The 72089-nt window shown below is 43.7% G+C and overlaps 2 protein-coding genes across 4 annotated transcripts in view; both read left to right on the top strand.

Moving 5' to 3' along the window:
* CATIP (ciliogenesis associated TTC17 interacting protein) overlaps positions 1-8116 on the top strand; it is a 15435-nt gene extending 7319 nt beyond the window's left edge. For both annotated transcript variants that reach the window (XM_054971882.1, XM_054971881.1), the window contains 7 exons: positions 528-583; positions 1684-1770; positions 2130-2300; positions 5436-5560; positions 5744-5820; positions 6103-6191; positions 7213-8116. In XM_054971882.1, the coding sequence (XP_054827857.1) occupies positions 528-583; positions 1684-1770; positions 2130-2300; positions 5436-5560; positions 5744-5820; positions 6103-6191; positions 7213-7425 (818 nt within the window). In that variant the 3' untranslated portion in view covers positions 7426-8116. The remainder of the gene's footprint in view (positions 1-527; positions 584-1683; positions 1771-2129; positions 2301-5435; positions 5561-5743; positions 5821-6102; positions 6192-7212) is intronic.
* Positions 8117-17042: 8926 nt separating this feature from the next.
* SLC11A1 (solute carrier family 11 member 1) lies at positions 17043-52657 on the top strand. 2 transcript variants are annotated; one of them, XM_054972064.1, is made up of 15 exons: positions 17043-17209; positions 27094-27215; positions 30409-30531; positions 31896-32015; positions 33404-33510; positions 36549-36619; positions 36822-36889; positions 37665-37820; positions 39769-39927; positions 41725-41811; positions 42570-42689; positions 45292-45441; positions 46337-46410; positions 47661-47814; positions 48462-52657. In XM_054972064.1, the coding sequence occupies exons 1-15, from the start codon at positions 17191-17193 to the stop codon at positions 48540-48542; spliced, it is 1611 nt and encodes a 536-aa protein (XP_054828039.1). In that variant the 5' UTR covers positions 17043-17190; the 3' UTR covers positions 48543-52657. The 2 variants fall into 2 exon arrangements, with proteins under 2 accessions (XP_054828039.1, XP_054828040.1); XM_054972065.1 differs by lacking the exon at positions 17043-17209 and adding an exon at positions 24683-24719.
* Positions 52658-72089: the final 19432 nt, after the last annotated feature.

Raw genomic sequence — 72089 nt, 5'->3', positions numbered from 1 at the left:
TGAGGTAAGGAAAATGACACTCAAAAATACCTGCATTTCCCAAATCTGTTTAGATAAGGCAGAATTTTCACCTCATCCTTCTTTGCCCCCCCCCTCTGCTTTTGGTTCCCTAAATATTACCTTTTAGTGCAGCCCTTGCAAAACTAAACAAAGAAGTCGGCTGGGGAGGATTTGGGACTATAGGAATCCAGCACAACAGTGTGCGTGACTGTCTACGGCAGTGTTCTCACTAAGGCTTTCCTGGTGATACCTTGTGACAGGTGCAATACAGAGCATGGTTGTTGGTGACACTTGTGCCAACAGCTGGATGCAAAAATGGAAAAACATTCCCTTTTCCTGATGTCTGTGTATTTTCCAGTGATAACAGTTTGTGGATTGCTACTGGCATTTGTGGTTCTAGAACTGTTAACCCCTTGCATATGCAGGCAAGATTAACATGCTGAGGTATGTTAGAGGGACTGAGGGAGTGAACTGATGACATTGCTCTTCACTATTATCTTTTGTTCCTTTACCCCTTTCTACATCAGGTTACATAACAAATAATCTAGAAACTGTGGAGCAGCACGTGGAGGAAAGTGTGAGGGTAACTATCTACTTTGTTTTCTTTTCTATAGCCTGGCGCCTGAGCTTCTGCAGTCTTGACACAATTTCTCTCTTTCTCCTCCAAGGGTCAAATTACACCTTACAATTTTCGATGTGTTCTGTTGGCATTCCCCAACCTGACTTTTAAAGAGTCAGTCAGATGTCATGCTGCTGGAAATTAATTACAAAAGCATCTAGGGACCCATTTGGAGCAAGACAGGGGTGTAGGGGGACAATGGGCTTCAATATTCTCTCTCTTTTGCCCTTGTCCCTACAGCCTCAGGGGAGTTTCATGTGAAGCTCATCAGTAACATAGGGACACGTGATAAAAAATAAGCTACAAGCAAGCGAAAAGCAGTTATTTGGAGTGACCTGTGGAATCTGCTGCCATGTGTTGTTGTAAAGTTAATACCAGGACTAGGGTAATAGTTACACACTCGCGCACACTCCTTGAAGATAGGTCCACCGTTAACCATTACATGGAAGCGGAAGAAGATGAAACACGAAATTCAGGGCTTGGGACCAGTCTAACATTTAAATTACATGTGCTATTTTAAAGTGAACTACTGTCTGAGAATCTTCCTGACTTCAGGTAATATTCATTACCACAAGATATGCTTTTCACACTTTCAAGGTCACCGTATCACTTTCAGTTTCTTTAGAAGAATATACTTCTCCACCTTCCTATCCCAGAGCTGCATGGAATCCTGGGGGAGCAGGTTATTTGAAAATGGGGAGATTGTCCTAAGCTTCTAGGAGAGCCGGTTTAATGTATTGGCCTGAGTGTCAGACTAGGATCTGGGGAGAGCTGAATTCAAATCCCCACTGTGCCATGAAGCGCAGTGGGTAGACCATGGACCAGATATTCTTTTTCAGCCTAAACTGCCTTGCTGGGTTGCTGTCAGGGTAAAATAAAGGAGCACCACAGACACTTCTCTGAGCAACTTGGAGGAAGGGCAGGATAAAAATGTAATCGTGTGTCAGTTCTGTTTGGACAGTTTTCCCAGTTCCTAGCCTGATTCCTTCGTAGATTCTGTGGACTGGACCTGGACATGACATGACATGGGTGTATCACGTTGCTGTGCCTACTTTCTCCTGCAGTTCAGGGAGCATCCAGTGGAAACCAGAACCCACGTGGTGAAACGCCAAGACCAGATTTTTGTGAGAAAAACTATTATTGAAAGAGATGTAAGTAAAATTAACAATTCATGGAAAACTGAGCTATCATCACAAACATGTAATTGTGTGTGTGTGTAATGCTTTCCTTAATTGGTGTTCTAATATTGGAGTTTCACTACTCTGTTTTGAAGCTGGGCCGAAAGCCTTTCTCTTTTCTTTGTCAGAAACCTGTTAACTGATATGCAAAATGTGGAATTTCCTGTGTCTGACATTCACTCCTAAGTAAGTATTAAAGCTGCTACATGAAGCTAGGCCATGCCTGGATTGCATCTCCAAGCCCCACTGCCTTTTCTACAGTACAACCTGCTAAGTAGGTAGTTGGTTGGGATTTTGTGAGGAATGTCTTCTCTTTCCTTTCTCTGCCACAGGAGGAGATTCATGTCAACAGCTCTTCTTATAACTGTTCACTCCTACAAGGCCTAGTCTCAGACTCTGCCAACCTCTTGGTGTTGCGGGTGATGGCCAGGAGGCAGACTGTCCCAGAGAATGCCATTTTCCTGTCATTTGATAGCGACCATCACATCTGTACCTCCACCTATGTAAGAACCACATCACCATAGGGAAATCGGGGTATTGGAGGCATCTTGGTGGTATGTCAGGAAAACAAGAAAATCTTATAGATTGCTTATGAAATCTTATGAGATGGCAGTGAAGACTGCAAAGGAATTTTATGCAGCCTCCATTGCATCAGCTAGCTCACGCCCAGCTAAATTGTTCAATGTGGTTTGTTCGTTGGTCTCCCTTCCAGGTAGAGACCAAAAAAATTTGAGTTTGGCCATAAGCTGTGAGGCTTTTGTGAGCTTTTTTGCTGATAAAATCTTGTCTCTCCATCGCGATTTACCAGCCACAGTTGACACAGTATGTGAACTAGAGGCCTCTTGGCCGTCATCGGGGGTGATATTTGATCACTTCAGCCCCCTTTCTGGGGAAGAGGTGGACAGGATTCTGCGGGGAGTGAGGCCTACCACATGCCTCCTAGACCCATGTCCGTCACGGCTGGTGAAAGCCAGTGTTGACGGATTACGGGATTCCTTGGAGGCCATTGTCAACCTGTCCCTGGGCTCCGCGGTTTTTCCCAGAGCACCTAAGGAGGCTGTGGTGAGACCTCTTTTAAAGAAGCCATCATTGGATCCAGCTTACCTGCTCAGTTACCACCCAGTCTCAAACCTCCCGTTTCTGGGTAAGGTGATTGAGCGGGCAGCGGAGAACCAACTGCAGAATTTCCTGAAGGAGACCTCGGTCTTAGATCCCTTCCAGTCTAGGTTCCGCCCAGGACACGGGGTGGAGACACTGCTGGTTGCCCTCACAGATGATCTCCGCAGACACCTGGATTGAGGTGGATCGGCGCTGCTGATTTTATTAGACCTTTCAGCGGCATTTGATATAGTCGACTATGATCTTTTGACCCACTGCCTCGCCGACGTGAGAATTCAGGGGACAGCACTACAGTGGTTTGTCTCCTTTCTTCACGGTCAGGGACAGAGGGTGGCGCTAGGAGATAAGTTATCATCCCGCCAGCCACTAGTATGTGGTGTGCCGCAGGGGGCGATACTCTCCCCTTTGCTGTTTAACATCTATATGTGCCCCCTTGCCCAGTTGGTGCAGAGTTTCAGGCTTGGGTGTCACCAATATGTGGATGACACTCAGCTATATCTGCTGATGGACGGCCAGCCTGGATCTACCCCAGATGTCCTGGAGCAGGCTTTTGAAGCCGTGGCTGGATGGTTGAGACAAAGTCGGCTGAGGCTAAACCCTGCAAAGACGGAGATCCTGTACTTGAGTTGCGGAAATGTGGATTTGGGCCCCCGGCTTCCTGCACTCGAGGGGGCGGTGCTTATGTCAGCCCCAAGAGTCAGGAGCCTGGGCGTGATTCGGGATGCCTCATTGACAATGGAGGCTCAGATCATGGCAGTTGCCAGGTCCTCATTTTTCTACCTTCGACAGGCCAGGCAGCTTGCCCCCTATCTTTCATCCTGCAACTTGAATACAGTGGTCCAGGCAACGGTCACCTCTAGGTTAGACTACTGTAACATGCTCTACGCAGGGCTTCTCCTGAACCTGATCCAGCGGTTACAGCTAGCGCAGAATGCGGTGGCACGTGTTATCACGGGCCTGCTGATGCGTGAGCATATAACACTGGCACAGCGTCAGCTGCACTGGCTACCAGTGGAGTACCGAATCAGGTTCAAGATTTTAATATTAACCTATAAAGTCCTATGCAGACTGGGACCGGCATATCTGCGGGACCGCCTCTCCCCATATGAACCCCAGAGGACTCTCCGTTCCAATGAGAAACATCTGTTAAAGGTCCCTGGCTCCAGGGAGGCTCACCTGGCATTGACCAGAGCCAGGGCCTTTTCGATCCTGGCCCCAGCCTGGTGGAACACTCTGTCTGAAGAGACTAAGGCCCAGCAAGATTTGTTATCCTTTCACCGGGCCTGCAAAACGGAGCTGTTCTGCCAGGCATATGAGCAGTGCTAGACGGAGCCCCCCTGGCTGGTTGATGAGGCCCTCCCCCACCACCAATACCACCCATTTTTAAAAAACTTTTTAATGCAGAGGTGCTCTGAAGTTGTTTTAAATTTTTGATCAGTCAAATTCTGTGCTGCTATGCTGATATTTGTAATTTATAATTGTATTTAATTGTGTAAATCAGATGTTTTTAGAATAGTTAATTATAATAATTGTTTTATATATTTTAACCTTTATGTATCTTGTAATCCGCCCTGAGCCTGCTGGAAATGTGGGGAAGGCGGAATAAAAATCGAAAATAAATAAAAATAAATAAATTAATTAATAAGCAGTGAGATCCCCAGCTGACTGTCTCTACTGACCTTATGGGCTTTCTTGCATCACTTGCCTAATGATCCTAGCCTACGAACTTCACCCCTTCTTTGAAATGTCCCCATCCTGCTATTGGAAGTGGTATGAAAATAAAGCAGACAGGAGAGAGAAGATGAGACACAGGATAGGAAAGCAGGGAGGTGAGGCAGAAGGCTTGAGGTGGGGAGGTGTCCATTTTGTCTACAGCCAGCCTCAGATGGACCGTAAGAAAATTAATGTCCCATTCTCCAAACAGAACCCAACTAGATAGTCCATTTATTGTTAACATTAACTGTTTTCTCCCTATGGGAATTAGGATTGCCAGGGGCCCCCAGGGCCAAGGTGGGCGTGCAGGGGGTGGGGGACAGTGGGGTACCCAATTCCTGTGCACATGCGTAGTGTGCATATGCTCCCATGCTCCCCCATCACACCAGAAAATAACATAATTTTCCAGTGTGGCAGGGGGAATTTCTTCGGGAGGCAGTTTTCACTGAGCTTTGTTTCAGTGTGCACCATAATTCCTCTGTCACATTGGAAAATGAGCGCACTGGAGGAGTCACAGTGCATACTAAAGTGGAGCTCAGTAAAAACCACCTCCAAAGGGGCAGTTTTCATAGCACTTGGCTTCAGCGTACACTGCAGTTCCTCTGTCACTAGTGTGATGGGAGAGCATGGGAGCTCATGCACGCGCTTCTCTCCATCCCTTGCCTTCCGCCTTCCCATTGGCCAGGTGAGTGGGACTGGTTGGCAGCAGGTGGAAGTGGGGGGATGGCAAGCCTAATGGGAATCAGAGCAAGAGAGCTGAAGCACCATTTCCCTCCTTTACTCTCATTCTTCACTTCCTTCCCCAGAGTGCCTTGGGTTTCCAGAAGCAGCATGTGGGCAAGGAAGAGGTGGATGTCTTTGTAATCGAGAGAGCTGTGCATTCCACAGAAGGGCTTCCTCTAAACTGGCAGTTCTGCTTCCTGTCAGACGGGTAAATCTGCACCATTTTAATCTCTTGCACCTAGCCCTTTTCTCCATCCAGTCTGATTAACTTCTTCTGCCCTAATAAATCCACAAATACTTTTTTCTCTGTAACTTGCTACTGGTATGTCTGCTCTAGATTTTCACCAAAGGTTCCTGTTGATTAGTTTTCTGTCTTGCCCTCTCTGTCCAGGCATTTGTCCCGTCGTGTCCAGGTTGGATCCCCAGTCATCATGTTGCTCCAGCAGGTGCCCATTCTGATTGAAACAGGTAAAGAGGAATCTGTGGGATACACCAGCTGAGCATGCAGTTCCCTTCCCTTAGGAAGGACATCAGCGAGAAGTACAGCAGAAGGATGTTAGGAGATCTCTCCTGTGGGCATAGCTAGGAGTAGACCAAATGAACTGGGCATAATAACAGGAACAGTTTTTAATTTGGGTATTCATGGCATAAGAGTTATGTGAACAGGCCATGATTTCCTATAATGTTTTGTACTGCTATCTCCAAATCCCATATTTCTAACATTCTTGCTCAATATCTACCTCTTGGCAGATGAACCGGACCCTCATCCAGTCTTTGGGAAAATACCTCTGGACTGGGAGGAGGATGTGGAGCTGTTCTCCCAATTCTTAGACAGAAAGGTGAGCTGTGTGGTGATGTAAAGGAAGCTGACAAGTGGAGTCCTACTTTCAATATGCAGGTGCTACTGCTTATATATGTCAAAATAAGAGCCCCATGGCGTAGAGTGGTAAGCAGCAGTACTGCAGCCCAAGCTCAGAGTCACGACCTGTGTTCAATCCTGGCAGAAGCCGGGTTCAAATAGCCGGCTCAAGGTTGACTCAGCCTGCCATCCTTCCAAGGTCAGAAAAATGAGTACCCAGGTTCTTGGGGGTATAGTGTAGATGACTGGGGAAGGCAATGGCAAACCACCCCATAAAAAGTCTGCCAAGAAAACATCGTGATGTGACGTCCCCCCATGGGTCAGTAATGACTTGGTGCTTGCACAGGGGACTACTTTTACCTTTTACCTACATATGTCAAAAGATCAAACTATATAGGATTCAGGAGATCCATGAGTAGATCTCCCAACAAAACCATACACTGTTTTTAAAGGGAAATATTAGATGCAAAGGGCCTCTACTGAAACAAAGTTAAAACTGGATGATATGGGGATATAGGAAAGAGCTAAAAGAACTGCCAGAAGAGGAGATGAAAATATTCTGCAACTGACCAGAATCAAAACAATGCAAACCCATGAGGAAATAAGAGCAAGAACCATATCAGATAAATCCGCACATAGGACACTAGCCATCATGAGAACGTAAAATGATTTTAAGTAAGAAACAGCGCGGGGGGGGGGGGGAGATCTATATGGGGCTACTGTGCTTGGTGCATAGTATAGAAGGTGTAACAAAAGCCATGGGGATGAAACTGTGGAATGGCTATGCCAAAAATACCAGTAAGATAAAAATGAAGAATGGGACAGGAATGTTATGTTTATGTGCTGAGCATTCTAGAACATAGGGACTATGTGGCTCAGCTTTACAAGGCACAGGAGTGTTTGGAAATGAAAAAAGGAGAGTTTGTATTGGAAAGATAAGCCTGGCCTATTGTCCCATTTGGGGGCCATATTTCTAACAGAGGTTGGTTTCCTTCCCTCAGGAAGAGCTGCAAGCAAGCCATGCCACCTATGTGCGGCGCCATCCAGAGCTCAGTAACTTGCTGGCAGACTTCTTGCAATTGTTGCTTCTTCGCAAGCCAGACAATGTGGTCACTTTTGCAGCTGAGTACTTTGCCCCCTTTTCAGCCCAGAACCCTCCATGTAGGTCCTTTCAATCATCTGACAAGCCCAGCCCCTTTCTCAGCCGTGTCTGAACAGTCAGGGAATAATAAAGATCCAGCTGATGACAATGGGACTTTGGGAACTGTTTCTGCAAGTTACCTTGAGGCTTTTTGCCCAGCGGAAAGGATGGCTGTTTTACAGATAGCACAGACTTGGTTATAATGTCTTTCAGCGGATCTTGCAGTGAGCTGATACAGTTCGGATTTCTGTGCAGAATCCAATTGAAATGATGCAAAAGGAGAAATGGTGAACATTCTTTGGAATGTGACATTTTAAAAATGTTCTTTCTCTAACATAATAATAAAGCTCATCAAAAATTTTCATTTATGATTTTATTTTTAAGCAACTTCAACAAAAAATGGAAAATTAAATTAACCTACCACCAAACTAACAGCAAATATGACTAAGAGCAACATTAAAAAAAAACTTACGAAAATGCGAAACTGTATTCAACTATATGTAAGAGAAGTTGGGGGGCAGGAGCCATCTGCAGATGTTAATTGTACAACATTGCTGACTTGCTGGGGGTCTCATGTGAAGTTTTTCATTGGATTAACCCTGACCTAGGAAACCAGTGGACTTAAAGAAATATTTTGGAGAAATGATCAAATAGATTACATCCAGTGCTGGAAGAATATCCCCTCTCAAAGGAGGCCATCTAAAGTAAGCATGACAAATGGGTAACCGCTATACATTTATTGCACTTAAACAGACTGAAAGAAACCCTGTTGTCTCAGAGCACTTTTGCCAGTGATTATATGGCCACTGAATTGCTGTCTCTCCATATGGCCACTGTGTTTACAGAAGAAATGCCACTCATATCATTATTTTCATGTATAGATGTCTTTCAAAATATTTTGTTATTTTATTTACATTGTTCATAGACCACCTTTCACACTGATACTCAAGGTGTTTTACACAATGTAAATCAAAATGATCAACAGCTGAAACATTCAATAAACAATAGAATAGGGTTTAGATTGCACAAATTTGAAAACAAGCAGAAATCCAATACAGAACTGAAACAATGCTATTACAAAACATAAGCAATTTAATATGACATATTAAACAATGTAGAAACTGCTCAGTAGGAGCATACTTGCAGCAACAGACATTAAGTAGTATATTCTACAGTCCCCGTCCTTCTACGAAAGCATTTCTCTGAGCAATTTCCTTACAGCAGAGCTCCATTTCCTATGTAAAAAAGCCCTCCTGAATAATTTAATTTTGTATAGTTTGCAGAAAACCAGAAGAGTGGGAGTTTTCCTGACATCTTCAGGCAGGCCATTTCCTAAGGTGGGGGCTACCATAGAGAATGCACATGTGTGGGTAGCTGTTGGTTTTGCCCAGTTGGAGGGTGGTACCTGCAGAAGTCCCTGTTAAAATAAACAAAACTGCTGTGGTGGAGCATAGGGAGAGAGGTGGTCCTGAAGATATGAGGGACCAAGGTTATTAAATGCTTTGTATATGAATGCTGAAACCTTGAACTGAATGATAACAACAACAACAATGTGCTTATATACCGCCCTTTGGGACAGATTAGTGCCTACTCAGAGTGGTGAACAAAGTCAGTGTTATTATTATCCCCACAATTCAGCTGGGGAGTGGCTTACCCAAGGCCACCTGCAGAGCTCATGGCAGTAGTGGGAGTCGAACCAGCAGAGTGCTGATTCACAGGAAAATGACAAAGCTATTCTAATCTGATCACATTATGTGTTTCACTTATGGTTCATTAGGCATGCCTAGTAAGATCACAAGGATATATGATGATAGGCCTGTCTCCTGGGACTATCAGAAGGACAGCTAATGCTTGCTTGGCTTTGGTCCCAACCCCTTTCCTTAAAGGAGATTCAGCAAAATCAGATGATGATTCAGCATCACACCAGATGAGTCGTCCCCATCTCACACAGTGTGATAAAGCAATCAGAGAGTTCCCATCTGGTGGTGGCAAGGCACTTTTAAAACACAAACATCTCTGCTAGGCAGATAAAGATGGGCACCAGTGCTTTTTTATTTCAACACCACAATCCAGTGTGTAGCTATTCAGGAAGGGTTTAGGCACTGCAATAGAACTGGTTTCTCTGCAATCATTAGAACTGCACAAATGAGTACGAACAAGCCAAGTGTCCAAGTGGGTTCCAAGGCTTAGCAGTGAGTGACTAACACGCCCTTGCAAAGTGTGTTTTAACATTAACAGTGCAGTTATGTCTTTTTCTGCTATATTTAAACACATTTTACCTTTCAGAAAAATTGCCTGGTTAGTGCAATTCAATAATTATGTCATCTGTATACATGGCACTTTACAGAGAAATGTTTAAAAAAAACCTTATTTTTTTAAAAATTCAATTTTGCAGTTCCTCAGTTGAAAGCTGCATAATCACCAAACCTTAAAAGCATATACAATAGATAATCAGAACATTATTGGACCCTCATTGCCCTTCTTAGGCTTGTCTTGTCACTGCATGGGTGCCACAGCTAGACTGCTATGCTGCTCAGGTCCTATACCTGGCACTGGTAATTTAATTTAATTTAATTTATTATATTTATATTCCGCCCTCCCCACTTTCACAGGCTCAGGGCGGATAACAAAATACAAACATCACCCACCATTAAAACATTTAAAAGCATTAAATAATACATTTAAAAACATTTAATCATTTGGCAGCCCACTTTCCAAAGTTTCCTTGCCTCATTTCAGCCAAAGTTCAAAGCCTTTCCATCCACCCCTGTCCTTGTATGAGACTTTGACATGGCCACACTTTCTCCTCGGCCCTTCTTTTGTTCAGATCCACCCCCCCCCTTCCTCAGCTTTCAGCCCACTGAAAACCTCTTCCTGCTTCCTTTAGCCACATCCAGTCCTCTGTGCGTGACATCACATGTGTTGAAATCAATGTTGCACGAAGATTCCATGCTCACACACCACACATGATCACATTAAGCAGGGGATGGGGCCAGTGCACTTGTGCCTGTAACTTCTCTGTGTGCTTTGATTTCAATGTGCATAAGGCCATCTGCAGAGGGCTTCTGAGATGCCTCCTCATTCTCTGTGTAGTAAGATTGGGCAGAGTATGACTAATATGTGTGGCAAGCAGAAATTCATCAAGAGATGCTTTCCTGTTAGTGTGAAAACTCAGAAAGTTTGTGCTTGTGACGTGGTCGTTAAAGGCACAAGGATCCAGCCAGAAAACAGGCTGGCTATCCATGTGCCTAACACAGGGATAGAAAGGTAATTAATCTTAGGCCCCACCTGATTTTCATTTGGCCTAGTGCCCTATGGGAACAATTCACATTTATTTTCAAACAAGGAAGCTGCTCTGCCTGCTGAATTGATCACATAGGACTGCCAGGAATTCCACTTGGCTGGACTTTTGCCCAGACATAAAAAATTAGTCACCATGGTCTGAGAGCATGGTGAAATTTGGAGAATTCCCCCCAATGAAATTCCTCAGAACTTCCTCTTAATCACAGCATTCTTCATCCTTAGAAGAAAAAACTGAGGCTGATACTGTACACTATTTCTTTATACGCAGTCTTTATTTTAGCAGATAAAGCAACTGCTAACCACTTCCCATTATCACATTATTGTACTGGGGGGGGGCGGGGCGGGCTGTGACCCTTTCACCTGTTCAAAAAATCACTTTCTCACACACATAGCCACATCCATGCTCAAACTGCTTTTCTTCCCAAGTGATAAAAAATATGGGACGTTTATTTTCTGGGTGTACTATTAGAGCACTCACAAGAAAATATTAGATGGAATTTCCTTCTAAATATTAGTTGAAACTTCTGTTAGTTTGTATGTTTTTTATCTTACATGTTGTTCAATATCTCAGAAAAGGTACCCACACAGATTTTTTTTGGTAATATGTTTTTTAAATTTAATCGATCGATCAATTAATTAGTTAAAAGACCCAACAACTAACAATCACAATGGTAAAATTGGTTTGCTGTTTCTTATATGAGTTCTTAGTTCCTTATTCTCCAATCCAGCCACAAATATTGATAAGAATAATAGAGAGCTGCACCTCCAAAGAAGGCAGAGTCCTCAGAGACTGTGCAAGTATGATTTGGGGTGATCCAAAGCTTGGGGTGCAACAGAGATGCATTTGCTCCAGTTATTTATTCTGCAGTTGTTAGAATGCAAATCTATGGATTTCCTGGGCCCACTTTGTTTATTTGTTTTATTTTATTTTATTTGTTTTAGATTTTTATTCTGCCCTCCCCTGGCCCCTGGCCCCTGGCCCCAGGGAGGCCCACTTCAAAATCACTTGGCTTGGCTTCAAAATCAGGCTTTAGACCAAGCCTTGGTGCACAGTCTCCAGAGTCTGCAGAAGTCTGATTTGGGGGTGGGGGTGTCTAAATCTTTTGTTGAGGTGCAGCTACCTACAATTACTTAAGTTTCTATTGTCCTGGGGGCACCCCAATTTGGAGCACTTAATGTGAAAGCTAGACTTTGGAATGAGGAACAGAGACTGCTTCCTTTCAGGGCAGAATCCCCAACAAGAATCCCCAGGATATTTGGGTAAGGATATATAGAGCTGAGTATCATTAGCATATTTATGACAGCCAATCCCAAAATTACAAATGATTTGGCCTGAGGGCTTTACATAGAGATTGAAGAATGTAGAGAGAGCCAGTCTACACCAGGTTAAGAGTGGCAAGACTCTAATCTGGTGAACCAGGTTTGATTCCTCACTCCTCCGCTTGAAGCCAGCTGGGTGACCTTGGGTCAGTCACAGCATTTTCAGAACTGTCTCAGCTCCATCCACCTCACAGGATGATTGTTGTGAGGATAATAACAACCCACTTTGTAAACCACCCTGAGTGGGCATTAAATTGTCCTGAAAGGCAGTATATAAATTGTTGTTGTTATAGGATTGTGCTTGTTGAAACACCGCCCCCCGCCCCTCCCCCGCCAAACCAGGACATGTCCAGTTGGTGAAGAATTATTTGGACTAGTCCTGATGCCTACTTCTGCCTCCAAGTGACTCAACAAGATGGCATGGTCCACTATATCAAAGGCAGTAGATATCATCCAACTCCAGAGTTCTGAATAATTTCACTAATGATCTTGAGAAGTGATGAAAGTATGGAGGCACACGCTAACTACCATGGGGCCAAACACCAATGGTTACCCTTTAAGTCCAATCTGACTAAAGGACTAAACCACCACAGAGCAAGCCCTGATCCCCCAACCAAATGCTCTAAATTCCAGGAGAATGGCATAACCCACAGCAAAAGCCACTGAGGTATCCCACAAATAAACAAGGGAGCGTTTACTCTGTCACTAGATGCAGATCATTCACACGGTCTAATGAAGCTACCTCTGCAACTTAATCAAGCTGAAAGACAGATTACAAAGGGTCAAGGAAGGATGCACTGTCCAAGAATACCTGGAGCTGTTCTGCCACCATATGTCCCCCCTGCATTCTCCTCCAAAGACTGATCAGCAGGATAATTAACATCTATTATAGGAAATTCTGACCAGCAACTATTGTAGTTTTCTAAGTGCCCTTCACTCTTATCTTGTCCATGGACCCTTTGGATGTAGAGGGATCATCCATCTTCTTGCCCACCTTGAACTGCTGTCACACTTCTGTTTTTACAGTGGAAATGCAAAACTCTTTTTAACCTCAGCAGGTATTTCTGGTTCAATGCCATCTCTCTGCATCAAAGCTACTGTCTCATTAACACCACCAAAATTTCTAGTTACCTGTTTTGGTTTCTGAAAACTCCTAGTGCTAAAATACCACCCATGTAGGGACAGGTATGGGCACAGTGGTAGTGGTGGTGATGACAGCTTCTAGCCCAGAAGACTGATGGGAATGGATGAGGCCTGGTCCACACAGGTGATTGTCTTTCAGTCATCACCATCCCAGACTGGCCTACCTGCACATTATGAGTTGATTAGAAACAGCAAAAGCAATAGCTGCACCCCTTTCCAATATAGCAGTCCCATCCCAGGAAGTCCTATCCACCCACTGATGCAAAAGAAAGATTGCATGTTTGACAGTTGAAATAATCACATATTTCCAGCAAATGAGTAGCTAAGAGGTTGATAGCTCCAGCTGTTGGCCCTGATTGCGAAATCTCCCTCTACACAACAGTATCTGTAAGATTTTGCAGTTTCAAGAGCATGGGCAAATCCACACGCCCTCAGAGCGTCCCGTCATTGTGCTAAATGTTCGCTAAACATCTGGAAGTATAGCGTCTTTCTAGCGCGATTTCTGAAATCATGCTAGAAAGATGCTATACTTCCGGGTGTTTAGCGAACATTTCGCACAATGCCGGGACGCACCAAGGGTGTGTAGATTTGCCCCATGTTTCTCTGTCACATGCTGGATTAATCTATATTCATGCACTCATCAGCCACATTGCTATCTACCTCAGTGTAACAACGTTTATTACACTAAGGCATGTTCTGTCCAAATATACAAGCAGTGATGAGAAAAAAGAGGTAGAAATGCACTGTTCAAGCCCAGCAAAAAGTAATGGGACAGTAAGCAGGGCAAACCGTGAAATCGATAGATGTTTTCCCACCTCCTACCAAGTGGCAAAATACAGAAGACATGCTTTCTAAAAAGACACAGAGGCCATGCAAAACTTTTTGCTGCATTCATTGCATTGCTAGTGATGATGATGATGAATGAAGATATCACCTGCACAAGAATTTGATTGCAGAGTGAAGGAATAGATTCCGCAAGCTCTCTAATGTCACAAAATATGGGGCAGGGAGGATTCTGCCTCTTCTAGCACCTCCTAAGTTTTCTCTACTCACACCACTTCCTGTTCCCCTTCTGTCTTTTCTGCCTTTTTCTGTCAGGACTTTTGTGTCTACATGACAGACAGAAATTTAGCAGGCAACACTTTTTCCATTGTTGCACTCATGAACTGAATAGTTTTACCTGTTGCATTTTGGTAGATTGTGTGGATGTTAAAGACATTGGACTTCTGCCTGGAAAAAAAAAGTAGCTGATCCGGTGGTTGCAAATAGTCCAAAATGCTGCGGCACGGACCATCACTGGTACTGCGCCAGCTGCATTGGTTACCATTGGAGTACTGGATCAGATTCAAGGTTCTGGTACTAACCTATAAAACCCTGTGTGGACTGGGACCGGCGTATCTACATGGCCGCCTCTCCCCGTATGAGCCCTGGAGGACGCTTCAATCCAGCAAGAAACAGCTGTTACTGGTCCCTGGCCCCAGGGAGGCCTGTTTAGCGTCGACCAGGGCCAGGGCCTTCTCAGTCCTGGCTCCAACCTGGTGGAACACTGTTTAAAGAGATCGGAGCCCGGCCGGATTTGCTATCCTTCCACCGGGCCTGTAAGACAGAGCTGTTCCTCCAGGCATGTGGTTGACGCCCTGGACCTCCCTGCCGGCCACCTAGAGATAGAGATAGCTGTGCCCCTACATAGGGTATCTACCACGTAGCCTGTGCCATATATCCTTGGAGGTGGTTGGGTGGTGATTGCTGCAGAAATCTACTGCTATATATCTTTTTAAAATCTGATGCTGTATTGTTTGTTTGTGCATTTTAAAATATTTAATGAGTTTTATTGGTTTTTAAAGATACATGTATTTTATATTATTGTATAAATTGTAATCCACCCTGAGCCTGCTGATGCGGGGAGGGCGGAATATAAATCGAATAAAATAAATAAATAGCTACTACCCTATGAATCCATCCAGAACTTCATAGTTTGCAGACTATTTACCAGGGTGGCCCAAGCCACCCAGCAGCTGTTAGTGGTGGCATGAGGATGGTGTCACTGCTCAGCCAGTGTCAGCACAGTAGACAATAGTGCCACAGGGGATTGGCTGGCTTCAGGCCTCCTGTGGGATGGGAGGAGGTAATAGATACAGCCTTAGTGCAGCGTAGCCTCTTGGTCCACCACTGCCTGGCTCTGAGCCAAGCCCCTTAGTTATTTCTTTCTTGGTGTCGCCATCCAATCTCCATTCTACTTCTTCAGGGTTTATAAATGACACTATGTGTTTCTTGATATCTTTATCATTCCTTTTAGTTGTGCCACAATGTATTATTGAAGGTTAAATGTGACTCTCTCTGGTGCCACCATTGCTTATGAAATGAGTACCTGCACATGTTGGTGTGCAAATGTCAGAGGCACCCACTGGATAGACTACAGAACATCTTTGTTGCACAATTCACTGCGACTATGCAAATGCTGCCTTTGCTTTTCAGTATTTTGTAATTTTTCCCTCTTTCATTCTTTTTATACTGATCATTACTCAGTATCCCGTCTATTTTATGCATTTCTTTCAGTCAGAAAATATGAACACAAGAGAAGCTCCCACACACCCTTGCAAAGTTTTTATATTTACAAAACCTTTTCCACCTTCTTTTTCCTTTTTCACATATTGTTTTTCTTTAAACAATCTTAGTCACTTGCCATGAAAACCTTATGGGGTCGCCGTAAGTCGCCTGCGACTTGGCAACACTTTCCACCATGACACCCTGAATACCTTCAAGAAAGTACAAATCTATCACACATGCTGAAATGAAGATCCTTCCCAGTTCCTCTCATTTCATAATGCTGGCCTCAATTTCTCATCATTTGAGCACAGATGAGGCAGTGAGTGAGATGCATCTTCCTGCACTGCCATTGGTGCCAGACATGTTAATACCAGCCCAGGCAGCTTTGTGTCTCCAGGAATGCTGGCACAGTTTCCAAAGGTAGGAAGTTATATTTACTGCAAGCTTTCCTGCTAGAACCAATGAACTTATTCAGGAAGCCATGACCAGATCAGATTACAAAGAGCATAGCTACAGACAGAAGCCAGAATCTGTATTAGGCTGTATTTTGATTTGGCAAATATGAGGCAGTTCGATTTCATGTTTAATGAATTTCTGCAAGAAATTAAGAAGTAGCACAAGCTCAGGGCAAGAGATATCACAAGGTTGTGATTCTAAGATTGGATTGTTTAGCTGGATTGTCAGTAAATTACAATTTGAGGAATGCCTACCGGTCATGCAGTTGTTAAAACTGCAGGTGGCAACCTTATATATGGAGTTTATGCAGCAAGCACACGTGCATATTTGTAGATATCATCGAGGAAGGCATGGACCAGTTCTAGACTAACGAAACCTTTTCAAGGTATCTAGTTTCTCATGTTTCCATTCTCAGATTCATCATCATCACAGGATGTGCTCATTTATGGTTTTCACCTTCCCCCGCCCCCGTCTCAGCTCTTGTAACTTTAAAAGCAACACACTACATTTAGCACCTAAGCTTTTCCTGATATGGTGTTAACTGGTAAGAAAGTTTCCCCTTTTTCATTTCTATATGTCAGGCTACTGTTAAAGATATAGGTGAAAGGTTGGGGGGGGGGGGGCAGAAGGTACCAACTCTAGCTTGCTTAGATCTTAAATTAGAAAACACAATTAGGAGAGTCTGTTTTGAGGCAGCACCCACTTTGAATAATTTAGACTCAAATATTAACAAGTTCTTCTTAGGCCTTCTGTATTTGCCTTAAATCTTAAAAGGGTATATAAATCCCCCCTTTTTTCTTGGCAGGCAAATACACACAAGGCTTTACAGAGGAGTGGGAAAGCGAGTCATATTGTGACGCTATTTTTTACAGCCCAGATTACTTCCTTCTTTTGCTTCCTTATGAAATACAGGGCAGTCCAAGCTGAGCTTGTGGTCAAGAGTTGCCCTCCTCTGGCTGCTCTGTGACTGTTCCTTGGGAAGTGTGAGCTGTTTCATAGCACCTCTCCTCTGTGGACACCAAGTTTTGCAACTGGTCTGAAGAGAGCTCTTGGGAGAAAGAATTTCTAAATGGGATCACAGACACCAGGTAGGGATCCTGTTTCCCTTTTCTCTGTGGTTAAAACTAAAGCAGGGATCTTCTCTGATACTTATCTTTTCCTTGGACAATCAATGCGATTTTCTGCTTTTCAGAAAGACATTTTATAGATTTATAACCAAGCTAAATTAGATCAATCGCCCATTAACTGGTTCAGAGGCCACTTCTGTGTTTTAACAGACTGCTCTATGACGGGCAGAAATTTAAGTGCAGCTTTTCCTATTTCTGTATCTCCATGGCAGGGAAATCAATGCCTACTAAACTTTTGCATGGCACCAGTTTTTATGCCACTGGAGCACTGCCAGGAGGGAAGAGGTGGCAACAATAGCTGAAGATTAGGATAACATTTCATGTCTACAATAAATAACATGAAGTATATAATATAGGATCATTGCTGTAAACTTGCGCTGAAAGTGTGCGCTAAAAGCACCTTTTACTACATGTTAACCACATTGATGGTACAAATAACATAATGCTTTAAAATACTTTCAGTAGATTAATCTGAAGCATGTGATCTTGAGAACATTCCCGGAGGAATTGCAACTCTAATCTCCATTTGTGATTGTAAATGCATTATTTGATGGATGTTTTTATTCTGAATTAATTATGAACCTCCCCAGCTATATTTGTCCATTGAGGGAAAAAAATCAAAAGCAATATTGTTTATTCATTTATTATATTTATATCTCACCTTTTTAATGAAAAGCTCAAGACAGTTTACAAAAAAAAGTATAAATCGGAGCAAGCCGACCTAGGATAGGGGCTTCACTGCCCCTCTCTCCTTCTGCAGAATGGCTGGCTGGCTGCTGATGAAGCTAGGGAGAGTTGGCTGGAGCCAGGTGGTTGTTGTTCTAAGCAGGATCATGGAAAGGGCTATGAAAGCCCTGGGGATCTTACCTTACTTGAGGACCCACCGAAATATCTCAAAGGAGCATGCAAGCTTTCAGATGCTCCAGAACCTTTCTTCAGACAGAACATTAAGTGAAATAAAAAGCAAAAGAATGGGAGGGAGGGAGACAGAAAAGGTTATTGTTGGGCATGATAGAAAGCCCCGGTAGGTAGCCAGAAAGAGTTTTCTGCTGGATTAGTGGAGGTGTGATGTATTCTTAATTAGGCTGGGCTGCAGAGGTTGCAAAGCAGATATCTAGTGGCATACAAGGCTACAAGAAGAAGACACATTGGTTGCTGCCCTCTGAAAATATAAACTTCAGCAGTTATTCAGATTTACCCCCAAGCACTAAATGGCTAGTCAGATTTTAGAAAGCCTGAAAACTTGCTCCCTACTTGGTGATTTTTTTTTGGCCCTAACTATTCTTTTAAGGAGGGGCATTCCCTGTAGGTAAATAAGAAGCTATCCAACATGAGCAGCAAGATTTGAGTCCCGTGGCACCTAAAGGACCAACAAGATTTTCAGAGTGTCAGCTTTCAAGAGCAAAGCTCTCTTCTTCAGATTCAGCTTATACTCTGAAAATCTTGTTAGTCTCTAAGGTGCCCCTGGACTCAAATCCTGCTCTATTGCAGACCAATATGGCTACTTAGTTGAAACCACTTGACATGAATCACTGCTTGATATTTTGGTTCATCATGAACTGTTCTAAGCTGTCACTTAGATCCACCACTGAGATAACTTGCTTAGTGTTGCTCAAGATTTTCTCTGGCACAGCTCTGTGTCTTTAATAAATTTTTGACCACGGACAGTGCCTCTCATCATGGAGTTGCAGTAATGGGGAAAGTTATACCTGTCAATTTTTTTTACTGTCATGCTGAAAAAGAGAGGCAACCTTAAGGTGGCATTTACATCACTTACTAGACAGTTAGATCAAACTGTGGTTGGTTGTGATCTCTGAATGTTGACATACAACACACCAGAGTTTGTTGGCTAGCATCAAACTGAGGTTTCAGCTAGCATTTACAACTCCTTTATTATCCGCAATTTGTACAAATTAGTTTATTGTGATGCCTGAATTCAAGAACTACCCCGTTCGTTTAATAGCATTGCCCTTTGTGCTTGCTTGGTCACAGATCGGCTAGAAAACCAGCTTCCTGCACAGAGCAGGCAAGAAGCAGACAAACTGGGGTTTAACCACAAACCAAGATTTGTTACTGACATCTGGTAAGACTATGTAGAGTTTATTGCACAAACCAGGGTTTAAACATACCATGGTTGTTGTGAAGTTGGAATGCAGGCTAAGTGTTGCAACACTCAACACAGAGGAAGGAAAAAACCTTGAGAGTCCAACATCAAGTTGGAGTTGATCCTTGCACTTTTATCTAGACCTAGATTTGTTCTGAATTTTGGAATCATGTCCCAAATGCTTACGCTTGGGTAGAGAATTATGGTTTAACCTTTAAGTACTGCTTACTTTGGGTAAAATTGACACAGGAGGGGATAGCACTCAAGTAAAATTTTTGATACAGCTCATAAGCAGGGATAATATGATTCATCTCCCCGATGAGCAAAAATTGAGTTTGAAGATTACCCTCCGTGAACAGTCTTCTGTGCTGCAAACTTGATTCCCATTTTCTCTCTTCACATCCTATTCCAGCATCTCCTTCAGCTGCTTCTTCCATGATTCTGCATTCCATTCTCCTAAGATGCTGTTCAGATCACTAGCAGCTGGTCCAAATAGTTTTTACATATAGATAAACAACATCCAGAATTCTCTGAAACAGACCAGTTAGGCTGGTCTTCTGATTCAGTAACTTAGTAGGAATGAAAAGACTGCTCTCGTAAGTGAACATTATTTTCACTGCAGTTAAGCTGTTGAATCAGAAGACCAACCTAACTGGCCCAGCTCAAATGAAAAAGTCTTTGTTCTTGCTTTGGCACTGAATGATGTCATGCATTAATAGAAAATGTAGTTTGAAGTGTGTGGCTCTGGCTTTGGGGTATATGATGGTTCTGTTCTTGATTAGTACTTGGATTTAAGAGAAAATGAAATATGGTTTCTAAATCCCCAGACAATGCTCTTGTGAATTTTACACAAAGTACAAAAAACAAACAGACAAAAACCCTAGGTATTTTCTACACGGTCAGTTTATGGTGATTCATATTCCATTCTGCTTCTCTTGATCTCCAGTATCCCACACCAGAGAGCCAGTTTGGTGTAGTGGTTAAGAGTGCGGGACTCTAATCTGGGTCAAATCCACATTACTCATTCTAAGTCGCATGTTCCCCGCATTCCCCACGCAATCCCGAGTGCCGGTCACATTACCTCATTAAACAGACGCATTTCATTCGCATTTCTCCCGAATATGTGGTCACAGGTTTTCAACGGGAGTTTCACGGTGGCCGTGAACGGGCCAATGCGCAATTTACGTGGTTTTTTTAAAAAACCACCCCCCTTCCTGTCTCTCCGGCAGTTATGAGAGTTCCTATTGGCTGATTCAACTTGCAAGTGCTCCGTAGTCTGCAAAAGACTGTTTTTGACTTCATAGCATTGGATTTATTGATTATGCTGTTTCTGAATCAAATCTAGTAGTTTGAAAAATCATTTTGGGGTGAATCCACCCTCAGAACGGACTCGCGAAACTTCCTTTTTAACTGTTTTTTATTTTTTTTATTTTATATTACTGTAATATCAAAATTATGAAATATCGAAATAATGACACTCCAAGGAAGTGAAACTTCAGTAAAATTCAGGCACTGAACTGTCCTGCATAGGAAATGCCCACAAAAGCTTCCCAAATGCTTCCAAATTTCCAAAAAAGAAACGGGAGAGAGCCATCAGTGCTGTCAGTGGGGGAAAGAGAGGCAACATTATCTTCAATGATGTTTCTTTATAAGGAAAGATCGAAATAATGGAAAAGTGCGCTCAAAAATTTTTTAAAAAATGGGCGGGGAAAAAAAGGTCCTGCCCAAAAAAGCGGTTTTCGAGCGGCCGTGTGACCGGAGGGACGCGCGAGAAAGACGAATTGGAAGCAGGAATGTGAACAAAGAGGAAAAAATCGTGGATTGGAGGCAAACGGAAGATATCCGATAAACATGCGGGTAATGGGTGAATGTGGATTCGACCCTGGAGAGCCGGGTTTGATTCCCCATTCCTCCACTTGAAGCCAGCTGGGTGACCTTGAGTCAGTCACAGTTCTCTGGAGCTCTCTCAGCCCCACCCACCTCACAAGGTGTTTTGTTGTGGGGATAATAATGACATACTTCGTAAACTGCTCTGAGTGGGCATTAAATTGTCTTGAAGGGCAGTATATAAATCGAATGTTGTTGTTGTTATTATTAAAAGGAGGGATGAGATGCAGAATTAAACTTTCCCCAGATTTTCCCTGACTTTTTTTCCTGCTCACATACAGTGACTTTTTTTGAAGCCACTGTTAAGTTGCCGTTGATGCTTCTTATATGTGTGCAGAATTCTTAGTCTTGTACTGTTAAATGTGTTGGGGGCTTTTTTGTCTTGCACCCTCCTTTAGCTTGATGTACTCACCTTTTATAGTGATATTCAAAGAGTATGTATTCATTTTTTGCATCAAAGGTGAGACAAGAGAGCCAGTTTGGTATAGTGGTTAAGGGTGCTGGATTCTAATCGGGAGAACCGGGTTTGATTCCCCACTCTTCCACTTGAAGACAGCTGGGTGACCCTGGGTCAGTCACAGCTTCTAGCTCTCTCAGCCCCACCCACCTCACAGGGTGTTTTGTTGTGGGGATAATAATAACATACTTTGTAAACCGCTCTGAGTTGGTGTTAAGTCATCCTGAAGGGCGGTATATATAGATCAAATGTTGTTGTTAAGGTTCTAAAATTAAAGGTTTTACAGGAAGATGGTGAATAATTCAAATTGAAAAGTTATGCTGACGATGTGGTCCTGAAAATTTTGAATCCACAGGAGACGTTACACTATGTCATAGAATATCTTACAAAATTTGGTTCCTTTTCGGGATTTAAAGTTAGTAAGAAAAAACCAAAACAATTTCTAAAATTTTAACTAAACAAGAAGAGGAAAAAATTAAGGAAATGACAGGATGCGAGATAGCAACAAATCAAGTGAAATGTTTGGGCATTAATTTGACAGGATAAAAAGACACTTTATTTAAGGACAATTATGAAGTACTGTGGATTGTTTGTTGTTGTTTAGAGAATTCTTATGCTACCTGCCCATGGTGGCTTACAAAATGAAACAAGGTTTTTCTGTACACTTGACTTAGTCCTCATTTTATTAGCAGTTGATCCTCAGGCATTGAAATGGGTTTAGGTACGGTTCTTCTGCACATCTGTCCTCTGTTTGCATTTTTACAGTTGTGGGGTTATTTTATTTTCTTCCTTATGTAAGTGTAGATGACTAAGGAAGGCAATGGCAAACCAATCCATAACAAAAAGACTGCCAAGATCGCCATGCGATGTCCCCCCATGGGTCAGTAATGACTCGGTGCTTGCACAGGGGACTACCTTTACCTTTGTGCCTTAAATAACAAGGATTTCAAGCAAGGGTGCTGTTGTCATCAATGGCATCATTGGTGATGTAACAGCACACACACACACCTTTATTTTTTGTGCATGCTTATACTGCTAGGTCAATATTTTTTTATTTTAAAGACTGAAAATGAACATACTATTTGTCTTTGCATGAAGAAGCCACACATCCCTAAGTCCCCCCCCCATTGTAGTCCAAACTGGAGAGCCTCACCTGGGCTGACCCAGAGCCAGGAGGCAGAGGCCAGTACTGGAAAGGCAAACTAACCTCTGATGGGACAGAGCCCAGAGCAGCAGCAGCGGTTTGCTTTTCAAACCACACTGCTTTTTTCTGGCACCAGAAATGGCCACACCTCCCTCCCTTAGGCCACCAGGGCTTTTGTAATTTTTTTAAAACATCATTACTGTCTACTACAGATACCCCAAGTTTCAAGAAGATTGGACCAAGGGGTCCAATTCTGTGAGGCCCTGAAGAAAGTGCCCCCATCCAGTCTCCATTGTTTCCTATGGGGAAAAATTCCAAGGGTTTCCAGGGCAAAGAAACCTTAGCCAAACATGCATGGGCAACCCCTGCCCCAAAGCCAGTCTCAATGCAAACTGAACCAACAAAGCCCAGCAAAATCAATGCCAAACCAGAGAATCTCAGCAGAACCAATGTGAGGCAAGGGACAAAGTTGCAACCCCAACAGAACCAGTGTTGCTCACAGATGCCAAGGAAGAATCCAAGGCCAGTGCCAGCCCAAAAGAACCATAATCAAATCAGAGAATCCCAGCATTCAACCTGGCAAGACTGTAATACCAAGGCAGCTTGCCAGACCTGGCAATGGCATATGGCAAGCAAGCAGCACTGACACAGACACACACACAGTAATGTTGCCTCCCTCCTGTCTCCTCATGTTGCCTGGGAAGCCTGGAAACAGAGGGGGGACAAGCTGCCGCAACCTTTAAAATGTGATTCCTGGATATTCCTAAATATGTCCAGATTATAAATCCTGGTTTATCTGAATATACCCAAATAATACCAAAAAAGTGTTTTGGGGGTGTATATTTGGACTGGGAATACCGAGTTGCACAACCCTAGGCTGTAGTATAATGGAATGGTTCTGGAGGAAAACAGCACCTGCAACAGGAACAACCACAGTATCACTTTCTTATGGTTCTTCAGATGGCAGAATGACTGAAAGTTTTTCCATAGAAACCATGTCATTGAATTACTACAAAACAGGAATCTTGTGGCACCTTCAAGACATAGACATTTATAGAGCAGCATAAGCTTTCATGGACTATAAAAAGCTTATGCTAGATTAAGAATGTATTACTCTTTAAAATGCCACAAGACTCTGGTTTGTTATGGATTTGCTGTCTGTTTACTGTTAATGAGGGTGGCATAAAGTGATACACCTGTTGGATGACATGACGAAATAATAATAATAATATGCTTTACTAGTTGTAGATGCTTCCTTGATGGAAGCAATCAGAAGATGGCCTTTCGTTAGAGCTCTGCTCTCTCATTCAAGAACCCAGCGGATTTGGGGTGCTGGAGAATATGTGTGTGTGTGGTTGAAAAAACATCAGTTTTAGAGTCAGGATGGGAAAGAGACAGTACAAGCGAGGTATGAGTGGGCTAAAAGGGAAGCAACTTGGGGTGCAGGATCTTTCTTTCTGGGGCTCTTATGGATCTTTCTTATGTATACGCTTCTTCTATGTCTGTAAAGAGCGTGACAGTTACAAAGTTCACCAATTCTCTCTCTGCCGGAGGAAAACAAACCCAGGCGCTGCTACCCTAGAAATGTCCATCACTCAAGGAAGTGGAAAGAGCATAGTCATAGGTACAAACCCTCGTACCATAGAAACAATCCATCACAGATCTTGCAGTAAATCTTGCTAGTATCCTCCCTGCCCTAGCTAAATTTTCAAACAAGATTTCAACACACGGGGGAGTGTTGCCAGACTGGTTTCTCCAGCCTGATAGTCCATTGGAAAAAATCTTGGCTTCTATTCTAGCTAAGCAGCTAGGATAGCCTTTCTCACTTGGGCTGTGCTGGAGCCTGATGTGTTCAGTGCAGGAAAGGAACAAAGCATGGGTAAGATTGTGCCAGTATGTTGGCATTCGCAGGTATCTTCTGCTTTAGACTGAACTTCATTTTTAATGTGTCTGTAAAACACATGATTCTCTCATCTTGTGAATTATGTGTTTATATGAAATCTTTCCTGTTTTGTAGATGCAGAGAAGTTAGCCGTGTTAGTCTGTGGTAGCAAAATCAAAAAGAGTCCAGTAGCACCTTTAAGACTAACCAATTTTATTTTAGCATAAGCTTTCGAGAATCAAGTTCTCTTCGTCAGATGCCTGATACAGAGACTGGACAAACACAGAAGAGCAGAGGGAAGAGGCAATTAGGGGGGGAGGGGGAGGGAGCAATAAAAACATTCCTTTGCTAGTATATGTAAACATCTCCTTTTGGTGTGTGTATCAGTTGGCTTCAAAGGAGTTTGCCCTGTTAGTTTGTAGAAGCCAAACAGCTAGACCATCCAATTCCAATGCAGTATGGGCCTTCGATAACCACAGCTCTCCCTGCCAGATGCATCTGACAAAGAGATCTGTGGTTCCCGAAAGCCCACGCCAGGTACCACTGAGCTCCCCCAGACCCCACCTCTGTAAAGGAAATCTGTTACCTGTGGTAATGTGATAACCATTCATAGTCCCTATTCAGTCCCAGCTTGACAGAGTCAAATTTGCATATGAATTCCAGTTCAGCAGCCTCCCGTTGGATTTTGTTTTTGAAAGGTTTCTGTTGAACTACAGTGACCTTTAAGTCTTTGATGGAATGTCCTGGTAGGTTGAAGTGTTCTCCCACTGGTTTCTGGACGTTTCCATTTCTAATGTCAGATTTGTGTCCATTTATTCTTTTGCGTAGAGGTTGGCTGGTTTGTCCAATGTACAGAGCAGAAGGACATTGTTGGCTCCCTCCCCCTCCCCCCCTAATTGCCTCTTCCCTCTGCTCTTCTGTGTTTGTCCAGTCTCTGTATCAGGCATCTGACGAAGAGAACTTGATTCTCGAAAGCTTATGCTAAAATAAAATTGGTTAGTCTTAAAGGTGCTACTGGACTCTTTTTGATTTTCCTGTTTTGTGTAAAGCAATTCTATACTTCTCTTCTGAAAGGACCTGGTGTCAGTTTACTGACAAAGGGGTTCCACTCAAAAAGACAGTGAGTCTCTCACTTTAATGAACAGTACTCTACATGCTTCCAAGTGTTCAAAGTGCGTCACACACATTATCTTGCTGTAACACTTGCAACACCTCTGAGAAACAGGTATTATTCTCCCCATAATGCAGATGCATGCCCTTGAATGAGACTGGCTTGCTTAAGGCCTCCTAATGAATTCATGGCAGAGGGGAGATTCAAACAAGGGACTTCCTGACAGTCACTCTACACGTTACTTCTTTTATGAGTTCTCCATGGAGCCAACCCATGCTCTTTGCAGACACACATCACTTTGGGGTTGGCTTCTGTAAAAAAAAACCAGCATGCAAATAGTCTCAGAAACCTGCCTTTCTCCCAAGCTTTTTTTCCCCATGCAAAAACAATGCGGAGGGGAAACATTTCCCCCTTTCTGCTGCTCCACATGGATGTATTGTCTGTATGTGCGGCAGCAGAAAGGGGGAAACTCTCCTTCCCCACCATGAATATTAACAATTCATGGTCTGTACCACAATCAACTCCTGGTCTTGTTTTAGCAGCAAGAATAGAGCTTCTCCATCTTCTACTTCTGTTTATGTAATCTATTTGGTTCTTGTATTGGCCATCCAGTGATTTCTTTGTGCTCTGGCACTTCCTAAAGTAAAATGGGTGGGTACTAGGGGCTTCTCAGTGGTGGCATCTCAGTTATGAAACTCCCTCGCTTTAGAAGTCTATCCAGTGCATACACTGGGTTAAACATGAGAACATTCTTTTTTGCACAAGCGTAAAAAAAATTATCATCTGCACCGGATGTTTGATTTTTGCAGCTGTTATTATTGTTCTTGATCTTGAATTTTATGGCTGTATTTGCTTCTATGGCTTTTTGATATGTTGTGCTTTTAAAAAATTGTTGTTTTCATTTTGCCTTATTCACTGTTTTTAATGATACTGGAAGTAGAATTGCCAACAGGCCTAAAGAAATATGCCCTGTTCCTTTAGCAGAGGCTAAATGGGCAGCTGAAGCTTTCCATGGCATGGAGGTAAATGACATTCCATTAAGCATCTATAAAAGGGACAGGATATTTTTCTCCAGGCCAGTTGGCAGCCCTGTTTGGAAGCCATCTCATAACCCATCTGGGTTAAGAATTTAGGATATACATTTATCATCATCGTCATCTTGGGGGGGGGTGCTATATCATTTCACCTGCTGTGAAGGTACTTTTATGACCTCGTCATACATGTTGCTGACTGTTTCTCCTTTCCTTTGTCTCTTCTTAGAGAGTGAAATCCGAAGGAATACTAATTATGGCACCAACAATTCAACAGAACCAAATCTTCTCAATGAGGCAGAAGATCAAACTTATCTGGATGATAAGATTGCCATTCCAGAAGTTGCAGGAGTAAGTCTTTGGGCAGGATGTTAATAATGTATTCTTGGGGTCTGGACATGTTAGTGAGCTGTTCTATGAGAAGGAATGTAAAATTGACTGTTCTGTCTAACTTCCATGCAATATAAAATGACCTAGTATGTGTAAGCGTAACAATGAAAAGCCAGATTTGGAAGCTGTGAGACATTAGCAATTCCAAGGCCTTTTCCAGATGACTAATCTTGAGAGGACTCTTGCACCTTTAGAAGTCCCATTTCTGTTACTCTGTGGTACAAAAAGGCACTGCTGGTGCCATTTCTCCCTTATTGCGAATCCAAACGTATTTATGCCTTTTTAAATCTGCTTTCTTCTATCTGTCAAAAATCACTACCTGGCAATATTATGATTAGTCCTCCCCCTACGTTTTCACCTCAAAAGTGCCAACATCAACAAGATCGAAAAGAGTCCAGTAGCACCTTTAAGACTAACCAATTTTATTGTAGCATAAGCTTTCAAGAATCAAGTTCTCATCGTCAGATGCTTGATTCTCGAAAGCTTATGCTACAATAAAATTGGTTAGTCTTAAAGGTGCTACTGGACTCTTTTTGAACATCAACAAGGCATTACATGCCATTTATGTTGGCATATTATTTTAATTTTTATAGTCTGCTGTTGAGTCCTCTAAAGGCTGTACATTCTTGCTTTCAAATTCCATCTCATTCATCTTCCCTATTTTTTTTAAGTAAAGGACCAACCCCCTGCAGCAAGACTGCTTCACTTCTACTGCATAGAGGATTTGCTGAACTGAATGCACACTAGTATGAGTTTACATTACTAAAGGGAAACTGACATGAAGACATTTCACTTTCCCAGCATGAAACCAAGGCCTGATTTTACACATGAGACTGGCAAGGCAAAAGAGCTTCCCTTCAAGACTTTACACCATCCTGTGGTCCCGTTTAAATGGTGCTACAACCTGTGCCAAGCAGCTATGCATTCTGAGTTAGTGTGTTAGTTTAATGCCAACAAAGGCTATGGATCTATGTTGTGTGCAAACTATGCACATGTAGCTGCTTTGCATGGGCTGTTTTAACCCAGCTTAAATGAAGAGGAGCTCATGGAAAGCTTATTTGCCTCACTGGCATCACACAAATCAGGCCTAAATGGCCTGAGAAGAAGGAAGTGACCCCAGTGCTGAGTTGTGTGACAGTGGTATTACTTAAGCATGACTTTTTGAGACTGTATCAGCTGGCTCCTAAGCATGCTTACTCAGAAGAAAAGCAAAGTTGCACAGGACGGGAAAGCTGTTTTGCCTCCTCGGGTTCATAATAAATCAGACGTAAACGGCATTGAAGGAAGGAAGTAATTTTGCAACTAAAGAGAGTACGGTGACTTTTTGTGACTTTATCAGCCAGCTCCTAAGCATGTTTGGTTAGATTACTCAGGGCCGGATCAAAGGGGGGCAGGGGGGTAGTCTGCCCCCGGCACTGCCAAAGAGGGGGCGCTTGGCGCAGCTGCCAGCCGCTGGGAGCACGCTGGTGGCAGCGCAGGCAGCTGAGCAGCCGGCTGCACCACTCACTTGCCCAGCAGAAGAGGTAGCACGCAGCAAGCTGGCCGCCCCCTCAGCCGTGCAGGTGAATGGCACAGAGAGCTGGGAGGCTGCCCATGCCACCGCCTGCCCCGCTGAGGGGGCAGCTGGCTTGCCGCGCACTCCCTGTCCTGCGGGGCAGGCGAATGGCATGGGCGGCCTCCCAGCCTTCCATGCCATTCGCCTGCCTGGCTGAGGGGGCAGCCAGCTTGCCACGCGCTCCCTGTCCTGCTGGGCTGGGCCGCGAGGGCGGCTGGACTTGGGTTGTCCTGGGCTCTGTGAACCCTAGATCTGGCCCTGAGGGCCAAGCTACACATGACGAAAGACGCTTGCCTGGCAAGTGGATTGAGTGGAGGGCAAGTGAACAGGGAGAAATACACTTGCCATTCAAGTGTCATTTGTCACTTGTAGCTTGGCCCTGAGATTATTCACACAGAAGTGTGCACAGGTTTGCAGCTTAAATGCCTACTGAAACCGACAGGCTCAGCCTCAGCTTTTCAATTGTTACTGAGGGACAAATACTCAAAGGAGGAGAATGAAAAGATGAACAGTGCTACAGAAGAGCGTTCTTATTTACAGTAAATAAAAGGAAAGTGCTGAGCATACTTTTCACAAAACCCCCACAAGGTTACTTTCAGAATGACTCATGCAGAGGTTATACATTTCTCCAGTGATGTGCACACAACAGCCTTCCATGGACTTCACAGAACGGGACTTTCCCACTTCCTTTTCTACTGCAGTTCACTGGTCCCTCCTGGAAACTGATTCCTGGGCAGGAATGGCATAGGGTGGCAAAATGGGGGTCTGCAGTAAAAGGGGAGAATTGTCAGAAATCGCTACCCCTCTTTTAAAGACATAAATGCCATTTAATCTTCACAACTGCATGGCTGGACAGATACTAATATGTTTGAATGGATATGTATGTTATTCCTGACAGTCGTTGCTGGCCTTGGGGAAGATTTAGAATATCTGGGGGGAAATGGTGTAAGAGGGTAAAGAAGGAGAGGAGGTATGGGGGTGAGATGGAAGAACAGGTATTAAGAACTATCTGGAAGAAAAGGGAATTATCCATGCAAGCAGAAGCCACATTGTAAAAAATTGGAAGCCCTTGAATGCCTCACTCTCATATTGCTTAGTATTTATTATATTTTTATCCCACCCTTCTGCCAAGGAGTTCGGAATCGGGATACTGTACAGAGCTATCCATCCTCCATTTCAAATTCACAAACCTGTGAGGTAGGCTGAGAAAGGCTGACTGGCCCATGGTCATCCCTGAGGGGATTTGAACCTGTGTCTCCCAATTCCTTGTCCAGTACGACTACACCGAGCTGTCTCTCCTGAAACCTCCCAAGTGGCATTTATAGTGTATAAAGAAATAACTGAAATGCATTAAAGTACACTGGATGGTGAGGAATTTTCTTGACTGGGCTCTTTAGAGGGTAAAATGAAGTAAGCGAGCATACTGGCTGTTATTAAAAGGTCTGAGAAGGCTGCCAGGTATTACCGTAGCTGAATCCAGCCCTAATGCAAGATATTGCTGGATCTATCTGACTGGCAACCAGTGTTGGGATGACTTCCCACCAGTTCTCCCCACCACTTTTCACTGTCTTTACCATATATTTTTTTCCTCTTCTCCAGCATGGTTTCAGTTTTAGGAAGCTCTGGGCTTTCACTGGGCCTGGGTTTCTCATGAGCATTGCCTACCTGGATCCAGGAAATATTGAGTCAGACCTACAATGTGGAGCGGTTGCTGGCTTTCAGGTGAGCACAGGAGGACAGGCCTGCACAACATGGGCTGATTGTGTATTAACAGGCAGGAATAGTTCCTCCTTTCTTACAACTACAAAAAATTCCAGGATCAGTGTTACTAGGGTTACTTCCTTCTGGAGTGCTAGAGACTCAGGGCCAAGCTACAAGTGACGAATGACACTTGAACGGCAAGTGGATTGAGTGGAGAGCAAGTGAACAGGGAGAAATACACTTGCCGTTCAAGTGTCATTTGTCACTTGTAGCTTCGCCCTTACAGCATTAATACTTCCTTTATTTACAAATACGCAAGAAGCAAAGAAAGACTCGTACAGACAGAAGATCCCCACATCATATTCCCAGAAATAGATCCTGTACCCCAACTCAGCCAACTCACAGCTGCCTCTGTATTGCATCATCCTAAGAAGAACTACACCCTTCTAAGCCCATTCACTTCAATTGACTTAGGGCCAGGCTACAAGTGATGAATGACATAGGTTGGACACTTGTCAGCTTCCCTCAAGTTTTGATGGGAAATGTAGGCATCCTGGTCTTGCAGCTTGGCTCTCCGACTGCTGTCCAATGAACTTTTCAACTGTCACTTGTCCAACATTCCACCCAGGGGCGGTGCAAGGGTTTGCAGCGCTCGCAGCCGGCCGGCTGGGCACTGCCCCCCGCGCACGCGCAAGCGCGCGCACACCAGCCTGCATGATGACATAACTGTCACAACAACTGTCACTTGTCCAACATTCCGCCAAGCTGCCTACATTTCCCATCAAAACTTGAGGGAAGCTGACAAGTGTCCAACCTGTGCCTTGTGTCACTTGTGGTTCCGCTCTCAGGGCCAAGCTACAAGTGACAAATGACACTTGAACGGCAAGTGTATTTCTCCCTGTTCACTTGCCCTCCACTCAATCCACTTGCCAGGCAAGTGTCTTTCGTCATGTGTAGCTTGGCCCTCAGTGGATCATTTCCTAACTATTAGGGTACAGTGAAGAACATGAACTTTTTTTTTTACTATAGGCCCTGGCTGCCACCCGATACAGCACAAACAAGAGACCACCAGAGTCTGAGGGCAAGCCCTCGGCAGCAGACCCATTCCCAAGAATCAGACATAAAATTCAGAGTAGTGTGCAGAATGAGATGAGGGTCCCTTGTTTGTTGCCTTCAACTTCCTCTTTGGGGGGATGCAAACTTCAGATACTGACTCCCCATTTTCCCACTCATACATTACTGGATTAAAGGCAATGCAAAACCAGTCTGGTTCATACCTAGCCATAATGAAGCTAAAGCTTTGGATTTTGACTTGTGCCCCACTGTCTCGCAGAAAACCATGAATGACCTTCCTGAGTTACCATCTACTCTTGCTCTCCCCGCAGCTACTCTGGGTCCTTCTTTGGGCCACGATCCTAGGGTTGCTCTGCCAAAGACTGGCCATCCATATTGGGGTAGTTACAGGCAAGGACTTGGGAGAGATATGCCATTACTACTATCCCAAGGTAAGTGTACAGCATCTGGCTGTCAGTTTCTATTAGGAGTTTCTATTAGGAGATACAAGTAGGACCCACAAGGACTTGCAGGGGGCATCTTATTTTTCCCCTTCCTCACAATGCCTTCTTTCCCTTCCCGGCCCCCATAGTCTCTCCCTATTTTCCTGCTTCCTTCTCTCCTTCCCAACCATCTTTGTCTGTCTCCCCTGTCTTCACCTTTCCTCTTCTCCCGGCAGCTTCTCTCTTAAGGCCCAGTTGTGTGGTGCCAGCTCAGCCGGGCCCAGTTGCTTCGTAGGGAACCTGCAAGGATTTACTGGGATACTTCACTTTTCCCTGTATCTCTTTCCCAATAATATTTCACCTTTCCCTACATCCTTTTCTCCTCCAAACCCACTAACCAACTTACTTTTTATCTACTCCTTCCCCACCTTCATCTATATTTATTAATTTACTTCATCTATAAACTGCTTTTTACACAGTGGGGACCAAACAGCTTACATTATTCTCCCTGCCTCCGTACTATCCTCACAACAACTCTGAGAGGTAGGTTAGGCTGAGAGTATGTGACTGGATCAAAGTCACCTAGTGAGCTTCCACAGCAGAGTGGTGATTCAAACCTGAGTCTCCTACATCCTGCTCTGAAGGGGGTGGGGGTAGCTGTTGAACAGTAGCAATTAGCCAGGCCTGGATGAGTCATGCAAGCCCAGTAGTTGCTTCTGAGCCTGGCCCCATTGAGTCAAAGGCTAAAACAGCTGTGGAAAAGGCCCTTCCCCCTCCCCCTGACTTTTCTTAACTGTAACCAAACCTGGAATACTGGCTGAACTCTTATGGTTGCCTAGCAACAACCAAGGAGGGGATCTGGTTAATGCTACAGGCATTCCTTTTATAACTTGGTTTTTGTTTTTTTTTAATGTATTTTTTTAGATTTTAGATTTTTCTGCAAAACTGGGGCATTTTTCAGATATGTAGAAAGATCTGTCTTATCTATTGGCTATTAGTATATGAGAATCCAACTGCCTGCTGCTTGTTATATTCTTATGAATGGGAATAACTATGGTAAATCCATTAGCCACCTGTCTGCTATAGTTGTAGATAATTAGAGCCCATCTTGTAGCTGTCTATGGCTTTACCTCCTTTAGTCTGAGGATATGTGAATGTTCATCTCTAAATAATTGTAACATCAGATAGTGATTAGTTATAGAAGTTGACATGTTCCATAGTGAGGCACTGTATGTGGAACAACGAAGTGGTAAAACTTGTATGGATGCTTCTTAATATTCTGAAGCCACATAATTCCTTTGTGGAACACAACAGCAACGAGGAAATGTGCTGCTCGAAATTAGGTTTATGAAAATGTCTTAAGGCATTGGCTATGTTTTCCATATGTTTATGTTTAGGTTCCACGTGTTCTGCTCTGGATCCTGATAGAAATTGCTATTATTGGATCTGACATGCAGGAGGTGATTGGGACAGCAATTGCCTTCAATCTTCTGTCCTCTGGACGGTAATAATCTCCATTCTTCTATGGGACACATGTGGGAGAGAAAGGATATATGAATCACAAAGCCATAAAGATTCTTTAGATTATTGGTAGAGATTGGGGTAACACAGGACAACAACATTTTTGCCTTCGCTCTGCTTTCTTCAAGAGTCAGGAATAGTTTACACTGAGAAATCTACTCAGAAGTTGGTCTGGTTAAGAGAGCAAAACGTGCCTATAGGCCTGCCTCATGTGACCTTGACTGAGGGCCAAGCTACAAGTGACGAATGACACTTGAACAGCAAGTGGATTGAGTGGAGTGCAAGTGAACAGGGAGAAATACACTTGCCGTTCAAGTGTCATTCGTCACTTGTAGCTTTGCCCTCATTCTGTTCTTTCCAGTCAAGGGTGGTCATCAATGAAAAATTCCCAGAACAAGGGACACGGTGAAGTTTTGCTTCCTTAAATTTAAAAATGTTCAGATTGCCTAGCAAATTACAGATTGCCTTGTAAATTCGAAGTCCGTGGTAGACTGAGGATCACTGTAAACGTTACCTCCTTCATGAGTTTTCCATGAAGCCAAACCAGGCTCATTCAGACACACAGCAGCTTTGGGAAATGGCTTGCATTTAAAAAAGAGAGCCCAAATGGGCATGGAAAGCTGCCATGGGGGAAGGAGAGCGCCTTCCTTTTTCCCAGACTGTGCAATAATAGTGAGGGGGAGGGGGACAGCTTTTTCATTTCTGCTGCCTCACGTACAAAAAATACCTCCATGTGGAGGAGACGAAACAAGAAACTCTTATGATTAATCTTTAAATTGTATGAGAATCCAATGGCACAAATTCATTGTGGGCCAGAGAGCCATCTCACTGGTCCTCTCTCTGTATCCAAAGGTGTCAAACAAGGCTGTCTTTTAGCCCCCTTACTCTTTAATCTTCATGTAAATGATATGATTCCTTATCTCCAAAAGTTAGCACTTCATGTAACTACATTGGCTGTTCATGAAGCTCCTGTGCTGCTTTATGCAGATGATATGGTGCTACTATTTAGATCAGAAGAGGGTCTTCATAAGGCATTAAATGCGTTTATTGATTAGGAGGGACTATCTGTAAATTATAACAAATCTAAAATAATGATCTTCTCAAAAAGACCTTGTTCCAGACACAACATTTGGACTGTTAATTTAATTTATTATTACATTTATATTCTGCCCTCCCCGCATCAGCGGGCTCAGGGCAGAGGTAAAATTAAGGGAGGTAAAATTGAGCAGGTGGCGCATTTTAAATATCTGGGAGTTATACTTAGCCATAACCTCACCTGGAAAGCCCGCATTTACACAGCAACAGAAATTGCTAGGACTAATACAAATGCTCTTTTTAGATTTCTCTACTTATTTATTTATTTATTTATTTATTTATTTATTTATTTATTTATTTATTTATTTATTTAATTCGATTTATGCCCCGACCCCCCCACAAATGGGCTCAGGGTGGCTTAAAAGGAGGTCAGTATGTACCTGCAGTCATTAAAGCATTTAATGCTAAAATAATTCTTTAGGTCTTGTTTGGGGTAGCCATTTGGATAAATGGCATCTCAGTCTTTGGATTATACACTTCTTCATTTCCTGTGGCAGATGGCAAGAGTGCCTAGTTGTGTTGCAGGAACTGCACTCAGAATAGAGTTTGCACAGTGTTCATTCAAGTCTAGGGCTTGGATTGCTGCCTTTAACCTGAGACTGAAGGTCCTTTTTTCTGTACTTAATGCCCAAGGGGGGCTTCTGCACCTTTTAAAGGAAGACTATTATAGAAGTCCTTAGGAGAGATGTGTAGATGAGAGGTTTGAGTTCTTTGGCCTCTCTCCTGGAACGCTTGGGAACATGGATGACCAAGAAGCATTAAAGCTCAGGATAAGGGTGATTAAGCTCGATTGTGCTAGTACATTAATTCAAGGAAGACAGGTACTCTCTACTTTTGCACTAGGGATCCCTCCCCCTAAGACCCTTCCCTCATATTTTAAACTTCTTACAATCCCTAGTCATAGATGTGCTTTCATGCTTGCCGGATTAAATGTTCTCCCAATGACAGAACTGAGAGGACGTTTCTCTAAAACCTCATTTTCAGACCGCTTCTGTGATTATGTATTTGGCACAATAGAGGCCATAGACTATCTTTTGTTGGACTGTCCCCAGGGCCCTTTGGATTGCTCCCATTTTGTTGAAATATCAGCTTCCTCTTAAGTCCTGGATGGTATCCTTATTGTTAGCAGATTTGGGTCCAGAAATAACTCAGTCTATTGCAAAATATTTGGCCATTGTAATCTCCTTAAAACGTCGTTAAAATGAGTTTTTTCTGCTGTTTGTCTGAGAAATTGTATAGGTTTATTCATTTATTTTATCTAATATATTTTAGCTTTCAAGATACATTTATTTTATTGTTTTATTGTTTACATTTGCTTTTGCTTGTTTTGTCATATTTTGTAATGTTGTTTTATCTTGTTGTGATGTATCAGTTTTATACTCAAGACCTTTGGTCATATGAGCTGAACAATGGAAAGGAAAGGAGAGGAAAGAGGAAACTCTCCTCCCACACACACACTTTTTACATGATGGAAAAAAGTTTGGGAGAAAGTCAGGAGCCATTCCCCCCCCGCCGCCCCCTGTAGCTTTCCAAGCCATTTGGGCTCTTCTCTTTTATGCAAGCAATTGCTCAAAGCTGATATGTGCCTGCGCAAGCCTGGGTTGGCTCCGTGGAGAACTCATGAAGGAAGTAATGTTTAGAGGGACCTTTTGCTCCTTGATTTCTGACCTTATTCTGGCTGAACTCCATGATTTCTGGACAGCTACTGAATTTCTGCCTATCAGCTGTTACCAGGCAAAAAAGCCATGTCAGAAAAATGGGGGCAACCAGGCATGTAGCAGAAAAGTCTGAAGCATTTATAAAAGCATGCAACCTTCATTTTAAACCATGATATTTGTTTATGGTAGCAGAATGTTGATTCTACTCTGCAATGTTAATCTTTACATTATTATTATTATAGTAAATTCTGTGATTTCCTATTTGTAGTATCCCTGTGTGGGGCGGAGTCTTGATCACCATTGTGGACACTTTCTTCTTCCTGTTTTTAGATAAATATGGTATGTATTTTGGAACGAAATCAATGGCGAGGCATGAGCAAAACAGAAAATGAAGTGTCCAAAGGTTCTGGTACAAGGTGACCTCATGGGATTATACACTGATTGTACAGTAATGAGAACTCAAGCTAAAAATTAATGAAATGTGAAGTGCCCGATTCCCTCTTGTGATGAGAGAGCTTCATTCTGTCTTGTCCTTTCCCAGGTCTCAGGAAACTGGAAGCCTTTTTTGGTCTACTCATAACAATCATGGCAGTGACATTTGGCTATGAGGTAAAAGCACACCGCTTGTGGCATGAGATTTTGAGTCTGGCATAAGCAGAGGAAAATAAGTATGTAAGAAAAATGTGTCACCAGTGTCATCCTATCAAATGCCTTTAATTCAAAAAGTCCACAAGAAAGTTGTAGCCCTCCCTCAGTTATTCAGAGGTATTTTGATATTACCTCTGTATACAGAGGTTGCTATTAGTGTATCATTCATGAATTTGCTTAATAGTTCTAAAAAAGTCATTTAGGAGACTGGCCGTCACTGCATCTTGTGGCAAAGAAATTCATGAGGTCGTCTGTAGTAAAATGGATAGTAAAGAGTTAACTGGAATCTGATTATGGGATGGAGGAAAACTCCATCCATTGGTACCACACAATCTCCCATCATCCTGGCATACCCAGAGCAGCCATGTTGCCATCTCAGCTCCACTGGCATGTCCAGCACAGTCATACTACTCCCTTCTAAATTCTGCAGGGCCCTACTCTTCTTCCCCTTTTCTCATTTGCACTTTCTGGGGCTTCCATTTCTCTTTTAACCTGTCACAACCCTTCCCTGCATCCCAGCTGTACTTGATTTCCCTGGAAGTTACCTCTCTACTCCACATTCTCACATTGCAGTTCCTAGACTGTTGCTGTGGCCCCTCGCCTTTCTTTAAAGGCTGCCATTTTGAAGACACAAGAATTGCTAGAGATCTAACTCAGTTACGAATAGGAAGGGCAAGTGTGTTGTTGCTCCTTCTCTGCTCATAGAACAACTCTCCATCTTTTGTTTCTTCCACAGTATATAGTAGTGAAGCCCAGCCAAAAAGAGGTGGTGAAGGGGATATTCTTTCCCTACTGCAAGGACTGTGGGAAGGAAGAGCTTCTGCAAGCTGTGGGTATCGTTGGAGCCATCATCATGCCCCATAACATCTACCTGCACTCCTCCCTTGTCAAGGTCAGTGGCTGGCACAGAGAAACCTCACAGATCAGCTTCTCATTTCCAGTATTAGAGGTTACCATCCATGACTTCAAACCTGTCTTCAAAATTACCACTGAAGCTATGGGATAGCAGTGTTACAGGCTGGCAAGGCAAAGAAGGGCATCATAGAAGAAAGGGAAATATATCCCTACTGTCAGGGCGAGGTACTAGAGGAGAGAGAAAAGCTAGTTTCCTTGTATAACAATACCATATGGCACCATATGGCACCTAGCCAGATATATATGGAATCTACTTGGAATTCATATTCTGTACCAGAAAATGCTTTGTATTTCTGGGTTGGCAAACAGGAATAGCTGCAGTTCTTTTCCTTCTTATGTTGGCTCATTGAAAGACACTTGGGGACTTCTCCATATGACCATTTTATTGTGCAGTTAATACATGTTGCATACCATCCTCTCGTATTCTGTACAGGTAGGGTATTAGTTTTTATCCATGCATTGCCTAATATTATGAATCACTGTGCTACAGCAGTTACTTGCAACTTGCCCTGCCTGGGCCAGCCAACCCAGGAGGTAAATAATTGCTATAGTGCAATAATACTACAATCTCCAGCAATATGTGGATATAGCCTTAGCTGTAAAAATATTGTGTTTTACAAGCATTCCAGGCCAAACTAGGTATCATCCAAAGACATACAATGCGTCTCCAGGTTTTTAAAAAATATTAATGCAGCCACAGGGAGGCTCTGAATTTGATTCAGGCTGTCCATTCAAAATCTCTCCCCAAGCTTGTTTTTCTCTCTGCAGAGTAAAAGATGCGTGGACCCAATGGTTTTATGATTCGATTACTCTGTCCATTAAAGTTTGAAGCATCCCTTCAATAGAAGTGGCTCTTTTGTTAGAAAACCAGTTCCATCAGAGGAAGGCTCTGTAGGCTGGAGGAAACCTTCAGACTTTGCTGAATGGAGTGTTAGGATAAAAGCCAATACCTTTCGCCCCTGGATGGTAGAAAGTAATGGGAAGGGGAATTTTTAATAAAAAAATAGGCTGTGGAGCTATCCACCTGTTATATATCTCCAAATAAACTCAGATCCCTGGCCTACAGTTACATTAAGGTAAAATGGGTTGGAATGGAGCCTCTTTATATGCGTTTTGCATCACGTCTAGTTTTGATCTTAAAGTCCAAAGTTTTATCAGCAGAAAAATATGATGTCTCCCTCAGTAGCATACTCATATTGTGGCTGCTGTATGGAAGATGGTTATGCAGCTATCCTTATATTTTTGATGATGTAACAATGAGATGCCTGTTCAAAGAGCTGCAATAGTTTTATTTACTTATTAAAATATTTTATCCCACCTTTCCCTCAAAAGGGCTTAGCATAGTTACACGCTATCAACATGACAGAAAGGTGAGTGGTTTTTTTTACAAATATCCGACTATCAAAACCCCAAAAATGTCACTTATCACCACCATTACTGTTTTTTAAAAAAAAATTACTGGTATTTTGCCTGATCTGTCACAACTCGCAAATAGCTGCAGAAACAGGACAGAAATGTGAAAATAAATACCTAACTAAATATATTTGCATATACTAGCATATCAGATTTTGAATAACCACAAGTATTTTGCCACATGTACACATACATTTGCATTTTCAGGACAAAGCCTTCCAACTAGAAACCAAGATAGGTAAAGATAGGAAAGTGCATTTCCAGGGGAGAAATGACAGGCAGGAGCTGAGATTGCTTAGTTTCTGCCACATCTTCTGTCTGTAAAGATGGAATAAGGATTAGACATACCTATGTGAAGATCTCATAAGAAATACTGTGTAGTTTATAAGCTTCTGGTCCAAGCTCAAAGAACCTCAGTAACAGCCGCCCATGTGTCTATAACAGCAGCCTTTGGAAGGGTTAGGTAGTATCCTGTGTGCCTGATGGAGCTGTGAATCATTTTATCTCTACAGACCCGAGAAATTGATCGCACTGACAGGCGGGCCGTGAAGGAGGCCAACAAGTATTTTCTGATCGAGTCGACCATCGCGCTCTTTATCTCCTTCCTCATAAACCTCTTTGTCATGGCTGTGTTTGGACAAGCCTTCTACCATCAAACCAACCAGGAAGTGGTGAGTGCTATGCTTACATCCCACTCTCTTGAGATCAGTTGGGGCTTTGGGTCGTGGTTCCTCCTCAACTATGAAAGAGTTCAATTTCCGCCCTTCACTCTTGTTTCCCCTTTCAGTGTGGGTGTGGAAGGTGTCTTAGAAGGAGGAAAGAAAAGGAAATTTCCTGTAGCTAGCCAATTAGGGAGTGAAATTGTCTTTTCTGCTAACTAGGGTTGCCAGCTTCCAGGTGATGGCTGGAGATCTCCCAAAATTAAAACTGCTCTTCAGACTAAAGAGATCAGTTCCCCTGGAGAAAGTGTCTTTGGAGGGTAGATTCTATGGTGTTATACTCTGCTGAAGTCCACTTTCCCAAACCCTGCACTCTCCAGGCTCCCCCCACCCCAAAATCTTCAGTAATTTCCCAACACATCAAAACTCTGAGAACAGGGTTAACCAGTACTATGTGTGGAGAGATGGAAGTCAGTGAAACAGGGACAGAATATAGCACTAAATTAAAAGTAGAACTCCAACCTATTTTTTTGGTAGTTGTAAAGAATTTTGGCATTCCTGCAGTAAAGAATTTGTAAAGAATTTTCACATTCCTGGAAAACAATAACATAACAAAGTGGGTTTTACTTCCATCTCATAATTATTAAACACCTCATATTCCATGGTGTAGTGTCATTCAAAGGAAGCCTCTCACATTATAACAGCAAGCATCTATGCATCAATGATATCATTAGGTGGAATTCAAGGACTCTAACTCATGGGATCAATGCCAGCCCCCGCCCCAGCTACCTGTAGCTTTGCATTTATTTATTAATCTTATTTAGAAAATTTTAATGCTGCCTCTTGAGAGTCCAGCTCAAGTAGCTCACAATTAAATAATAAAATCAGTTGCCGTATACATTATATTCCAAGGTGGGCCCTGATAAAAACCTAAATGATCTAAGCACCAATGCTGTGGATATAACTGTGCAAAACTTATGCTAACACTTGAAGCTGAAAAACATCTTTTATTTTGAGAACGCAGTATTACTTCACAGAATAGGCCAGAATTCCTCTTATGGATTTTGGATTTGGTAATCCTAGCTGCAAACCAGATGGGCTATGTTAATTGTATTAATAGATGCCCCAGCAGAAGGATTAGAAGCCAATAAATGTGCTTTGAGAGTTGTGGTTTGCTCTGGGGAAATGCATATATTCAGGAAGGAGGACAGTGAAGAAGCTAGCTGTTTAAGGAGTGTATAAATGTAAATGAATCCTGAGATATCCCATCCAGCAGGTTTGTTTCCTTGGAATTTTTAAAATTTTTACTTTGTTTATACCCAGTGGGGAGGGTACTCAAAGCACTTTACATTGTTCTCCTCTCCTCCGTTTTATCCTCGCAAGAACCCTATGAGGTAAGTTAGGCTGAGCGCATATGACTGGCCCAAGGTCACCCAGTGAGCTTCCATGGCAGCATGCAGATTTCCAGATCCTAGTCTGGCACTCTAACCAGTACACCACACCGTTAAGGGAATAGTGTGGTATAATCAGTAAGAAAATGAGTGGGAGATACCCGGTTCAAATCTATTGTTTGCCATGAACTTATAAGCAAGCTTCACTCTCAGCCCCCTCAATCTGATCTAATTTATGCATTTGCTTTAATAATAATAAGAATGTGTGAAGTGATTTGAACACTAAAAGCCCTATATAAATTATTGTTATTGTTATTGGTGTTGGTGTTGGTGTTGGTGTTGGTGTTGGTGTTGGTATTGGTATTTCACCTTGAGTTTCTAGCACTGACTGATAATACCTTTTGCCCTTGTGTTCCAGCACGATGTATGCGCCAACCACTCCACTCCCTATCCGGACACCTTTCCTAAAAATAATGAGACAGTTTCTGTGGATATATTCAAAGGAGTAAGTTTCTAGTCGAAAGATGTCTGCTCCCCTAGCCCTACTGCTGTTAGTATAAAGCCTGCCTACTAGCTTAGCTGTGTACTGCTTCTGGCAAGCTGTTCCTCATTCTGGCCTTGCTACTTTCCTGATTGCATTGCAGCACATAAAATTGTTGCATTCAAAGCAATCAAGACATTTGTTTGTTTGTTTAAGGAATACATACACTGCCTCTCCACAAGGCTCAAGGTGGCTTACAAGTGAAAAAAATCCCATAAAATCATTAAAAACATTAAACATTATCAATTTAAAAAACCAAACACAAGCCACTAAAAACAAGCCAGGGGGCATAAAATGAGAAGAATACAATCACTGAGCGTGCTAAAAGTATTCCTAAAACAGTCCTTGAACAGGAACCTGAATATAAAACAGCTTAAAAAGATAATTATCATAAAGGCTTCATATGGCTCTTTTCTACACTTCACTTCTTTTCCTTTTCATTTATTGTCCTTTATCATTAAAGAAGTGATTTATAGCAGTACAGTTATCTGGATTGAAAATATGAGGAAAATAGCAGGGATTAACTACAGGAGGATATTCTGTACTAATTAGATGCTCTTATAAAATTATGGGTTCATTATTTCCACAGGAGGGTACAAGACGCCAGGAATCAGTAGTAGTTCTGGCTGCTGTTGGTACTCCATGTGGCATCGCCTCTGTGAGCATCCTTGCTTAGCTACTCTTAACCCTTTCTGTCTCTGTCTCTTTCTGTTCCTGCCCAGGGAGTTATTCTGGGATGCTACTTTGGATCCGTTGCTCTCTACATTTGGGCCATTGGGATCCTTGCAGCTGGTCAGAGTTCTACCATGACTGGGACATATGCAGGGCAGTTTGTTATGGAGGTGAGAAACTACATGGAGTGCTGCCTAGATTTGTCAGGTGTCTGAGGGATATTTCTTTTTCCCTCCAATCTCCCTGATTTTCTGTCACATTTGAAGGTTGTATGGTGCTCAACAAGAGATTTAATTTCACAAATGTTATGCCAAGCCTTATTCTATTTCTTAAGAGTTAGATTTACCATTTCCTCAGACATTTTAGATTTGGTAAATCTGATATAGAGGTAAATAAGAACATTTAATTATCTCATTTTCAAATAAAGATCAATTTGGGAAGTAATCTAGGAAAGGAATACATTTTATAGGAATATGGGTATGCTTTAAAGTTTGGATTTCTAAAAATCTTTAATCCTTATAAAACAAATATCCATTCTTTAAGCTTGCAGGAGAAAGTTTTAAAATACAGTAGGCACTATCTATTACAAGCATAATGATCAAAGAAGATTTTACATGACGTTTCTAACATGCATGGCACAATTCTCTGTCCCCTCCCATGATTCCTAATTGCCTTCACTTTTACCCAATGAGACTCCTGCCAATTTTATATCATTGTTCCTAGAGTGCCTACACATGTACTAACCTGCAGATATACACAACAGTCCTGGAGAAAGTATTCTGAATTCTAATAAAGGCAAGGAGAACACAGCACTCAAATTATTTATTTATGTAATTTATTTCTTGGTTTTCCTGTTTTAGCAAATTGGCTTTGGGATGTACAGTTAAAAAAATCAGATATGACTATGTTTTACATAGTGGCAGGATATTGTATCTATATAATTTTGCTCTCTGATTATAGAATTTGTTTGGCTTAGAGCTGCTTTCCAGATTTGAACAAAAGCTGATCACTCAACTCAAATATTTCTGTAGTTGCCAGAGAACTATTTGAATGGTGGATCCAGGGGCTTAACTTGAGCCAGGAGGATTCATCTGGATTTTTTCATGCCACCGCAGAACCACAAGTGACAAAAGGCACAGACTGGACACTTGTCTGTTTCCCTCAAGTTTTGATGGGAAATGTAGGCATCCTGGTCTCGCAGCTTCGCTCTCTGACTGCTGTCCAATGGACTTTTCAACTGTCACTTGTCCAACATTCCGCCAAGCTGCCTACATTTCCCATCAAAACTTGAGGGAAGCAGACAAGTGTCCAATCTGTGCCTTTTGTCACTTGTAACTATACCCTCTGGCTTCTGTTGCCTGCATCAGTGTGCATTGTTAAGTGAAGTGACAACCTTTTGCAGTCTTAGGACCTATCATGTGCAAAGAAATCTTGAGCCACAACCAATCATTTATGGTTTTCACCAATTATTAAGGGGTGCAGCTTAGAATACTTTTTCAAAAAATATGATAGCTGGTTTAAGCAGGATTTCAGTGCAAATCTATAGCTTTTGTGTTGTGTTATATTCAGCTGAGGGGAGGAATTTTTGCATTCTATCACAAATTAAATTTATTTCAAACATTTTTGCCTCAAACTGCTAGTATAATGTTCCCAATCTGGATTCCATCCTAAATAAAACAATGAACAATATTTTTTTTAAAAAAAATATATCCAATGCATACTAAACACCACTAAAATGATCAGTTAAAAATTCTTAAGCAGTTCAACCCACCAAAATTGACCAAGAGGAAATGAAAAATATAATGATGGAAAAGTCAACATCATAGGGAGAAGGCAACAAACCTAATAAAATGAGTAGAAGAGCATTTACTCATTGTGTGTGTTTAGGCACACTTTTTGCTGTTGTAATGCTGACATCTAGTAGTCAGCTGCCCTAACTGCATGTCCACACTTGCTGCACATCAAGGCGCCATATGTGGTCTTCTTCCCAGAATCCCTTTTTTCATTTCTTGGTGAGTTATCTGACCCACCACATGGCAATTAGATTTCCCTACTTTTTTCACAATATAGTGGTGGTATCCTAGGCATAATTACGTGGATGTGGTGATGAAAGTGGAGATAACTCATTCCCTGCCTTCAAACTTACTTTTAGAAACTCCCTACATTGGACTCCATTGCTTTAAAACCCTGATGGACTGTGATGGAGCAGGAAGCACATAGTAGTGTAGACATTTCAGTGTACAAATGAAATCAAACTGTATAGGAAGTAAAGTTCTCTTCTGGTTGATCTGCGGAGGAGTAGGGGTTTCGCTCAAGTGGCTGCCATTTTCCACTTAAATAAATGGGAATGGGGGTTTCTACAGGTTGCTTTAACCTTCCCTTGCTCATGACTCCATTGCCAGGTCGTCTTTTTGCAGACCTGTTTCTGATTTCTCTACCTAGTCCACTCATGCCAGCCATGCAATCTCTTGTTTTACTGTTCGTTTTCTTTTAGTATTTCCGCAAGTTTCCATCTTTTGGCAGAGACTTAATTTACCACTAGATGGCAGCCTCTTGCAAGACCTCTGTGATTCATGCTGATGGACTGTAGTTGTAGATCATGTTCCTTCTATGGGCCCTTCATAAACCCTGAAAGGAAAAAAATGTGAGGTATAGGGTTTTTCAAATGGGAGAGGGAGAATATCTTGACAAATAATGACAATTTATGTTTCGACAGGTGGGGTGGGATGCCTGACCTCTGGATCTAATAACAGCTTTTTCATCCACTCTCAGGGCTTCTTGAAACTACGCTGGTCCCGTTTTGCCCGGGTAGTCTTCACTCGCTCCTTTGCCATCATTCCCACTGTTTTTGTTGCTGCTTTCAAAGATGTCACAAACCTGACAAGCCTGAATGACTTTCTCAACGCGCTGCAGAGCATCCTTGTAAGATTCCAGCCCCATTCCACACAGGAGCTTATCTAGTTTGGTATAATGGTTAAGAGCAGCGAGGCTCTAATCTGGAGAGCTGGGTTTGATTCCTTGCTCCTCCACTTGAAGCCAGCTGGGTGACCTTGGGTCAGTCACAGCTCTTCCAGAGCCCTCTCAGCCCCATCCACCTCACAGGGTGATTGTTGTAGGGATAATAATAACATACTTTGTAAACTACTCTGAGTGGATGTTAAGTTGTCCTGAAGGGTGATATATAAATTGAATGTTTATTGTTGTTGTTGTTGTTCCAGGACAAATGAGCCTCATCTACTCCTCCACCCCATACAGCTTCCTTTCTGACACTAAACTTTAAACAGGCTGGGCCTTCCTTTTTCTCCTGTTGGTAGGATGGCCACCTCTCCCAGAGGAAATGAAATTGAAACATTCCTTGCTTTTTTTGTTTGCAGTTATTTAAATATACGCAAACTAAAACCTGCCTGAATCAACAAATCTTTTCAGCCAGCTTGGGAAGGGGGTTGCAGAAAGACTGCCCAAATACTGGCCTGCTAGAGAAGCATCTGTTGATACAAAATAGTTGTGGGGCAGGCAGGAGATAATTGGGATCCTCAGGTACCAATCAGCTGGTCCACACATTATGGAGCACACAGATTGGATCTGTCTGACACAAGACGTGGACCCCAGACCCAGCCTATGTGCTCTGTAATGTGCGAGTCAGCATGCACAAGTGTCAAAGAAGTGAGAATTACCTAATGGCCAGTGGTTCTTTAGTAATTATTTTGGAAGCCTTTGAATGAAAAGATTTTGGAAGTTTCTGGAGTGGGAAGGAAATCTGAGACTCTTTAAAACAGATGTGCCTGCAATTCAACCCACTTTCCCTCCTTGTTTCCAGCTACCTTTTGCAGTCATCCCTGTTCTCACATTCACCAGCATGCAACCTCTCATGAAGGACTTTGCCAATGGGATGTAAGTAGCTGAACACTGAGATCCTGTGAAGTACAAGATGATTTCTAAAGATGTGTAGGAGGAATGCAGCAGTTAATAATTTGAAATATTCTTTGTACATGTAATACACTTTGCTGCATGTACCTCAGCATTATTGAACCTGCTATCTAGCCATTTCCCTTGTCTGATCCTCCTATCCTGGTAATCCACTACCTCACCCTATCCATCTTTGTTTATTCCTCTATATATGAAATGTTTTTCAGGCTTCCCCATAGCAACGGTTGTTCTGGATATGTCCAAATGTTATTAAAAGGAAGTGCTAATTCTGTTAAAATAAATAAAGCAAATATGCATGACTCATTCTAATTACAATATGTGGATGGAAAGAAAATTTTCAGATCTTGACATACTTTGTGGAGACGAGCATGGGTCTACAGCCAGGATATACAGGGGCCCAGGGACTAGTTCTCCTGAGAAGAGGCAGGGAACTCTGTCATTCATGGAATTATGGTTTTCTGATTATTGGAAGCCCTGTTCAATATTCTAAGGCTTTTTGGAGCCTTTAACATACACTTTCCTCATTTTTCCCAACTTATTATGCATACGAAGGATAGTATCTTCCATTTTCTTAAAACTGGAAATGTAGCTAAATTCTAGATGTATACAACAAACAGCTGTGCTGTACTCGGTCCCCGCCTGCCTTCCATTCACATTCCTCTGAACCCCTCAGTTCTGTCATGAATGTTTCACAGTCCATCAGTTGTGGTTATTTTCCTTCTTCTGGGGACCAGCCTGAGTGGCAGAAGCTTGGTTTCTTCCATAAAACCAAGAGTTAATGTGTCTAACCCACAGCCTTAGATGCAACCTAGATTTATTGGGAGCACATCTCAAACTTTCAGTCTAGGTTTGTCCCAGTGCCAGGGTATAGACGTTCAAGTGAAAGTGCAAAAGGAGTATTTAAGTAGACTTGATGCTGAACTATCTCTTTGGCCATTGCTTATCTCCTTGCAGCCATTTTTCCTCCAACTTGATCACTGGAAGCAAGCCTGGATGGAAGGAAAATGCTTGGGGAGAAGGACTGTGTAGGCAAGGGAACTGGGTGAAGATCTCATAGCCCTCACCCATGCACCTTTTTTGGCCTTTAAACTAAAACCTCAAGTCCCACATTTTATGCGACCAATCTGTTGGACTGTGGGAGAGGCTATTCCATTTCAACAATCATGACCTGTGTGTTTGACCTTTCCCCCTTATTCTTATTCCTCTCTGCTTAGCATAGGGAAGATTGTGATGATCCTGATCACTGCACTGATCTGCGCAGTTAACCTGTACTTCGTGGTGACAAATATAATGGATCTGAAAAATGTGACATTCTACGTTCTCACAGGATTGGCACTAGTGGCATACGTGGTCTTTGTCTTCTACCTGGTATGAACTAGGGCAACCTCTTGATCTAGGGCAACCTCTGTCTCTGATCTTGTACCGATGAGCTGGAAATTCACCCCCAGTTAGGTCAATGATTGACTGGTCTGGCTCAGTCTCATGCATCACTTTTTTATGATTATCCCAATGTCTTTTCAATATCCCCAAAGAGGAGGAGGAGGAAAAGAAGGAGGATGTCTCTCCAATCTCATCAGTCCTACTCCAGGAACTATAGTGTAAATTTCCCCCCAATGAGTACCAAGTCTATCCCCCTAAGGATCACCTTATGCTTCTTTTTCATCTACAGATACCTGGATGTGGAGCCACATAAGGCTAGGGCTAGTATCTTGAGTGCCACAGTATCTGTCATCATGCCTGATGGAGATGCACCCCATTAGACAAAGGGAGTGGGAGAGAAGAGCCAGTTTAGGAAAGGCCCACATGCATGTCAGTGGGTGGCGGAACTGCTAAATCATAGGGCAGTGATGAGAGTCTGAACATTGACCTAAGTGGGTAAGGAAGGATACAGGATGAACATGATCAGAAGGGATTGATAGTGTAGAGAAGGGTTGTGAAAAATTGAAGACCACTTGACACGGTTGTAAAAAACAACCATTTGTTTCTGATCTTCCCTTGTTGTACCTCCATTCCAGATTTGGACATGCCTCATCTCACATGGAGCCTCCTTCCTAGCTCGAGGTCCTCACACTCGATTCAATTATGGTCTGCAGTGATACCACATTCCCCGAAACTGCTGGATCTCTCTACCAGAATGGGAAGCTGCAGCTCTTCTGGATCTGTGTTGAGGCAAAGCAGCAGAAGTGCCAGAACATTGATCTCTGCTAGCATCGGTCTCTGAGCTCAGTCCCAAAGACGGTCTCTAGCTAGCTTCAATTAAAGAATCCTCAACGTCTGAACAACTACAGCCAATCATAGAATCATAGAATCATAGAATCACAGAGTTGGAAGGGGCCATACAGACCATCTAGTCCAACCCCCTGCCCAGCGCAGGATCAGCCTAAAGCATCTCTGACAAGTATTCATCCAGCCTCTTCTTGAAAACTGCCAGTGCTCACCACCTCCCTAGGCAGCTGATTCCACTTTTGAACTACTCTGACCGTGAAAAAAATTTGCCTAATATCCAGCAGGCCTCAGGTGGCTTTGGACTAGATGGACCATAGTTTTGATTCAGTATAACCTGGCTGCTTATGTGTTACCCTGTTGAGAAAGAAGAAAACTCTTCCAATTGCTCATCTATGTTATGTCCAGGGAGGAGGACATGGCATACACAACTCTGTTCTAAAGGGCACTCCAGACTAGACGATATGCACTCACATCACTCTATGCACAGTTTTGTGCTTACTACTCACCCCCATGTTGCTACTGGTTTGGTTTAGAAATGCTCTCTGGTTTTGGAGGGAAATGATTCTAGCACACCCTGCCATAACCACTGCCATGCTGTTTTGTCTCTCATTTGTGGCAGACGAGAGGACATGGCACTCTTTGAAGTAACCAGCCATGGGCTGGCTTTGCCCAAGGTTGAGTTTGCAGGCACCCTTTAAGTGGCCTGGGGCATTTGTATATCAAGGGGCATTACATTAGTTGTGAAGGTAGCTTTTGCCCTCCAGTGTCATACCAAAGACAGAACTAGATCTGACATTAAATGCATAGATGTCACCAAAGAAATCAGTTATGCATTTATCTCACTCTCCCTTAGTAGATCTCAGGGTTCCCTCATTGTATCCTCACAGCAACTCTGTTAGGTACATTAAGGGAGACAGAGATGGGCCCAAGGTCAATAGCCAGTGCTTGTAGGGAGAGTGTTAGAAATGCTACAGCTCAGTATGAGCTTAGGCTAGCAAGAGATGCTAAAAACAACAAATAAAGGGTTCTTTGGATACATTTGGAGCAAGAAAAAGAACAAGGAAGTGGTAGACCCACTGTGAGGAGAAGAAATTAATTTATCAGGTAATAGAAGGCACAATTGCTCAATTCCTATTTTGCATCAGTCTTCTCTTGCAAGGGAAACTGAACACAACCTGGCTAAAAGAGAACATATGATGAAGTAAGGTAGTTGCAGCCTAGGATAGGCATAGGGGTGGTATGTAAATAGCTAGTGTGTTTAAATTAAATCAAGTCCTCAGGGCCAGATTAGTTGCTTCACAGGGTATTAAAGGAACCTGCTGATGTGATTTCAGAGCCTCTGTCTCTCATCTCTGTGAATTCTTGGAGAACGGGTGAGATACCAGAAGACTGGAGGTAAACAAATTTTCCCATTTTCAAGAAGGGAAAAAGGAGGATCCAGGTAACAGCTCAACATCCTTACTTGGAAAGGTTTTAGAACAAATCATCAGTCAGTCCTTGAGCATTTAGAAAAGACAGCTGTGGTTACTAAGAGCGTGCACGAGTTCTTCAAGAACATGTCAGACTAACCTTAATCTCCTTTTTGGAGAGAGTTTACTTGCTAAAATCAGGAGAGTGCTGTGGACATAGTTTATCTTGATTTCAGTAAGGCTTTTGATGAGGTTCCACACAATATTGTTGTTGACAAGTTTGTAAAATGTGATTTGGATCTTATTAGTGTTGCAAGGATTTGTAACTGGTTAACAGATTGAACCCAAAGAGTGCTTGTAAATGATTCCTCATCCTCTTAAAGGGAAGTGGCAAGTAGAGTGCCTAAGGGAGCTGTCCTGGCTGGGCCCTGTGTTGTTCAACATCTTTATAAATGATTTGGATGAAGAAATGGGGGGATGCTCATTAAATCTGCAGATTATACTACATTGGAAAGTGTAGCAAAGACATAATCAAGATTCAAGGTGATCTTGACAGGCTGGAAAACTGGGCTAAAACTAACAAAATGAATTTCAGCTGAGACAAATGTAAAGTTTTGCTTTTGAGTAGGAAAGATCAAATGCATTTATCTTGGCAGTAGTACATGTGAAAAGGACTAAGGGAGTTAGTAGATCATACACTGAACATGAGTCAGCAGTGTGGTGTGGTAGCTTAAAAATCAAATGCAGTTTTGGGCTGCATAGTGTCCAGATCACTCTAAGTATTGCTTTGCTCTGCTCTGGTTAGATGTCACTTGGAGGAGTACTGTGTTCGGTTTTGGGCACCACATTTTAAGAAGGATATTGAAAAGCTGGAATACATCCAAAGGAGGGCAACAAAGATGGTGATGGGTCTGGAGACCAAACCCTATAAGGAAAGGTTGAAGGAGCTGAGTATGTTTAGCCTGGAGAGGAGACAACTGCGAGGTGATATGATAGCCCTATTCAAGTATCTGAAGGGCTGTCACATAGAGGATGGAGCAGAATTGTTTTCTGTCTCCCCAGGGGGTTGGACCAGAACCAATGAGTTAAAATTCAATCAAAGGAGTTTTTGGCTAAACATTAGGATGAATTTCCTGAAAATTTGGGTGATTCCTCAGTGAAACAGGCTTCCCTGGGAGGTGGTGGGCTCTCTTTTTCTGGAGGTTTTAAAGAAGAGACTAGATAGCCATCTGACAGCAATGCTGACCCTATGACTCCATATGCATTTAGGCAGATTGTGAGAGGGAGGGCAGAAAGCTGGTGTTAGGCTCCTGTGGCCCTTTCTTACATGACCAGGGTAATACCAATCGCCACTTTAGGGTCAGGAAGGAATTTTCCTCCAGGCCAGAGACTGGCCATAGATCCTGGAGGTTTTTTGCCTTCCTATGGGCATAAAGCAAGGGTCAAGGGGACATGGGGAGAGGTAGCTGTGAATTTCCTGGAAACTCAGCCAAGAATTCAACATTTGCGCAAAAACAAAGTAAACCGCAGGATTTGAAAAATTAATTTAGAGGTTCCTACATGCAAAAAAGGTTGGAAAACACTGCACTACATGTTGTGGAAGGGAACTCAGCTGTGTGTATGCTGGAAGCTATATTCTTAATATAACATGGTGGTCTGTGTGAAAGTAGAGTAACTAAAGGTGATGTGGGTAACTGTACATTTAATGAGTGAATTCTGGTCGATTGCTGCTTCTCCTGCACCTATTGAAATTCTCTCTGCCTTAGTCTACACATCATGGCCGTTTCCGCACGGCTTACCTCAACCCGGAACGCTGCACAACATGCCGGAAAAAACGCGGAAGATTGCGTTTTATCGCGCGAGTTTTGCGCAATGTTGCACAACATCGCAAACGCGATCCTCCGCGATCTTCCGCGTTTTTTTCGGCATGTTGCGCAGAGTTCCGTGTTGAGGTAAGCCGTGCGGAAACAGCCCTGTTAAAGATACAGGAGCTCTGTGTGAGAATATAGCTTGCCATCCCCTAGTGTTGCCAAGTTTTGTACCGGCCCCTGCTCTTGAACATCAAGCAGATATCAGCAGATGATAATGCCTATGTCCATTTTGTAAAGAACTTCACCTTCTCAGGGTCAAGCCACATGAGACAAAATACACTTGAATTACACTCGAATGACCCTTGAATTACAAAATACACTTGGAATTACACAGGTAATTCAAGTGTATTTTGTCTCATGTGGTGAGACCCTAAGTGCTGCAGATCAAGAGCAAGACCTTCAGGTCACTTGGCAATCCTACCATCACAGTCTGAAAAGACTCCTGAAGAAAGCTATTCACAGAGGCTTGACCTAAAGGGCCTCAGATTCAGAGAAATTAATCTCTCCACAGCCTCCAGCTTATCTCTGGGTCGCTGAAGCAATTGCATCTTGTTTCAGTTAACTGTCTTTTAACTCTGCAACTACAGCTGAATATTTAACTAATGAAATTAAATACATGGACTCTCAATACATGCTGAACTTTGTGGAAAACCAGTTTCTTAGAATAAAGAACACAGGCAAACAGCTTATTGTTCAAGGGAAAAAATAATAAAATGCTTTTCATGAACACAGAGGTGTGCATCGATTGCTTAATTGGTTCCGATTTGAATCTGGACAGATTTCCCATGCCCAAGCACAACACAATAACACAAGATATGCATTTTCAATCCAAAGGAAACTGAGGCTGCTTCCATATGGCAGGAATTCTCTTTGCTGTTGCAGACAGAGACGCACATGTGCTAGAGATGGAGCACTCAGAATGTATTAAATTAAGCTAGAAGTAAATAAGAAAGAGGTACTGACAACTGTATTCCTGGTTCACACTATGTAAGCTGTACTGAGATCCCAAGGGTCGGATCCTATGACTCCTTTCCACTAAGCTGGATCTTATGACTCCCATAGCATTTTCCTCTAACAGAGAAAGACTTCGTTCAACAAAGAAAGACTCACCAGAGGAAGCCTTTTTCCAGCAGAAAAGGCCATTCTATCTTGGCGATAGTGTCAGATAGGTAGCCGTGTGGGTTTGTAGTAGAAGAACAAGGTTCGGAGTCCAGTAGCACCTTAAAGACCAGCTGGATTTCCAGGGTATGAGCTTTTGAGAGTCAGAGCTCCCTCCATCAGTATCTGACGAGTATCTCCACACTCTGGAAATCTATTTGGTCTTTAAGGCGCTACCAGACCAGAATCTTGCTCTTCCTTCTTGGAGGAATTCTCCCTCTTTTGAAGGAAGAGGTTTGGGGAAGAGAGTCATAGGATCCAACCACAATGGGTAACTGCAGAGACAACTTGGTCTTGAGAAGTCTTCATAGTCTCCACTTGAAAAAAAAATGGAGGAACAGTTTCCACTCAAACCATTTCCCAGCCGCCATCTTGATCTTTGCTAGGCTTTACTGGCAAGACTGGTACTCATTCTTCAGCATGCTCCAGCATGCAATATGTCAAGTCCCTCCTGGCCTTCAGCACAGCTACTCCAGCTGGAGCATAAATGAATTAGCAGCCCCTGGAGATGCTCCCATCCCAATTAGTGTCAGAAACAAAGTGTCTCTTAGGAACTAGGCTTTATGCTCCAAGCATTACATCTACTGTCTGCTATACTGGACAGTATTTCATTATTATACCTTTGTATTCTGCTTTTCTTCCGTCATGGAATACAAGACGATGGACCCAAGGAGGTCTGTACACTGGCTAGACTAGCTTAGCTTCCGTGTGACCCATATTGGTCTGCTGTGACAAACACAGAATTAGCAAGGCTGCTGAATCATGTACTCTTCAATCACACAACAATATTAGGATTTCTACATCTTCTTCCCCCATCCCACCCCTGACACTGGTTTTATGCCTTTAAAAACTCAATGACAGTCGCTGGTGGGGGGTGGAATGTTGAATTTCTGCCCTTCTTATAATAAATATACAGACCTTATCTCGGGAAAATATGTGGCAATCCTACACAGGAAAAGGGAAATAATCAGTTCCACCCCATGATGGCTTCTCATTCCCCCATTTCTCAAATGTGTTGTGATTCAGCAACTTTGATCAGTTTCTATAGGTTTTTTTTATTTGACACTTTTTGCATCTCTTTCCTGCAGATACTGTACTGAAAGTCTCTCTGAACCAAATAATTTAATTTATTTACTTCATTTATACCCTGACTTTCTTCTGCATAAGGATCAAAAGCTACTTACATTTTTTTTCTTTTCAGACTCAGAACTGCTCATTCTGGCCCAGTGTCTTATCAAAGGTGCCCCACAGCTGCTCAAAACTATATAGCCAAGCTACATTTCATTGTTACTTCACAGTACTTTTTGAAGACTTTAGGCATTTTCCACATATTATCTCAGTAATCCCCATAATCCATGTAAACCTTGTACTGGTACATGAGAACAGGTCATAGGAACATAAGAACATCTCTGTGCCTGTTGTACATCTCCAGGGGAGAAAGGAAATCATTTTCTGACTTTTTGGTGCAGGAATAAGAAGATTTTGCACCTCTTAGCAGTGAACTAAAAGTATCCCTTAAATCTAAATTAAGAAACAATACAAAGGTAGCCCAAAGCTAGAGGATTAATTGGGAAGGAGATAATTTTTTATTTCCAAAAGTCAGTATCAAAGGAAAATAACAGTATTCTAGAAAAGATTAAAAAGCAGTAAGATATCTGACAAAGGGAGCTCTGACTTGCAAAATCTCATACCCTGGAAATCTTGATTTCTAGAAAAGATGAACAAGCAGTCATCTGAGATATCATTAAGCTTGGTTTTCCACTTATTTCTTGGATGTCTCCTTGCTCTGTAGAAACCTACTCTGATGTAGAAATCTACTCAACCACCTTTTGGGGTTGGGATTGGGAGGCACTGTTCCGCAGTGGTTCCAATCCTACCTTGAGGGTAGATTTCAGAGTGTGGCGCTGGGGGACTGCTGCTCTGCCTCTTGGCCTCTGGCTTATGGAGTGCCTCAAGGGTCCATCTTGTTCCCCATGCTTTTCAACATTGATATAAAGCTGCTGGGAGAGGTCATGCAGGGATTTGGACTGAGTTGCGACCAATATGAGGATGACACTCAGCTCTTATCTCATGTTGCCAGTAGATCCCAGGGAGGCTGTAAAACTGTGAACTGGTGCCTGGAGGCAGTTTTGGAATAGATGGCTTGGGAACAGCCTACCTTAAGGACCAGCTTCTCCCATATGAACCTACCTGTCCTCTCTTGTCATCTTTGGATGCTCTGCTTCAGTTACCCCCACCATCTAAGATTAGACCCAGAATTTCTCAGTCCAGAAATTAATCAGTCCTCTTCTACTGCTGACTTCCACCAGCAAGTGAAGACCTTTTTTGTTTTGTCTGGCATACCTCTAATAACTGTTATTGGCCCTCCTCCCTGGGTTTGTGTGTGTGTGTGTTGCGGATTTACTTAATTGTTTTTGTACTATTTTAAATATTGTTTCTAATTTAAATTGTTTTAAACTATCATTTAAATTTTTAAAATGTTTTAATGTTTGCCACTTTGGGGACCCTATTTTGGATAGAAAGGTGGCATACAAATATACCCATGGTGGGTATTTTCCCTCCATGATTATTTTTGTTACTAAATCCCAACTGGTCTCGCAGCTTTCCCTCAATTAGTTGATGCAGGACTCCAGAACAACCTTGCAGGGTACAAATTCACAGAGCAAAGTTATAAGTCTGTCTTGTTAAAACAAACTACCACTCTACCTGCCTTCTTTCTTTCTTTCTTTTTCTTTCTTTCCTTCCTTCCTTCCTTCCTTCCTCTCTTTCCCTCCTCTCCTAATACTTGCCTCTGGGAAAGAAATATTCCAAATTCAATATTCCAAATGCATTGTGCATTTCCCCTTCATTTTCTTTTCTTTTCAAAATGATTGTTTCATTAAATTAGTTATTAAAGCTATTCATTTTAGTTATTCAGTTCCATGTACAGTTCCATTGGTTCCAACGGGGAACACAGTTCCCGCTATAACTTTTTTCCACTATCCAATTAGGATGATATTCTCAGGGTCCACACCTCTCACCCAAGGGATCCTTCATGCCAAATTTCAGGCAGAGTGAAAAAGTGTCTCCATTTGATAGATAATTAAAATTTTACCTGCAGAGAAGACCCAGGGAGGCAACGGGTAACCCCAGAAGGCAAATAAAGGGCACAAATAGAGAACAGCAATGAATAGTGGGATCTCACATATTTAGCCATGTCTGCCTATTCGTGAGTAAAGAAAGCAGAGGTGGGTAGGTGGAGGGATCTATTTTTAAACAAAAACAGGGTGTGCAGGACAGAGGAGTATTGGTCTTACAGGCCAGCCCATCTATAATAACAGGAACTATTATTCTATGTGCAGGGATGACCTTTTTCATGGAGGAGCATTACAAATGTGATTCTCCTGCCTACAGACTGGGAAAACCTTTCTGCTTGATTCTATTGAATACATAAACTGACTGATTCTACCAGACATACTAGGAATTACTGTGGATTTCCCCAAAACTTTCAGAATCAGCTCCACACTAGCAGGATTACTCAGAAAACAGGTGATAAAAGAGGGGTCAAGACCAGGTTAAAGAGAGGAACACAACCGTTATACTCCAAGGCCAGATTTGCAATGCATTCTGTTCAATGTTTTCATTAGTGACCCGAGAGAGTAAAGGAAGAGGTCATTGATGAAAACTGCTGACTATAACACATTGGGCAGCATTGTTGGTACATGAAAAGTTCAGGAAGTTGTGCAGGTCTAGCTGACCTCATGAACAACAAAATTAATAAAAATGGGATAGGATTCAATAGCACAAGGTATAAGGCCATGCTGTACAGTTGTGTCAACAACATTTTGCTATCTGCTGCAGTCTCATTATCTAGAACCCACAGACAAAGAGATTGGATTTTTTCATTCAATCACAAGATGACCATTAACATGGCTTTGCATAGCAGCTGAGGTTGAGAATTTGTAAACTGTAGTAAATTAATACACTTAAGTATTCAGTGCCATCAAATAAAAGATTCTATCAAGTATAGCTTTGATGTTGTACGATGAGTCATCATGGAACATGTTAACAAAAGGAAAGTCTGTTCTGGTTAAGTTAAATTTTGTACAAAAATAATTCAAGCATATTACATATTTATGATTCTGTTGGAGGGCTAGTTTTCACACGTGTGTACATTATGATTTCTCATCATTTGATCAGTTATGTACTGAATGTATGAACTACTTCCCTAGAAAAAATCTCTTTGTATGTGCATTGGAAGCTCTGACTTCAGGACTGAAGCTGTGACTCAGTGATAGCACATCATCTTTGCATGCAGAGACCCAGGTTCACCCCTTGGTGTCTCCAGTTAAGAAAAGTTAACCTTTCCCTGAGATCCTGGAGAGACCTTTCCAGTTAAGTGTATACAATATTGCTCTTAACAGATCAATGTTCAGTATAAGTACACTGATTCAGTATAAGGCAGCTTCATGTGCCTCTGGTGCTCAACCTGAAAGGGCTTATTGAGACATACAAATTGTCACTTAATGCTGCAGTGATCAAGTGAAAAACAAACATTTGGGAACCAGCCACATTTTTTTTTGTAAAAGTTAGTTTAGCCATTTGATAAGTCACTATATTATAGCTGGATATCTCATAATTAACACATCCACATGATTTCTAAAATGCAAATGCTGGAGTTCCCACACTATCCAGAACACAGAAGGGGCTTCGGCTGCACATGATTTTAACGTTACTCCAGTCCTTATCTTTTGGCTATGAAGAAGCTTGTAAGAAAATTCCCGAGTGGAACTATGCTGACCAGTAAAAGAGCAGTTTAGATAGCATTTGCAAGCATATGCAACTTTTGCAAAAAGCCAAAGGTTTTTTTGTTTCGTTTTTTCCCCACTTTTGCAAGTTGGGTACTCAGCAGTCACAGCCTTGGATCTTTAGAAAACTAGAAAGGAAAATAACTAAACTATCTTTCAGATCTGAGTGGGGGCAAGATTCATAGTAAGGCTTTTAGATAAATTACCATTAAATACAAAAACCTGCAGTTTTCTTTAGGCGCCATGTTACATGATAGCCAGAGATATAGACACACTTGCTCTGAAACAAGTAACATAGGGCTCTCCCTGAATGGCACCCTCAGAAACTACTGCTGATCAGTCTGGCTACTATGCTGCTACTTTTTGCAAACATAGCTAGTTGGAAGTGATGCATTTTAAACTGCTTTTTAAAAGGCTATTTAAAATATGCACAGTACACAATCAAGCCTGTGGAACTACCTGCTACAAGGGGACAGTTATGCAAACAATTTGGGAAGATTAGCAGTGCACCTAAGTATACCTGCAATTAAGCAGACAAAGCCCTTGGGGACATCTGCAAAAGCCATAATTATGAAGATGTCACACCCAATGACCTGATCCTCTGCCTTGGGTCATAGGGAGAAGGAAGCGGCTTTCAACTGCCCGAACCAAGAGATGGAGGGCTTGTTTCATTAGTATAAGAACTGAAAGTTATTGCTAATGTCCAAAATAGGGATGTACTAAAATGAATGACAGGATTGCCCATTGGAAATAATGGGAGAGGCTTGAATGCCCATAGGAAATAATGGGAAACTGGAATGCCCATTGACTTGCATGGGCTCCATTGAAACACATTACAGCAAAAAAAGAGGTGCAAAGAAAACGTGGAATGGAATTTTGAAGGAAAGTGTCTGGGCTCAGATAACCTGTTCTGGGACTGGATTGACAGGCCCCATGCTGGAATGACGGCCCATGGGTGTGCCAGAAGGGCTCTGGGACTGGAATGACAGGCCCCTGACTGGAATGACGGCCCCTGGGTGTGACAGAAGGGCTCGGGGACTGGAATGACAGGCCCCTGACTGGAATGACGGGCCCTGGGTGTGCCAGAAGGGCTCTGGGACTGGAATGACAGGCCCCTGACTGGAATAAAGGCCCCTGGGTGTGCCAGAAGGGCGTTGAGACTGGAATGACAGGCCCCTGACTGGAATGACGGCCCCTGGGTGTGACAGAAGGGCTCGGGGACTGGAATGACAGGCCCCTGACTGGAATGACGGCCCCTGGGTGTGCCAGAAGGGCTCGGGGACTGGATTGACAGGCCCCATGCTGGAATGTTGGCCCCTGGGTGTGCCAGAAGGGCTCGGGGACTGGAATGACAGGCCCCTGACTGGAATGACGGGCCCTCGGTGTGCCAGAAGGGCTCTGGGACTAGAATGACAGGCCCCAGACTGGAATGACGACACCTGGGTGTGCCAGAAGGGCTTGGGGACTGGATTGACAGGCCCCATGCTGGAATGACGGCCCCTGGGTGTGCCAGAAGGGCTCTGGGACTGGAATGACAGGCCCCAGACTGGAATGACGGCCCCTGGGTGTGCCAGAAGGGCTCGGGGACTGGAATGACAGGCCCCTGACTGGAATGAAGGGCCCTGGGTGTGAGAGAAGGGCTCTGGGACTGGAATGACAGGCCCCTGACTGGAATGAAGGGCCCTGGGTGTGACAGAAGGGCTCAGGGACTGGAATGACAGGCCCCTGACTGGAATGACGGGCCCTCGGTGTGCCAGAAGGGGTCGGGGACTGGAATGACAGGCCCCTGACTGGAATGACGGCGCCTGGGTGTGCCAGAAGGGCTCGGGGACTGGATTGACAGGCCCCATGCTGGAATGACGGCCCCTGGGTGTGCCAGAAGGGCTCGGGGACTGGAATGACAGGCCCCTGCCTGGAATGACGGCCCCTGGGTGTGCCAGAAGGGCTCGGGGACTGGAATGACAGGCCCCTGCCTGGAATGACGGGCCCTGGGTGTGCCAGAAGGGCTCGGGGACTGGAATGACAGGCCCCTGCCTGGAATGACGGCCCCTGGGTGTGCCAGAAGGGCTCGGGGACTGGAATGACAGGCCCCTGACTGGAATGACGGGCCCTGGGTGGGCCAGAAGGGCTCTGGGACTGGAATGACAGGCCCCTGACTGGAATGAAGGGCCCTGGGTGTGACAGAAGGGCTCTGGGACTGGAATAACAGGCCCCTGACTGGAATAACAGCCCGTGGGTGTGATAAATTATGTCTTGGCTCCTTGCTAATGCTATTTCTTTAAACTTGAAAATATTTGCCGTATGGTACTCTATCGTATCAGGACAAGCTTTACTGTATAAACTCAACATTACCTCCACTGACCTATCAAAATCTGCACAAAAAAGTTAACTCATTCAGCCCCTACTCCTCATAAAGGAACTAATTCCAGTAAGAAACAACTGGGCAACAAAATGGAAAGCATTCCAGAGTCAAGAAATTGTTTTTTTCCCCATTTCCTTGCAAGCCGTATAAGTGGGGAAGGGGGGAAACAACCCAAACTTAAAAAAAACTCCAGTTTAATATGTCACTAGCAGTTTGTGCTACCCAGCAGTATTGAGGTTCGGGGGGGGGGGACATTTTCTCTTGCTCCCAATAAAGACAGGCCCTTGATTTTGCACTTTTGTTCAACAGGCCCAAATGAGTTCACTTTCCACAGGGTCTCTCAGAGGCTGTACATATATCATGTTTTTTGATTTAGCATTTGGTATGAAAATTACTTTCTTATTAATTTGAGTTCAATAGTTTTTGTTATCAACATTATATTGCCTTTTCAATGGGTGGTGGGTAGGGGGTGAAGTTTTGTTATTTTATACGAGAAACAGAGCCTGTTGTGCAAATAAATACAATGGGCTCTAGAAAGCTGGGGCTGTGGAGGGCTGGTGGGAAGTTGTGGTTAGAAAGGGCTGGCAGGTGGGGGGCAAGGTGGGTCTGGGGAGAGGTGAGAAGCAGGAGGGGTCTGGGGAGGGATGGCAGGTGCGGAGGCAATGGAGGTTTGGGGAGGGCTGAGAGGCAGGAGGGGTGTGGAGAGGAATGACAGGTTTGGAGGCAACGAGGTTTTGGGGAGGTCTGAGAGTCAGTTGGGGTGTGGAGAGGAAAGGCAGGTAGGGAGGCAATGGGTGTTTGGGAAGGGGTCAGAGGCAGGTGGGGTGTGGAAAGGAAATGCATGGAGGGAGGCAATGGGTGTTTGGGAAGGGGTCAGAGGCAGGTGGGGGTGAGGAGAGTAATGGCAGTTAGGGAGGCAATGAGGTTTTGGGGAGGGCTAAGAGCCAGGTGGGGTGTGGAGGGGAAAGGCAGGTAGGTAGGCAATGGGGTTTTGGGGAGGGCTGAGAGCCAGGTGAGGTGTGGAGGGGAAAGGCAGGTAGGGAGGCAATGGGGTTTTCAGGAGGGGTCAGAGGCAGGTGGGGTGTGGAAAGGAAATGCATGGAGGGAGGCAATGGGTGTTTGGGAAGGGGTCAGAGGCAGGTGGGGGTGAGGAGAGTAATGGCAGTTAGGGAGGCAATGAGGTTTTGGGGAGGGCTAAGAGCCAGGTGGGGTGTGGAGGGGAAAGGCAGGTAGGTAGGCAATGGGGTTTTGGGGAGGGCTGAGAGCCAGGTGAGGTGTGGAGGGGAAAGGCAGGTAGGGAGGCAATGGGGTTTTCGGGAGGGGTCAGAGGCAGGTGGGGTGTGGAAAGGAAATGCATGGAGGGAGGCAATGGGTGTTTGGGAAGGGGTCAGAGGCAGGTGGGGGTGAGGAGAGTAATGGCAGTTAGGGAGGCAATGAGGTTTTGGGGAGGGCTAAGAGCCAGGTGGGGTGTGGAGGGGAAAGGCAGGTAGGTAGGCAATGGGGTTTTGGGGAGGGCTGAGAGCCAGGTGAGGTGTGGAGGGGAAAGGCAGGTAGGGAGGCAATGGGGTTTTCGGGAGGGGTCAGAGGCAGGTGGGGTGTGGAAAGGAAATGCATGGAGGGAGGCAATGGGTGTTTGGGAAGGGGTCAGAGGCAGGTGGGGGTGAGGAGAGTAATGGCAGTTAGGGAGGCAATGAGGTTTTGGGGAGGGCTAAGAGCCAGGTGGGGTGTGGAGGGGAAAGGCAGGTAGGTAGGCAATGGGGTTTTGGGGAGGGCTGAGAGCCAGGTGAGGTGTGGAGGGGAAAGGCAGGTAGGGAGGCAATGGGGTTTTCGGGAGGGGTCAGAGGCAGGTGGGGTGTGGAAAGGAAAGGCAGGGAGGGAGGCAATGGGGGTTTGGATCGGAGTGCCGTGGCTCCAGAGGCCTTGCAGGGCGGTGACACTCCGCTCACGCCGCCTTTTCCCGGGCCCAAGGAGAGTGGAGAACTGCTGCCCTGCGAGGCACCAGGAACCGTGTGCACTGCTCTCCTCGAACCCGGGTCGAGACGCCGCAAGAGGAGCACCGCTGCCATGCAAGGCCCCGGGTCTTTGCAGAGTGGCGTGCCCGGCTCCGGCAGGGCTGACATGGCAGCGGGTGCTTTGCCCTCGTCCTGTCCCTGCCGAAAGCAGCGCTGCACAGTTCTGGCAGGGGTCAGAGGGCAGCAGGCTTCTCTCCTGCCACGGCTCCCCTGAGGCTTTCTGACACGCCGCCCTTGCTGCCCTTCCTGCGCCACCGCCACCGTGGGAAGGGTTGAGAGTGCCACCGCCCTCCGAACGGGCTGCGAAACCTGCGGCATCCAGCGGCACCCTCCAGAAGCGGCCTGCCTGGTGCACTTACTGGTGCATCGGAAACCCGCTAAGGGAATTATAAAGTAGGACTAGCAACAAAGCCCGTTGTGGGGGGGAAAAAACCAACAGGCTCTAGAAAGGGCAGGGCAGGCGGGGCAGGCATTTCCTCTTCCGCCCTGTGCTGCACCCCCTTCGCAGTCGCGCAGTGCCCGCTCGGAGTTCAACACGGGGAGAATCTGCGCATAGATTTGGAGCGACGCGCGTTCTCGGCCTGGGGCAGCCTAGGCAGCAAGAGCTTCGAAGTGGGCGGGACAGGGTAAAAGCCGGAACGAGACGGAACAGGCCGGAACGGGCACAAAAGAAATGCCAGTGCCACAAAAAAGAGGGGGATGTGTTAGAGACACTCCAGAGCAATATTTTAGAAATGAAAACTCTGGACTGGCACCCTTTAATTAACCCATTCCATGCCAAAAAGCTCCCAGAACAGCACAAAACAGCCCGAAACGGGCACTAAAGAAATGTCAGTGCCACAAAAAAACAGTGGGATGTGTTAGAGACACTCCAGAACAATATTTTAGAAATGAAAACTCTGGACTGCCCCGCTTTTATTAACCCGTTCCATGCCAAAAAGGTCCCGGAACAGCACACAACAGCCCGGAACGGGCACTAAAGAAAGGCCAGTGCCACAAAAAAGAGGGGGATGTGTTAGAGACACTCCAGAGCAATATTTTAAAAATGAGAACTCTGGACTGGCACCCTTTAATTAACCCTTTCCATGCCAAAAAGCTCCCGGAACAGCACAAAACAGCCCGGAACGGGCACTAAAGAAATGCCAGTGCCACAAAAAACAGTGGGATGTGTTAGAGACACTCCAGAGCAATATTTTTGAAATGAAAACTTTGGACTGGCACCCTTCAATTAACCCTTTCCATGCCAAAAAGCTCCCGGAACAGCACAAAACAGCCCGGAACGGGCACTAAAGAAAGGCCAGTGCCACAAAAAAGAGGGGGATGTGTTAGAGACACTCCAGAACAATATTTTAGAAATGAAAACTCTGGACTGGCACTCTTTAATTAACCCATTCTATGCCAAAAGGCTCCCGGAACAGCACAAAACAGCCCGGAACGGGCACTAAAGAAATGCCAGTGCCACAACAAAAAGTGGGATGTGTTAGAGACACTCCAGAGCAATATTTTAGAAATGAAAACTCTGGACTGCCCCACTTTTATTAACCCGTTCCATGCCAAAAAGCTCCCGGAACAGCACAAAACAGCCCGGAATGGGCACTAAAGAAATGCCAGTGCCACAAAAAACAGTGGAATGTGTTAGAGACACTCCAGAACAATATTTTAGAAATGAAAACTCTGGACTGGCACCCTTTAATTAACCCATTCCATGCCAAAAAGCTCCCGGAACAGCACAAAACAGCCCGGAACGGGCACTAAAGAAACCCCAGTGCCGCAAAAAACAGTGGGATGTGTTAGAGACACTCCAGAGCAATATTTTAGAAATGAAAACTCTGGACTGGCACCCTTCAATTAACCCTTTCCGTGTCAAAAAGCTCCCGGAACAGCACAAAACAGGCCGGAACGGGCACTAAAGAAACGCCAGTGCTACAAAAAACAGTGGGATGTGTTAGAGCCATTCCAGAACAATATTTTAGAAATGAAAACACTGGACTGCCCCGCTTTTATTAACCCGTTCCATGCCAAAAAGCTCCCAGAACAGCACAAAACAGCCCGGAACGGGCACTAAAGAAAGGCCAGTGCCACAAAAAAGAGGGGGATGTGTTAGAGACACTCCAGAACAATATTTTAGAAATGAAAACTCTGGACTGGCACTCTTTAATTAACCCATTCTATGCCAAAAAGCTCCCGGAACAGCACAAAACAGCCCGGAACGGGCACTAAAGAAAGGCCAGTGCCACAAAAAAGAGGGGGATGTGTTAGAGACACTCCAGAACAATATTTTAGAAATGAAAACTCTGGACTGGCACTCTTTAATTAACCCATTCTATGCCAAAAAGCTCCCGGAACAGCACAAAACAGCCCGGAACGGGCACTAAAGAAATGCCAGTGCCACAACAAAAAGTGGGATGTGTTAGAGACACTCCAGAGCAATATTTTAGAAATGAAAACTCTGGACTGCCCCACTTTTATTAACCCGTTCCATGCCAAAAAGCTCCCGGAACAGCACAAAACAGCCCGAAACGGGCACTAAAGAAATGTCAGTGCCACAAAAAACAGTGGAATGTGTTAGAGACACTCCAGAACAATATTTTAGAAATGAAAACTCTGGACTGCCCCGCTTTTATTAACCCTTTCCATGCCAAAAAGCTCCCGGAACAGCACAAAACAGCCCGGAACGGGCACTAAAGAAAGGCCAGTGCCACAAAAAAGAGGGGGATGTGTTAGAGACACTCCAGAACAATATTTTAGAAATGAAAACTCTGGACTGGCACTCTTTAATTAACCCATTCTATGCCAAAAAGCTCCCGGAACAGCACAAAACAGCCCGGAACGGGCACTAAAGAAAGGCCAGTGCCACAACAAAAAGTGGGATGTGTTAGAGACACTCCAGAACAATATTTTAGAAATGAAAACTCTGGACTGGCACCCTTTAATTAACCCATTCCATGCCAAAAAGCTCCCGGAACAGCACAAAACAGCCTGGAAAGGGCACTAAAGAAACGCCAGTGCCGCAAAAAACAGTGGGATGTGTTAGAGACACTCCAGAGCAATATTTTAGAAATGAAAACTCTGGACTGGCACCCTTCAATTAACCCTTTCCGTGTCAAAAAGCTCCCGGAACAGCACAAAACAGCCCGGAATGGGCACTAAAGAAATGCCAGTGCCACAAAAAACAGTGGAATGTGTTAGAGACACTCCAGAACAATATTTTAGAAATGAAAACTCTGGACTGGCACCCTTTAATTAACCCATTCCATGCCAAAAAGCTCCCGGAACAGCACAAAACAGCCCGGAACGGGCACTAAAGAAACCCCAGTGCCGCAAAAAACAGTGGGATGTGTTAGAGACACTCCAGAGCAATATTTTAGAAATGAAAACTCTGGACTGGCACCCTTCAATTAACCCTTTCCGTGTCAAAAAGCTCCCGGAACAGCACAAAACAGGCCGGAACGGGCACTAAAGAAACGCCAGTGCTACAAAAAACAGTGGGATGTGTTAGAGCCATTCCAGAACAATATTTTAGAAATGAAAACACTGGACTGCCCCGCTTTTATTAACCCGTTCCATGCCAAAAAGCTCCCAGAACAGCACAAAACAGTCCGGAACGGGCACTAAAGAAAGGCCAGTGCCACAAAAAAGAGGGGGATGTGTTAGAGACACTCCAGAACAATATTTTAGAAATGAAAACTCTGGACTGGCACTCTTTAATTAACCCATTCTATGCCAAAAAGCTCCCGGAACAGCACAAAACAGCCCGGAACGGGCACTAAAGAAAGGCCAGTGCCACAACAAAAAGTGGGATGTGTTAGAGACACTCCAGAGCAATATTTTAGAAATGAAAACTCTGGACTGCCCCACTTTTATTAACCCGTTCCATGCCAAAAAGCTCCCGGAACAGCACAAAACAGCCCGAAACGGGCACTAAAGAAATGTCAGTGCCACAAAAAACAGTGGAATGTGTTAGAGACACTCCAGAACAATATTTTAGAAATGAAAACTCTGGACTGCCCCGCTTTTATTAACCCTTTCCATGCCAAAAAGCTCCCGGAACAGCACAAAACAGCCCGGAACGGGCACTAAAGAAAGGCCAGTGCCACAAAAAAGAGGGGGATGTGTTAGAGACACTCCAGAACAATATTTTAGAAATGAAAACTCTGGACTGGCACTCTTTAATTAACCCATTCTATGCCAAAAAGCTCCCGGAACAGCACAAAACAGCCCGGAACGGGCACTAAAGAAATGCCAGTGCCACAACAAAAAGTGGGATGTGTTAGAGACACTCCAGAACAATATTTTAGAAATGAAAACTCTGGACTGGCACCCTTTAATTAACCCATTCCATGCCAAAAAGCTCCCGGAACAGCACAAAACAGCCCGGAAAGGGCACTAAAGAAACGCCAGTGCCGCAAAAAACAGTGGGATGTGTTAGAGACACTCCAGAGCAATATTTTAGAAATGAAAACTCTGGACTGGCACCCTTCAATTAACCCTTTCCGTGTCAAAAAGCTCCCGGAACAGCACAAAACAGGCCGGAACGGGCACTAAAGAAACGCCAGTGCTACAAAAAACAGTGGGATGTGTTAGAGCCATTCCAGAACAATATTTTAGAAATGAAAACACTGGACTGGCACCCTTCAATTAACCCATTCCATGCCAAAAAGCTCCCGGAACAGCACAAAACAGCCCGTAACGGGCACTAAAGAAACGCCAGTGCCACAAAAAACAGTGGCATGTGTTAGAGACACTCCAGAACATCATCTTCAAGGCCTGTCCATCATCTTCAAGGCCTCCTGGAGGACTGGGGATGTGCCACAAGATTGGAGAAGAGCGAATGTTATCCCAATCTTTAAGAAAGGGAGGAAGGATGACCCGGGAAACTACAGGCCAGTCAATCTGACTTCTGTTGCTGGGAAGATATTAGAACAGATTTTAAAGGGATCAATCTGTAAGCATCTGAAGGACCGCTTAGTGATCCGGGGAAGTCAGCATGGTTTTGTTCCTAACAGATCCTGCCAGACCAACCTGGTTTCCTTCTTTGATCGAGTGACCAGCTTGCTGGATCGGGGGAACTCTGTTGATGTGATTTATCTGGATTTCAGTAAAGCTTTTGATAAGGTCCCCCATGACATTCTGATGGGCAAACTGGAAGACTGTGGAGTAGACTATAGGACAGTTCGGTGGATAGGGAACTGGTTGGAGGACCACACTCAAAAAGTGGTGGTCAACGGCGTTTCATCAGATTGGAGGGAGGTGTCCAGTGGGGTGCCGCAGGGCTCGGTTTTGGGCCCGGTACTTTTCAATATTTTTATCAATGATCTTGATGAAGGAGTGGAAGGGCTGCTCATTAAATTTGCTGATGACACCAAAGTGGGAGGGGTAGCAAACACCCAAGAAGATAGAATTAAAATTCAACAAGACCTGAATACTCTGGAGAAGTGGGCAGCTGTGAATAGGATGCAATTCAACAAAGACAAGTGCACAGTATTACATCTGGGCCACAAAAATGAGAAGCACAAATACTGGATGGGGGATACACTTCTGGGCAGTAGTATATGTGAAAGGGATCTTGGGGTAAGAGTGGACTGTAAACTGAATATGAGCAGTGTGATGCGGTGGCAAAAAAGGCTAATTCAATCCTGGGTTGTATCAAAGGGGCCATAGCATCGAAATCGCAGGAGGTCATAGCCCCTCTCTATACTGCCTTGGTCAGGCCACACCTGGAGTACTGTGTGCAGTTCTGGAGGCCTCACTTCAAAAAGGATGTGGACAAAATCGAGGGGGTGCAGAGGAGAGCGACGAGGATGATCAGGGGTCTGGAGACTGAGCCCTACGAGGAAAGGCTGAGGGCCTTGGGAATGTTTAGTTTGGAGAAAAGGAGGTTGAGGGGGGACATGATTGCTCTCTTTAAATATTTGAAAGGCTGTCATTTGGAGGAGGGCAGGGAGCTGTTCCAGTTGGCAGCAGAGGGTAGGACGCGAAGCAATGGGCTAAAACTACAAAGGTACCGACTGGATATTAGGAAAACTTTTTCACCGTCAGAGTAGTTCAAAAGTGGAATCAGCTGCCTAGGGAGGTGGTGAGCTCCCCCTCACTGGCAGTTTTCAAGAAGAGGCTGGATGAATACTTTTCAGAGATGCTTTAGGCTGATCCTACACTGGGCAGGGGGTTGGACTAGATGGTCTGTATGGCCCCTTCCAACTCTATGATTCTATGATTCTATGAGAAATGAAAACTCTGGACTGCCCCGCTTTTATTAACCCGTTCCATGCCAAAAAGCTCCCGGAACAGCACAAAACAGCCCGGAACGGGCACTAAAGAAAGGCCAGTGCCACAAAAAAACAGTGGGATGTGTTAGAGACACTCCAGAACAATATTTTAGAAATGAAAACTCTGGACTGCCCCGCTTTTATTAACCCGTTCCATGCCAAAAAGCTCCCAGAACAGCACAAAACAGCCCGGAACGGGCACTAAAGAAATGCCAGTGCCACAAAAAACAGTGGGATGTGTTAGAGACACTCCAGAACAATATTTTAGAAATGAAAACTCTGGACTGGCAGCCTTCAATTAACCCTTTCTATGCCAATATGCTCACGGAACAGCACAAAACAGACTGCAGTTTTCTGCAGACTCGGGACTGAAAGCACACCCAGACCATGTTTTTCGCTTCCCTCCACCCCAACAATTATCTGTTGGTAGCCTGGGACTTAGCCTCAGGCGAAGAGGAGTTACCTGGCTGGATGCTCCAAGTAACAATAAAAAAATATGTCCTATTTTTTCAGTTATTTATTTTTTTATTTATTTGAAAAAAAATTAAGAGATGTCCGATTAATATATATAATAAACCAAAAAAAGGAATCCACTTTAAGGATTGCTTCCCATAGACCAATTCAGTTAGAGGGTCAAAATGAAGGTGAGTGCAAAAATGATGGGAAGGGTGTGTGTGTTTGTACAGTGAACAGTGGATGAATGTGAACAAAATCAGTGATGCAAAAATTCGTGACAGCTTGGTTGGAAAGCTGCATGAAGTATTGGTATCTGAAGAGGGTTTTGACTAAAATGTCAGCAGGTGCTTGGAGAGACGGTTCAAGCATACAGGAGGGAACAGCAGAGCTGATTTGAAGAGAAGGAGACTGGGTAAGGTTGCAACCTCCAGATAAAGCCTGGAGTTCTCCTGGAATTACAGCTGATCTCCAGATAAGAGAGATCAACTCCCCTGGAATAGCTGCTTTGGAGGGAGGACTCTATGACATTATATGCCACTGAGGTTCCTTTCCTTCCTAAACCACACCATCCTCTGATATTACCCCTAAATCTGCTGGCACAAGCAGGAGTCAGCAACTGTAAGACTGGGGAGGCTGAGGATGGTGAAGCAGCAAATATCCTACTCTAGAGTGTAACAGATAAAGGGCTTCTAAGCAAGATCAGCTTTGCCATTATGGCCTCTAGGAGAAAATTTCCTATAGGATGGTGGTACCACTTGTCTGCACACAACACACACACACGTCAGTGCCCAGGCAGCCAGGAGGGCCAATAAGGCTGGCTAGGCAAGAATCAGCCAGTGGTCTAGTGGTGCAGAAAAGCCTGGTGCTGCAGATGCTGCCTATCCTCCTCACTTGGCTTGCCTTTGCCTCAGTTGCCCCATCAGTGATCCCTCTTGATCAGAGACACGAGCCACAGATGACCAATGATGAGGCAAGTGAGGCAAAGACGAGCCGAGGGAGACAGGCAGCAATAGTCCTTGGCTTCACTGTGGTGCTGCCTCCTGCTGCTGGCTTGTACTTGCATATTAGCCCATTATCTGTTGGATCTCCTCCAGATGAGGCAGTGTTGATGGAAGAGGGATGGGACCAATGGTGAAGAACCATTTTCCATGGCTTCTTTGGCAACCCTGTCCACCCCCGTTGCCACGTGATAAAGATGATCCATTTCAGTCTGATTGTTGCCCTCATCATGGCAGACTAAGATCATTTGTTGCCCTGATGAATGCCCTACACTGATCCTCTTATTTGGAAACTGCATCCTTGTTTGTTTTCCTGTACTTCTTAGTGCCTTTTGATATCGTTGACAATGCCATCCTGTGACAGCACAGCATTCATATTTGCTAACGCTGTGACCTGGAACCAGGTATTTGGGACACAGGGAAGTTTATATCCCAAACATCTGTCTGCCATGCAGCCACAAAGAGGTAGGTAGATAACATGCACAAATGATGTCTTCTTCACCCACTGGTTTGTAAAGTGTGGGTTGGTGAACCCCAAAAAATGGAGCCAGGGCATCCACTGTAGATGTCAGTACTCAAAAGGCAAGGATTGGTGGGGGGGGGTTACCTCCCCCTGTCACATATGTGGAAGAGAACAGCTTCTCACATATGTGAAGGACAAAGGCTTTACATTCAGTAGACAAATGGCAGCTTTCTCCCTCCCTCCTCGACGGTATCTGAAGACAGCCCTGATCAGGTGAGCAAAGCTGCTGTGGTGGAACATAGAGGAAGAGCTTGTCCTACCGATATGCCAGGCCAAGGCCATCTCACAGTCAAGACTTTGAACTGAGTTTGATAACTGATGGCGGAGGTGGGGCGGGGGGCGTCAGGGGGAGCGGCGCAGCTGCGACCCCCGGGGGCCCGGCTGTCCTCGTCCTCGTCCTCGTCCTCGTCCTCGTCCTCGTCCTCGTCCTCGTCCTCGTCCTGGGCATGGGCATGGGCATGGGCATGGGCATGGGCATGGGCATGGGCATGGGCATGGGCAATTTTATTTTTGGCAACCTCTACTACATGCAAAACTTTTTTGGTACAAAGTTGTAATTTCAAAAAATTGTAATTTTACTAACAATCCAACTCAAATAAGTTTATAGACAATTCAAACAGTATTGCTTTTATAATCATATTAGGCATAAATATTAAACATAACTTGTAAACATTAAGTAAAAAGTATTAAACACTCGGTAGAGATGGGTTGAAGGTTTTATCTTAAATCCTGAGCAGCTTGAAACCTTCAAGTGAGAACTGAAAACATGTTTCTCTGTTTTAGAGAAACTGCTTTTCAGTACAAAGTAAACGGGATGTATGTTTTTGTTGCACTCTCCCAACCAGGAGACAGACTCCTCCTAAGAGTTTAATGGCTTCTTTCATTAACAAACGCTAGTCGTTTTCATTACGTGAGGTATCAAAATATAAATGTTTATTTAAATAAAACATAGAAAAATAGAACAGATGAACGCAACAAGAATTAAGTTTCCTAACATTTCTTAATGAAATCTAACTCAGTCAGATTAACGATGAAATGCATTCAAGTTACCGTAGCACATATTACAAGGGTAAGTTTCCTGCCTAGATATTCATGAGATTTCTTTTGGCCAAAACCCTGATCTGCTATTTGGATTACCATTTTTATATATTATCTTATGCAGAAATCTAAGATCTTTTCATATGATAACAAAGATAAATATCAAACCAATCATAATTTAATTCTTTTTTACTATTTCCAATCATGTGACATTTTACCTAGCCAAAAGTACCACTATGCCCAGCTGTAAGATAAGAGATATGGATAGTAAAAGTGACAAGAAAAGTTACATGACCAGATCATCCTTGGTCTCTGCTAACAATTACAGAACATGTATCTGATACTGTTCACTATTTTTAATTGGCTGTCAAAGATAAAGAAGCACCAGTTATACACCATACTAGAAAAAGAAGTACAGTGATGTTCATACAGTGTTATTTAGAATGCATATGTTTCACTAAGTATGTGTTCTAAACCATAATCAGCAGTCTACTGGTTTGAATCCCACTACTGACATGAGTTCAGTAGGTGGCCTTG

Source organism: Eublepharis macularius, chromosome 2 (genome assembly GCF_028583425.1).
Source record: "Eublepharis macularius isolate TG4126 chromosome 2, MPM_Emac_v1.0, whole genome shotgun sequence".
In the NCBI taxonomy this organism is placed as follows: domain Eukaryota; kingdom Metazoa; phylum Chordata; class Lepidosauria; order Squamata; family Eublepharidae; genus Eublepharis; species Eublepharis macularius.
Note: the sequence above shows the minus strand (reverse complement) of the source record. Positions and strands in the feature narration are given on the sequence as shown.

Coding starts and splice junctions, on each gene's coding strand:
- SLC11A1 (XM_054972064.1), top strand. Junction 33,511..36,548: donor AATCTTCTGTCCTCTGGACG/GTAATAATCTCC, acceptor TCCTATTTGTAG/TATCCCTGTGTGGGGCGGAG. Junction 41,812..42,569: donor CTGTGGATATATTCAAAGGA/GTAAGTTTCTAG, acceptor GTTCCTGCCCAG/GGAGTTATTCTGGGATGCTA.